The 63380-nt window shown below is 46.9% G+C and overlaps 1 protein-coding gene and 4 non-coding genes across 7 annotated transcripts; 2 read left to right on the top strand and 3 right to left on the bottom strand.

The window, feature by feature from the left end:
• The first annotated feature begins 3723 nt into the window (after nucleotides 1-3723).
• Nucleotides 3724-3795, top strand: TRNAC-GCA (transfer RNA cysteine (anticodon GCA)). The gene has a single exon. It is a non-coding gene; the product is annotated as a tRNA-Cys (tRNA).
• A 10333-nt stretch (nucleotides 3796-14128) lies between these two features.
• Nucleotides 14129-14200, bottom strand: TRNAC-GCA (transfer RNA cysteine (anticodon GCA)). Its single transcript has one exon. It is a non-coding gene; the product is annotated as a tRNA-Cys (tRNA).
• A 5980-nt stretch (nucleotides 14201-20180) lies between these two features.
• Nucleotides 20181-20252, bottom strand: TRNAC-GCA (transfer RNA cysteine (anticodon GCA)). The gene has a single exon. It is a non-coding gene; the product is annotated as a tRNA-Cys (tRNA).
• Nucleotides 20253-30642: 10390 nt separating this feature from the next.
• TRNAC-GCA (transfer RNA cysteine (anticodon GCA)) lies at nucleotides 30643-30714 on the bottom strand. The gene has a single exon. It is a non-coding gene; the product is annotated as a tRNA-Cys (tRNA).
• Nucleotides 30715-38709: 7995 nt separating this feature from the next.
• On the top strand, nucleotides 38710-55895 carry ZNF746 (zinc finger protein 746). 3 transcript variants are annotated; one of them, XM_068549635.1, is made up of 7 exons: nucleotides 38710-38812; nucleotides 41762-42061; nucleotides 42186-42267; nucleotides 43273-43386; nucleotides 51283-51474; nucleotides 51971-52096; nucleotides 53253-55895. In XM_068549635.1, exons 1-7 carry the CDS (start codon nucleotides 38789-38791, stop codon nucleotides 54302-54304), a joined length of 1890 nt encoding a protein of 629 aa, XP_068405736.1. In that variant the 5' UTR covers nucleotides 38710-38788; the 3' UTR covers nucleotides 54305-55895. The 3 variants fall into 3 exon arrangements, with proteins under 3 accessions (XP_068405736.1, XP_068405735.1, XP_068405737.1); XM_068549634.1 differs by having other exon boundaries at nucleotides 53250-55895; XM_068549636.1 differs by lacking the exon at nucleotides 38710-38812 and adding an exon at nucleotides 38977-39371 and having other exon boundaries at nucleotides 53250-55895.
• Nucleotides 55896-63380: the final 7485 nt, after the last annotated feature.

Raw genomic sequence — 63380 nt, 5'->3', positions numbered from 1 at the left:
AATTCCCTTTAATTGGAGTTTAATAAATTTGTTCTTAGAGTAATTATTGTTGTATAGAATTCTAGTTGGGCTGTTATTTTCTTTCAGCACTGTAAAAATCTTATTCCATTGTCTCCTGGATACCATAGTTTCTACTGAGAAGTTAGCTGTAAATCATAAAATTCGCATTTATTTCACAGGCTGTTTTTTAGATTTCTCTCTCTCTTTTTAAAAATCAGTTTTTTGATGATGTATCTAAATGTAGTTTTCTTTGTATTTATCTTCCTTTTGACTCACAGAGTTCCTTAAATAAGTGGGTTGATTTTTTTCATCAGTTTTGGAAAGCACTCAGCAATTATTCCTTTAAATCTTGATTCTGCCTCATTTTCTTTCTTATTTCCTTTTGGGATTTCAAAAATATGTGAGTTAGAGCTTTTAACTGTTCCATTTGTCTCCTTTTTCAGGGGGTCCATTCTTCCCCTTTTTTAACTTCAATTTAAGTATTTTTCTATTGGTTTGTTTTCCTGTTTACTAATCCTGTGATCTACTGTGCCCAAGTGTCTGTTAAACACATGCATTAAATTCTTAATGCTAAATGTTATACTTTTTAGTTTTGTAATTTCTTTTTTATTTTTTCTTATAAATTATAAGTGGTGAAATTCTCCATACTTTATCCATTTTCTCCATTTTCCTGTTTTCTTGAATATATCATTAAAGTTATTTTAAATTCTATTATAATCCAACATCTGAATCACTTGCTTATATTGTCTGTTTTTCTCTTGGTTTTTGTTTGTATGGCTCTGTCTCCTTGTATATCTAGTAATTTTTATTGAATGCCAGACATTGTGCATTAAAAGAATGAAGGCTCCAGATGAAATTATATCCCACTAGACAGAGTTCACTCTTTTTCTGAAATAAAGATATAGTTTAGAGCTGATTATCTTAAACCAATAAGGAAATGAGCAGTCTTTCCTGCTAAGAAAAACAAAATGCAGTTTGGGTAATACTCCTTTTACCTGTGTCTTATCCCAGTTCTGGAGTGTGGCCCTCCCAGGTTTTCAACTGCACCCCTGGCAGGTCTTTGCCTCTTCAGCCCTGAAATACAGGAATATCCACTTTTCTTTTTAGAGGATTTGGGCTTAGATTTCTAGCCTCTTGATTCATGGAGCTTCACAATGCATCAATTATCTTGAGGGAGGGAAACAAGTTACATGTTTAAGAAGTCCAAACTCTCCATTTTTTTTTCACTCCAGCACTGCACAGTTGCCAAAAGCTCTTTCGATTTTTCTGTTTCCTGGCACCTCTGTGCTGGAGCAAACACTGCAAGATCATACTCTATCAGGGCGCAGGATTGGCAATTTCCTAGGGAAACAGTGGCTGCAGATCATCAGTGTCAATGCTCTGGTGACTTTAAGATGCAAATTTTATTGCTTAACTGACTTTCCTGGTTCTTCTGGTCAGGAGTCCAGGCATGCCAAAACTCCTTCATCCTACCTTGAAGAAAATTCCACGAATGTAGTTTTAAGACTTATTTTTTTGATAGAAACAGGACATCAACAATTAGAAAGGCCTGATGATAAAACTGAACTCTTTAACTCCAGCTCTCTTTTTTTTCTTCTAGTTCTTTTATGTATTTTTAATATTTTATTAAAAATTTTTATACAATTATTAAAGGTTACTTTGCATTTCAGTTATTACAAAATATTGGCTATATTCCCTGTGTTGTACAATACGTCTTTGAGTCTATCTTACACCCCATACCAATTCTCTTTTTTATTTTCAGGAAAAGAATAGGAGTGTCTCTAAGTGAGCACAGAAGACCAATGTGAGAGAAAGCCTGATAGTGGACCACCAAGAGGATAGTGATTAGCTTAACTTTCTCCTAGGAAGAAATTTGATTCTAAACTATAATTCTTGATGAGTAAGCATCAAAATATTAACATTTGTTAAACTGATGACGTTACAGGAAATTTTTTTCTTGATGCTTACTTGTTTTCTAACTTGTTAATCTTTTAACGTTTAACATATTATATTCTTAAATTCTATAAGGCACATTAGAGAGATTCAAAGAAATTGTATCCTCTGTATTGGAAGTGTATTTCCTGTCTAATCAAAATAATTAGATTATTGCTCCAAGAAGAAAGAGAAGAAAACATCCTTTCTTTGCCCTGATCATTCTTTGCAAATTACCATGAGTTTTGGGCTCCAGCCTCCCTGACATCATTCCTACAGTTCTTTGCTTCCATGTGCTATGCCCCTTTGGATGATTGTTCTTTCTCTGAATCCTTGGGATCCAGGGGAAAAGTCCACAGAGGAAGAGATCCCTGGTTCAGGGCATACGGGAGGCCTGAGTTTGGGAGCTCAAATAGCCAGTCTCTGTGCCTGGTCCCAGCCCACCCAGCTGCTCTGAGCTGATGGTTTGGGACCAGCAGGATGCTGTGATCTCTCTGGCAAAGCATCTCCCTTTCAAAGCCAAGGAGTAGAAAATGAGAAGGGGAGAAGCGCAGAGAATAAGAAATAAAAGACAAAGCCCAAAGTACACCAATGTGCAGAGGTTGAGAGTGAGATTGAGAGAGAATACAGGGAGTGGGTTAGCAAAGATAAAACCAAGTAGGAGGGAGGGAAAGAGGGAAGATTCCAGCTCTAAACAATGATTCTCTGGGTTGGTGGCTCACACAGGCGTTGAGAAGGAGGCTGCAGGGTTCTGGGCAGGGAAGATTCCTAGAAGTCATGTGATAGGTCTTTAGGGAAGGACACAGCAAGTTCAAAGCCAGATAGGATCTGTCTAAATGAGGTTAGTCAGTCTGTTCTCACTAGTTCACTAGAAATGAGGAGAAATTACAATGCACATTGGATCCTCAGGTGGGACAACACCGGAAATCAGGAAAGTCTAAACAAATAAGGGGATATAGTTCAAGGCAGAACATTTGACTGTACATCACGTACTCTCTGGCTCAAGTCTGTGAGTCACCTGTTGGCCCTCCCTCTTGTTCTGACCACCTGTTTGCATTCACTCTGTCCTTTGTCTATGCTCTAGGGACCATAAACCTCTCTCATTCCCACTTCATCATTTTTCCATGCATTGCACCCTCTCTTTAGGTTACTTTTTCCATCTGACACTGGAAGGATGCAGCAAATGGAGAGGGAAGAGGAAGAAGAGGAGAGATAAAGGAGGCGGTTCTTCTCCTGCCCAATATGTTTAGTGCAAAGACGCCCTTAAGCATACCCATGGATTCTAGTTGTGACTTGGTCATTAATCTGTTGTGTTTTGTTTGGGCATGATTTTAATTACTACTGTCATTTTTGTCAGATCTGTACCATGAAGATTAAATCAATAGCTCCAAAACTATCTGTGAGTCAGAATCATCAGGAGCTTGTTAGAAGCACACACTGTCCCCACGTCCCCTTCCCAGAGAGTCTGGTTTAGGGATTCTCAGGTGGGGCCCAAGAGCATTTACCTTTGCCCAGCCCTGCCCTTTCCACTGTAACCTCAAAGAGTCTGTTGAGTAGCCAATGCTTTGAGTCCTGTTCTTCTAGGTGGGTCTGAAGGATGTTGCATCTGCAAGCCTCATTGAGTTCAATGCCAGTGCCTTCAGCCAGGGGAAGGGGGTGGGCACAGTGAGAAGAGCATCCATTTGCAGGGGTGTAGGATGGCAGAGCACTAGCAAGTACACACCTCAAAACGTGACACCCAGGGTGTGGCTCTGCAGGTTTAGGGTGCTTATTAAATATAGGCGAGTAGGTGGAGGTATAGCTCAGGGGTAGAGCATTTGACTGCAGATCAAGAGGTCCCTGGTTCAAATCCAGGTGCCCCCTGCCCAAGTTTGCTTTTACTCACTGAACACAGTGTTCTACCTCTAGCTTTTTCCACGACATTGATTCAGCCTGCAAAGGGAAGAAGAAGCAGGGCAAATCTTCACCAGAACCCTTCCCTTGACACCTGCAGCTCTAGATGAACCCGATTTCTTCAAGGAGGAGTCAGTTCTCATAGGTCCTGTAGTGAATGTTTATTCCCTTTTCTTTTTTCTTTTTTTGCCCAGCATGTGAATCCTCTTAACTCCTTTTTTGGGGAATTCACAATTGTCTCAGTCTTGGAGGAAGACAGGAACCTGTCTGTGGCTGAGGAAGACAAAAATGCCAGGAGAAAGAGAGAGAGATTGAGTTTTTTATTTTGAATTTTATTTTATTTATTTTTTTATATGGCAGGTTCTCATCAGTTATCTCTTTTATACATATTAGTGTATATATGTCAATCCCAATCCCCCAATCCATCCCCCCAACACCCCCGCCCCGCCACTTTCCCCCCTTGGTATCCATACGTTTGTTGAGAGAGATTGATTTGAAGGAATTGGCTCACATGACATTGAGGGCTCTGGCAAGTCTTAATCTTGCAGGTCAGCAGGCTGGAGACCCAGGGAAGAGTTGACATTGCAGTTTGAGTCCGAAGGCCGTCTGGAGGCAGAGTTCCCTATTTCTCAGGGGACTTCAGTCTTTTTCTCTGAAGGCTTTCAACCGATGGCATGGGGCCCATCCACGTTAAGGAGGGTCACCTGCTTTACTCAGAGTCGACTGTTGTAAATGTAAATCACATCTAAAAAAAAATCTTCATAGCAACATCTAGATTAGTGTTTGACCAAAATCTGGGTACCAGAACCTAAACGAGTTGACACAAAATTAACCAGCACAATTGGTAATGTTAAGCTTGGCCAACTATATGCCCATAAATAAGACTATGAATGTAGAAGAAATCACACCTAGAAGTAGGAGAACTTGGAATTCATTCTGGAGGTGGCAGAGGTGTGGCAAGGACAGTGAGGCCATTGGCTGCAGCCAGTATCCATTGTGGTGACAACAATGGCTCCCTTACCAGGACCTGCTGAAATCCTGCCCACTTTATGAGCATTTTATGAGGGAAACTCTTCTGGCCTCCGTTCAGTGCTCTGAGCTCCTTGCCATCCTGGCAAGACTGCCTTCTGTGTTTCCATTAGCCTGGGATGGCCTCTTCTTTAATCAAAGTGTCCTGATTGGTACCAGGAATGAGTAATAGGCAGAAGATCCTCAGAGAAAAGACGGGAATGTGGTTTGATCCTGGCCGTATTGGACCTGAAGATAATGAAAATCTAGGTAGATGAGGGGATGCTAATCTAGGAGTCCATATGATATAGTAGAAAAAGCTGAGTGAATATTTGCTTCCTGTTTCCAAGGGATCAAGTCGAGTTCCCATGGAATACTAGAAGTGGCTTCAGGCCTGGATGGCTGATCCTAGCAGTTTAAAAGAAAGTTAATCATAAACTCAAGTGTCACTCTGTATGTACTGAAACCCGGGACTTTCTCTGACTGTACTGGGATCATCTCTCACCTCCGGTCACACAACCTGAAATAGCTGAAAACGGAAGCTGATCCCGAGGGTTGCCAAACATTAATGTCAGTGGAATCTACAGCTTTCAGCAGTCTCCTTGATGAAAATAGGTCTGTGGTTAAGAAAGGGTGGGACTTCAGAAATTACAGTGTGGATGTATGAGAGCATTTGGAAAACTCAAGTTATACCAAATCACCTATTGTACTGAATCTCCCTTGCCAGTCAAGGCAGCCCCTTCTCCCTGTCTGACAGCTGAATAGCCCAGATTGAGGGATTTTCATTGCAAGAGGCCATCAGTTGCCCCACCCCTCATTGTCCCTTGATCTACAGCTACCGAAAGACCTTAGCTGACTCTGGGTACCAATTGCTGGGAGGTGAAGATTCACACATGAAAATAATTTCAAACTGGCTAATTTATATCAGCAAAGATCTAGAGAACACACGTGGGTATGGATTCTTGGAGTATTTTGTAAAGTACGAAGAGTATAATTTTAAGTAAGTCTGAATTTTTTTTTCTGAGTGTAGTCAATCAAGCTTCTAGTTAAAATATCACAGCTGGAGCAGCTGGGATAAACTTGTTTGCTCCGTTGTTGACTTGAACCAGGATTCACAGGAGGCAGATTCTAAATGCATTTGGAGTATAGAGATCCCTTGGTATACTGTGGAAAGAAGCCATAGACCTCCGGGGATAGGAAAACTGGAGCGGATTTATCATCTGTGACTTGCCCATCCAAACAACGACTCCCTTCACTAAAGTCTTGGAAGGGCATGGGTATGTGGAGCTTCTATGTCTTTGATAAGCATTTTAGTAGCTGTTCCCTATAGACAGGGATGCTGGCTGGAGACATTACAGTGGAAAAGGATTCTCTGATTTCAGTGGGGACGGGAGCATCCTAGGGTGTCAGAGTTCAAGAAGTGTGATTCTTCACCTTCAGATGCAAGTTAGGGGTTACTCTACGTGGTCTGTGCCACACAGAGCTTGGTTGTGGTTGATTGGTCATGAGGTCCTTGGGGCTGACAATGGGAAGCCCACCCCAGTCCTACTTGATTTGTAGCTCCGAGCTAACCCAATAGTTAGCACAAAAGAGATTCCTGACCTCTCAGCCAGTTCCCAGATCTGAATCAGTTCAGAGACCCTGCATCCCTTGAAAGGGAAATCTGAGTAAGCTTGAGTAAAGGACTCTTCCAAAATATCCAACCATGGGATGTGCATCTTACTTCTAGATTTCCCCAAAGGGTCCTTCAGCCATTTACCTGGAAACTCTTTACTGGGGAAAGGCAAATACCCACGTATCTTCCGGGTTATTGGTGTCTATTGTCTCTGTGAAGCTTCTGGAGGTCCAGTATTTGAGTGGACATCAGAATATCCCAGGAAAGACTACATCCTGCACCTTGCCCTGTTTAACCACCACCATCAAAGCTGATAGCCTCTCCTGGAGGATCCTATCAACCAAGGACTAGGCCATGAGCAGAGGGAGGAAGAGCAGAGAGCAGGAGATGTGAGCGGAACCTTAGGTCTGTCCGGCGGAGCCCAGGAGGAGGCTGCAGGGGAGACGGGGTCCTGAACGGGTCAGAGTAGATATGGCGTGGGAAGGAGGGAGCCTCAGTACCAACTACAAGCCATGGCTTTACGAGCAGTGCCTTCAGCCTGGAATTTGCGAAGGCCGCAAGATAGTGGGGAAAAGAGGTGGTGGGGCACCCAAGGGAGCAGCCTGTGGGAAGGCGAGGTGAGTTATTGGACACAAGAGGGTCCGTTAGCAGTGAGATCAGTCAGCCAGATCTACAGAGATGAGACCACGCAGTGTTTCTCAAACTTGACTCTACTTTCAAAATATTTGAGAACTTGTTAAAAATTCAGATTCCCTGGGGATCCTGATACACTACATCTGATAGGCACAGCCTCCTGTTAATCCCTCCTAAACTCCGAAGACTCTGAGAGGCAGCCAAAGTTTTTGGGAACCACTCTTCACGATGATTCTAAAGACACTTCCAGCTGCAGATACCAAAGCTGGTGCCCTCAGCCAGGGAGCAACGTTAAACCATTGGCAGCTTGATATTGGCCATGGTGGGAGTATTTACAAATTGGCAAATACTGCAAATCAAACACTACTGATTGTCTTTTCTTTCCCCTTGAGCTGATTTACAAGTGCTTCACTCCGTAAGGCTACAGGCATAGATAGCTGCCAGGCACGGGGGCCGTGGGAAACGGAGCAGGGAGACAGGAGGGACCAATTCACCAGGGCACGGGCTGCCAAGTGGCACACCCGACAAGCAAGCAGAGGTCTTAGCGTTGAAGTTCAAGACTTGGTCCAGGAGATGAAATGCGCTCATCAGATGAGATTCGTTCTTCTTAGTCAGAAAAGCAGGTCATGCCATCCCAGGTTCAAATCCAGGCTCTGAGTGTTGAGATTCCAGTTTCCGTTCACAGGCTGATCTACAGGAAGATCAGATCAGATCTACAGGAAGATCAGATCAGATCAAATCCGGGCTCTGAGTGTTGAGATTCCAGTTTCCTTTCACAGGCTGATCTACAGGAAGATCAGATCAGATCTACAGGAAGGCTCCCCTGCTCTGCTGCAGCCCCAGGTGACTTCCATAATCCATGTCCCCACTCACGTGGGCTGTGGGGAACGTTTTCTTTTATTGACGGCACAGCATCTGAACCCTATCACGTGTTTGGGGAATATGCAATTACGTGAATTTTACTGAAAGGAATACCCTCATTTCTTACTCCATAAGCCAAAAATACTAGGCACTTGGTCTCCCACTGTCTGGTAGCGAGGACTCGGGCATATGTCCTCAGCAGAGCCACTGCAGACTTTGGACATTAAGTGAGTGAAACACGGAAGCAGGAGGAGTTGAGACTTCCTTCTGGTGACATGGATCTGGCATCGGCTCCAGCCTTACTCTTCTTCACAGACTGGGCCTCTGTGCAATCTTGGTTCCCCTCGGAGCCCATCGAGTGTCTACACCTCTTTCCCTTCGGGGTCGTGAACTACCTGACAAGGGCTGCCTCATCTGTTTCAAAATTAGTTTCTGGTTTTGCACCCAAATTTCCTACCTGGTACGTACGTTGGTGTTAGGAGTGGGTTTCAGGCAACAGATCCTCATGAAAACGGTATTAATTACCCAGACTAGTTAAAACTAGAGTTAGGGGAAATCCAATGAGTTCTTCAGGCCTGGGAATCTGTCATAACCTATATCCCACACTGGCATGATGGGAAAGTAAATTATTGCTGGTGGTCATCAGGAATGCAGTGCCTACAGGGTAAGGTTTCCAGATATATGTGCTTCTTATCATTGAACTGGAAGCTGACTGATGCTAAAGGCACCAAAGTAGTCTAGAAAAACAATGAAAATCCCAATGAGAAGAACCAATATCTCTTCTCTCTAGCAGCCATATGACTTAGCAGAAAACCAAAGGCAGTGTTTGATTCTGCAAGACTGCTGAATGACAATGTCAGTTTAATTCATAGCTTCCCCAGTGTGAAAGCTTAGGGCTCTGATGTGGAAAGAGTGAGATCCCAGAGTTGTCATGAGGATTCATAAGAAGATTTGTAGAACCCCGAATATACCTCACCACAACAACTTCGGAACCTCCTTTGCCAGCTAAAGAAGCCCCTCCTTCTCTCCTGCGGATACTGTTCCTGCTTTACCTCCTCTGTCACCTCAACCCCCGCCCTGGCCCCTCTTTTTCTTTTGAGCTATAACCTGAGAAAATCCCACCCTACCCTGGAGAGCCAATTAAAAAGTCCCCTTTGCAGGTGAAGGCTTAAAAGCAAAAATAATCACAAGACTCGGCTGATTTATAACAAGAAAAGTCTAGGGAATGTGTGTGGAAATGAATTCTTGACAGCATTTGGCTGAGAAGGAAAAATCTAGTGTTAAACTCTGCCGAACTCTGGATCCAGTGTCCTACTTTGAAGAGCTGGACATTATTTTTATTGTTTGCTCCACTTGTTCATCAAAACCAGGAATCAAAGTTGTTCAAGGACAGATGAAAGGGAGACGTCAGAAAATTCTTGAAGACTAAATCTAAAGACTTTAAGGGATTGGAAAGGTGGCATGTACCTATGATGCGTGACATGCCCCCACTCTCACCACAAAGCTTCAACCAACACAAGGGTTAGAAGACAGTCCCAACCATACAACCTTAAAAATGCATTATTTACTAGAGTTTTCGCATCTTTGAAAACCATTTGCATCACGTTTCTTTGTAGACTGGGAATGTTGGTGAGAGACGCTGTCATTGAAATATGTTCTCTAATTTGAATTAAGGATGGAGGTTCTTAGTGGAAGGGGCTAAAGGGTGCCCTTGATCACCACACCACACGCTGGCTGGAAGTGACTGCCTTGACAGCCTGTAGGTCCACAGCCTTCATCCAAAGGGTCCCTCCCTGTGGAGTTCTTAGGACCTACCCAGAATGCACATCTCTGCAGCTTATTTTTCCATTTTCACAAACAACACTGCAATGCCCAACCGTGTACATGCATCTTTGCACACCCATATGAATAAAGCAAAGGCATGAATTTGTCTTTTGATTACCAAGTAGCCTTCCAGCAAAGATACATCAATTACATTCTCACCAGCCCTGTTTGGAAAGTACCCACCAACTTTTTAAGAATTACAGTCATTTTGGCATGAAAGAAAGACCAATGCAGGCATATGTGTGCTGTTATATCCCCAGTTCTTATCTTTACAGAACAGGACGGGGAACATTGCTAAGGGAGAAATGCAACCTGAATAGGATGACAGCTGAAAGTAGCTGGAAATTGACTCAACCCCCATAGCAGCAAAAATTAGATCCCCCAGCCTAGGGCTATATATTTTTAAGTTTGGAAGAATAGAAACCAAACTGTTACCAGCAGTTATTTTACTTGTGAGATTAATTTTTATTTTCTTCCTGATGCTTAATTGTGTTTTTAAATTTTTCTATATGTTTTTTAGCCAACAAATGTTTGTTGAAAACCTGTAATGTACTCAACAACAGGCAAGGCACTGACACGAGGTATTCTTAAAAGAAGCAATATTTTCTTTCTTCCCGCCCCCCTCCTCCTCTTCTTCTTCCTCCTTCTTCTTCTTTTTACCATACAGAACTTATCCGTGTTATAAGAATAATCGGCTTTTCCGGTCAGCAGCCTGAGGTGACCTCTAAAAATGGTTCGCTATTCACTTGACCCAGAAAACCCCACAAAATCATGCAAATCGAGAGGTTCAAATCTTCGTGTTCACTTTAAGAACACTCGTGAAACAGCCCAGGCCATTAAGGGTATGCATATCCGAAAAGCCACCAAGTATCTGAAGGCTGTCACTTTAAAGAAGCAATGTGTGCCATTCCGTCATTACAATGGTGGAGTTGGTAGGTGTGCCCAGGCCAAACAGTGGGGCTGGACGCAGGATCGGTGGCCCAAAAAGAGTGCTGAATTTTTACTGCACATGCTCAAAAATGCAGAGAGTAATGCTGAACTTGAGGGCTTAGATGTAGATTCTCTGGTCATTGAGCATATCCAGGTGAACAAAGCCCACAAGATGCGGCGCAGGACTTATAGAGCTCATGGTCGGATCAACCCATACATGAACTCTGCCTGCCACATTGAGTTGATCCTTACTGAAAAAGAACAGATTGTTCCTAAACCAGAAGAGGAGGTTGCCCAGAAGAAAAAGATATCCCAGAAGAAATTGAAGAAACAAAAACTTATGGCCCGGGAATAAATACTGCAAAAAATAAATACAAATAAAAGTAAAAAAAAAAAAAAAAAAGAATAATCGAATCCCTTTCCTAACAGGAATTTTCCACGGTCCTCCATGGCCCCCTGGGTGGCAGCCATCCGATGTTTTAGCTGCTAAGAAGGGTCAGGTAGTGACATCACCGCCACGTATCTGCCGGAGGAAAGGAGCCCATCCTTCAGTGGGGGGTGGTCTGTCCTGCTGTGGGGCAAGGCTTGGCAAGGAGGGTCCCAAAGGGCCAGGCTTCGCACCGCTGCAGCTGTGCCCACCTGCTGGTCTGGGGCCTCCTGCGGGAACCGGGGCTGCATTTGGGCCTCGTGTGGAGGCTGCAGCCTTTGTGGCCAAACACCTGCCCTGGTGTCCACCAAGTCTCTGGAGACTCTGCCAAGGTCATTGGCTTGAGGGGAAAAGACCACAGAGGATGAGCTGGTAGAGGGACCCAAAGTCCCTCCCGTGTTTCTAGAGGGGACGGTGAGGTGGCCCCAGGTGGGCGCTGAGGGAGGGAAACCTCAGAGGAGGCTTCTGGGTTCCCACAAGGCACAGGGGAGCCATGAGGTCATGGCCAGAAAAGGGTCAGTTTGCAGTGAGACCTGTCTGCCAGGTGCCCAGGGGCAGACTAGGGGTGAATGGGAATGCCAGTGTGCTCTTGCTGGGGGGGCAGGTGGCACACACTGGTGAACAGCACTAGACCACACTCCCCCCAGGGAGGGGCTACAGCTCTGGAGGAGAGCATTTGACTGCAGATCAGGAGGTCCCTGGTTCAAATCCCGGTGCCCCCTAATGAGCCTCCTTTTATCCCCTGAAACAGCTGCTGTCCCCCACACTGAAATCTCTAGGAGGACAGAAGAGAGAAGAGGTGAGCTCAGGACCCCTTGGTCACAGCCCTTCCTTTGTCACGAACCCAGATGGGCTCCATCATCCAACCGCACTGTGCTGGTCAGTCCCTTTCTCGTGGCTTCAGGTGGACTTTTGAATTATTCCTTGTCAGCCCAGCACTGGAACATCCTTCCTCTGTTTTAGCAGAAGAAGCTTCTGGGCACTCAAATGAGGGCCCAGTAGGAAAAGGAGCTTATGGTCAGGAGACGGTGGGTCAGCCAGGCCATGGGGCCAACCAGGGAGAAACAGAAATGACTGGGGTCCTGGAGGACCCCCTCCCTGGAGAGGCCACAACCATGAGATGGTGTCACTTAGGAAAGGGTTTGAAGTGGGCTCCTGGGGCAGGGGAGGAGCATCTGACCGCAGGTGAACAGGTGTGTAGTTCAGATTTTCAGGCCCCTGCAAGCTTATCTCATTTAGTACCAGACATCGGGTAGAAACCTTTCAGGTCGTCTCTTGGGAAGGCCTATCTCACTCCACCCAGTCAGGGCTCGGCCATGGGAGTGGGAAGCAGTGGGAAGGCAGCCGGCCAGGTCGTGCCTTGCCCCAGGGTTGGGGGAACAGGAAGAGCCTGTGACTAGCCATGTGGATCTGGCCCCAACCCTATTATTAATCAGGTGTGTGTGCTTGGACATGTCTCTTAATTACGGCCTCTTTTCAACCCTATAATATGGGGCCCAAAACTAAATTGGTGGTTCCTAATTTTCACTTTCCTTTGGGATCTTCTCAGGAGTTTGTTAAAAATAGAGTCCTTTGGTCTCACTCCCAACCCTTCTAATTCAGGAGGTCCAACCTGGGGCCTTGAACTTCATTTCCATGAAAGCCCATCCTGCTCTCACCACCTCACATGCCTGTGTGTGATGGGCAGACCACTTGGGGGACTGTGGCCTTAGTTTAGTTCAGAGACCCTCCACTGATACAGCCATGGCTTTTACACTGATGTCCTTGGCCCTGAACGGCTGGGCGTGGGCAGAGGATTGTGCAGAAGGGGGTGGTGAGCAGGGATGCCTTCTGTGGGCGGTAGAGCAGGTCTCGTGGACTCATTAGACAGAGGTGCTGCTCAGTGTCTGAAGGAGTTCTGAATATAATTACAGAGGTCAGAGGTCTTCATTAGGCAGGAACAATGAGATGAGCTTTTAAGGACAGATGCGTCTTACCTGTTTCTTATTTTTACGTTTTCACTGATGTTGGAATATAATTCCAGCTTCCTTTCCCTGGCCGGAGCCAATGATTCTGCATGGAGGAGAAAGAGCAAAGAGACAGGGAGGGTCAGGCCAGCGCTTCCCCCACCCCCTCACTCCTTGGCATTAGTCCCACAGAGCCAAGCAGACTCCTGTTCTTCCCCAGACCCTGGTCTGGGTCTGTGAGTCTGGAGTAGACCCAGTGGGAGCTTTAGGACCTGGGGACACAGAGCCTAAGTCCAGGGCCTCTGACCTGCAGCCCAGCATGAGGGGCTCAGGAAGCTAAGCAGCTACCCCACTGCAGGAGTACAATGGCTCCTCTAGGTTCATCTACTTCAGTGTTATAACCCATGGGGGTGCAATGAAGACACACCAGCCCCCCTCTGTGGAGAAGGTGTGGATCTGTGAAAGGTGAAATCTCTGGCTGGAGCTGAGGAAAACCCAGAGGGGCTGGAGGAGGCAGGGATCTGTGCCTTATAAACTTTAATTTTCCTGCAAGTCACCTGAAGGCGTATCTTTAAATTTCAGATTGGGTCTGCACTTTCTGAGGAGTTGTGAGTCAAAGAGTTTTATATAGGCTTTCTCTTTCTTCTCCAGGTGTCCTGGCCTAGGGAGGGGGAAGCAAGTAATGCCAGACCCACTCTGGGATTAAAAGTGAGACAGTGGGCTTCCCTGGTGGCGCAGTGGTTGAGAATCTGCCTGCCAATGCAGGGGACACGGGTTCGAGCCCTGGTCTGGGAAGATCCCACATGCCACAGAGCAACTGGGCCCGTGAGCCACAATTACTGAGCCTGCGCGTCTGGAGCCTGTGCTCCACAACAAGAGAGGCCGCGATGGTGAGAGGCCCGTGCACCGCGATGAAGAGTGGCCCCTGCTCGCTGCAACTAGAGAAAGCCCTCGCACAGAAACGAAGACCCAACACAGTCATAAATAAATAAATAAATAAATAAATAAATAAAAGAACGTGAATTTCTTTAAAAAAAAAAAAAAAAAGTGAGACAAAGCAGGGGGCACCCGGATTTGAACCGGGGACCTCTTGATCTGCAGTCAAATGCTCTACCCCTGAGCTACACCCCCTGACCTGGCAGAGTGGTATAATTAATGCCTTTTACCTGTGTTGACAAACCCAGACTCAGTCTTGCTGGTTGGGATGTCCTGGTCAGCTCTGCTTCTCTGAACCCTGGCCTCACACCTGCCAGGGACCAGCCCTTCTTCCCTCATAACTTCTACGTGCATCTGGCTGAAGACCCCCTGGTAGCCTGGTTGACCTTTAAAGGTGGGGAGACCTTTCAAATCATCCAGATAATCCTCTTCGGTAATGAGTCACTGAGCATCTACTGTGTGTCAGGCACACTGGGATGGTGACATAACTGTGACTAGGTGACAGTGCCTTCTCCTGCCTGAAAGAAGGTTCAGAGCCCATGTCCAAGGGTTATTTAATGACATAGAATAATGTTCATGAGAATTCATCAAGTGAAAAGGCAGTTACAGAACAGTCTGTAAGGAATTATAGATGATTTCAGCTTTTTATGTGTTTTTATTTCCCTTTCAACTTTTCTATTTTGAGCATGTTGCCTTTGTAAAAACAAAAATAAAGTTACGTAGGAAAAATGATACTCTAGAGGAGTTCCGCTTCTAGGAACCTCTAGGTATCCTTCAGAAATATTCATGAATGCACAGTGAGCGTGGAGACTCCCTGCAGCCTTTTTCTGGATTAGCTCTAAACTGGAAACCACCTAAATATCCATCGACAGGGAATTGGTTACAAACATTGTGGTACAGTCATAGGAATATGGTGCAACAGTAAAAGATAAAATTGGTCCAGAGTTCTGTCATGGAAAGATGCTTAAACAATACCATTAAGTGAAAAAAGCAAATGGTATGACATATACATGTATGATATGAGCTCATTTGGGCTTTTAAAAAGATACTGTGTATATGTATTATTATGTAATAAAAAGATTATACACATATACAAAGAAACTTATGTATAAACATAGGTGTCTACATGTCCATACATATACATATACACCTATGGAAGGAAATAGACCAGATAGTTAATAATGGCAACTCCCAGAGAGTAGGGAGGGGGTTCTTTTATTTTCCAATTTTTGCATGTACAGTAATAACCCACATGTCTACACGGTTCCAGCCTTCCAGGTCCTGAGTGGTAAAAAAACAAATGAGAGAAAGCACTGCAGATATTGTCCAGGAAGTCTTTGCCGCCTTCCAGTGGCAGCCAGCCCAGCCCTCCCTCTCCCTCAGACCCCAGTCACTTCCCAATCCAAACCTCTCCTGGTCTCTCCCTAGTCCGTCACCTCTGCCACATTCATTTCAGGCCTTTTCTCTTTCTGCGCTGCCGTCACTCTTATTTCACACACCGGTTTTCCAGCATCCACCCAGCTAGAAAGGCAGGATGCCCTGTGATGTCGGACTGAGGGCAAAGGGCACCCCTGCAGTGGGCCAGGTCGATCCCCTGCCTGAGACCTACATCCAGCAGGTCCCAGACCCCTCGGCCACACCTGCCCCCTCCGCCCTGCGCTCCTGCAGCCTCCCCAGAGACCTCTCAGACTTAAAGGAACCGGCACCCAGGTAGACTGAGGGACACCCAAGGAGCAGACAAACTGTGTAGGTGTCTGAGAATAATGAGAGGAACGCTCACTTCCCAGGTCAGCTGAGTCTCGCCATAGATCAATATGAGGATGGCAGCGCTTTTAAAGGCAGAGAAAGGTTTTTATATTCATACCTGGAGCAAGGTATTCAAGGAAGGGACAGGCCCCAGCTCAGCGATGAAATCATTATACACAATTGACAAGGCCTCCTCCCGGTCAGAGGGAGACGGCTGGACTGGGGAGGAGGGGGGATATTAGGGAGCCTCCTGAAGGCAAGAAAGAGGCGAATGCAGCTTCTTCCCATGCGGAGAAGGAGGAAACTAAGGCCGCTCTGCCTGAAGTGAATACTGACCGCAAGCGCCAGGGGGCGCCCGTCCCCTCCATCTGGGCTTGGACTGTACGGGCCCTAAAAGCGCCAGTGCCTGTCCTTGGCGGATGGCTTCCCTTACTGAGTCCACCGATGGAAGCAGCCAGCCGGCCTGCAGCTCTTGCTGGGGCGAATATCACAAGGTATCAACTGGAGCGCCGATGGCCACCCTGGGCCAGCATTGGGAGGGGCCCACCCTCCTTTACGCCTACCCACCCTCCTTTTCGCCTACCCTCCTTTTCGCCTCCTGCATTATAATTCCCTTATGAAACTGCCCTAACCTTCCAGCAAGGAAAACTGCGCAAACCACTCAACCTAGTGTGCTCTTTGTAGGGAGACTAAAGGGTCGAGGGGGCAGTAGTTGACTTAGGTTCAGGCTGAAAGGCACATGAGTATTGAGGGCTGCAAGTGGGGACCCCAGACATGGCCACACCAGGGGTGGCTCTCAGCAAAACCAGAGGTGGTGACAAAGACACAGAGGCCAGGGAAGTGAGAGGATGGCTCACTATCAAGCAGATTTGCTGTTCCCCCTGCCCCAGCTCCAGAGGCTGGAATACTGCCTTCTGCAAGGGAGGAGAGGGGACCAGCAAACATCTTTTGTAATGGCAAACTCTACCTGATAAAGGACAACTTGCCTCCTAGGAGCTAGGCATGCAGTGAAGACTGGCGCCTGGTGTCCCAACTCGGCAGTGTAGAACATGCCAAGAACCATCTAGAACTATCTAGATACTGTCTAGACATAGAATATCTAGAACTATCTAGAAAAGGGGTTGGGAGAATTAGACACACACAGGGCACATGTAGAGGCAGCGCTGGAAGAGCCACAGTGATGGATGAGAGTTTCCACAGAAGTAGAAGAGTTTGTGAGGAAGGTAGATGGACCACAGGCAAAGACCTCAAAGAGGCGAGGAATCGTGACTGCGAGGCCAATAGTGGGGTCCATAATGGGTGGGCGGACAGGTGAGCCAGAAGGTAGCTCTGGAATCACGGAAATACAAAGAGATGAAAGAGACTGAGGTCAAAAGGAGAACAACGCACGGTCTCAGTAACAGCAAGGACAGGAAGAAGTAAAAACTAGAAGAGGTATCAGAAAGGATTTTTCAGATCAAAGATCTTGAAAGGGAATATTTCCTTTTTTCAAAAACTTGAGGTATAATTGACATAGAACATTATATTAGTTTCAGGTGTACCACGTAATGATTTGATGTTTGTATACATTGTGAAGTCTAGTTAACATTTGTCACTATACGTAGTTACAAATTTTTTTCTCCTGTGATGAGAACTTTTAAGATCTACTGTCTTAGTAACTTTCAAATATGCAATAGAGATTTATTAACTATAGTCACCATGCTTTACCTTACGTCCCCATGACATTTATTTATAACTGGAAATTTGTACCTTTTGACTCCCTTCACCCACTTCATCCACCCCCTCCCCCAACCCCCAGCCTCTGGCAACCACCACCCTGTTCTCTGTATTTATGAGCTTGTTTTGTTTGTGTGTTTAGATTCCACATATAAGTGCAATCATGTGATATTTGTCTTTCTCTGTCTGACTTATTTCACTCAGCATGATACCCTCAATGTCCATCCACGTTGTCGAAAACGGCAAGATTTCGTTCTTTTTTTGCAGCTAACATTCGGAAATGGTTCTGAGCGATGATCAGGTTCACGTATGGGTTAGGAGTAGATTTGGCCGTGAGCGCAGAGCACCCAGAATGACAGAGGACTAAAGCAAAACACAAGCAAACAAACCAGAAGTTTCTTCCTCTCTCCTGTAAAAACCCACACTCAGGTGGTCCAGGTTTGGCATGGTGTTCCATAGGGTTAAGGACCCAATTCCTTCTTTCCAGCCTACACAGCTTTCATTCCAGACATCTCTTCATGGTCCAACACGACACCTCCCACTTTAGCATCACCTCTATCTCCTAGCCGGCGGGAAGGGGAAGAAGAAAGACAAGCTTCTCTCCTTCAGAGCACCCATCACTTTTGTCTACATCTCATGGACCAAACCTGTGCCCTTTGCCTCGCTTAACTCCAAGGAGGCTGGGAAATGTAATTTTTCTTCTGTGAAGCCATGTGCCCAGCTAACAACCAAGAAGGAGGAGGGAACAGACACTGGGAGAAACATCCAACCTATGTTTCACCGTGCCTCTTGATAACTGCAGGGGCGTGGAGTTTGTCAACATTATAGGAGCCAAGAAGATGGAGATATGGAAGCATCATTAATGCAATTTTGACATTACCGAGGATGAAAGCAGAGGGGAAGCAAGGAAAATATGATGGTTAGCCTGCTTCTGAAATCTTCCACAAAGTCCACGGGGTCCCCAGTCTGGGTGCACACATCAGTGAGGAGAAGAAGTATGGAGGGATAGTCGAGGAGCTGGGACCCAGAAGGGGCAACGTGGGGAGGAAGGGATGGGAAGGGGGAGAATTCTGACAGCCTCCCCGAGTGGGAGGTTGAAGGGAGAGGGACCTCTTCAGGGGGACGCTGGGCACCAGATGTAAAGGGGGGAGTTCAGGGAAAGGTTAAGGAGGAAGGAACTGCCCACTTTGAACGGGGTTCCACGGACTGGCTCTGGGGCTGGTAGGATTGGGTTGCAGGGATGGAAGGAGCGGAGAGGAGGCAGGATGGATACTGCCATCAGCGAGATGGTCCTCAACCTCAGGAGGTGGCCAGGGACGTCAGGGACAGGAAAGGGACCAGCAACCGGCTCCTAAGCCAAAGGTCCAAGTGTTTATGAACCTGGAATAACAAACGCCATCTCCCCAAGGAAAAAAGCACAAGTTTAAAAATTCAAGTCTCTTGTTAACAAAATGAATGAGCTTTAATGAAAGGGAAACTGAAGCATAGCCCTGAAGCTAAAAGGAGTTTTGTTTTTACAGGCACTTATGTCCTGTGCTGATAAGAGAACTCAGAGGAGACAGAATATTTACAACATGGGGAGTTAGACAAAGAGCTATTCGCCAACTTATCAAGTTAGACAAAGTCTCAAGGAAGACTGGACTTGACCGTGTTCTGTCTTAAACTGCTCTTTGTCTGTATTGTGTTTTCCTGCCATTCAATGGAAAGAGATTAAGACTTTCTTGCTGTCAAATAGTTTCATTACAGAGAAGCTGTTTTTAGCCCATCTGAAGTATAGACTTCTGTGTTTATATAAACCTGGAACATCATGAAATATATTTTAGGTAGTTGTGAGAAAGGTCATAGAAGATGGCTGGTGCCGGGGATAATAAAATTCACGAACTGTACTTCTGAATTACATGCTAGAGCTCTGAACCCACAATGAATTCTTAGATCATCTACCAAAATGCTCAGCTGTTTGTTCTCCAAACCATAGAAAGCCATCGCGTTCTTTAGTTTTGAGATAGCTGATATAATTCACTTGTCCCTTCTGCAGAAGTTTACTTTTAAAGTTTGAATGAGACATAAAATCGTCTTTAATAATTACACAACCTAAACTTACACTTTCGCAAGTGGATATTTCATCCTCCGCAAACTCTCTCAGCCCCATGAGGGCTCATTCCCTGAGAGGCACAGATCCTGGTGGTTTGGCTTGCAAATAGAAGACCAATTCCACCCTGTTCCATGGAGAACGACTGGATTGAGAAAGGGAAAAATTGAGGAAACTATGAAATGCTGAAACAGCAAATTTTCCTGGAAGATGCCATTAAGGTCAAGTTATAAATCATGTCCACATAAGGATGCGGAAGAGGAGAGCCAGAATATAAGATGCTGGGCAGACAGAGCTGGGATGAGGTAACCTGGGTCTGAGAAGGCTTCTGGAAGCTCTACTAAAGCTGGTTTCAACTTAGCTGCAGACTAGGAGTGCTGGGGGTTGTTTACGATACCTGGGCTCCACCTCAAATACACTGATTTAATTGGTCTGGGGTAAGACCTGGGAAATGGCATGTTTATAGACTTTTCACGTGATTCTAATTTATAGTTAGAGTTAAGAATGGCCAACTACCATTGTAAAGCTTCACCATTTGCTGGTTCTAGAAAAAAAGTCTTTATGTTGATGTCTAATGGGGAAGAAGTTGAAATGCAGCACCAAAGGTAAAAGTTAAGAATAAGTAGGGGGCACCCAGATTTGAACTGGGGACCTCTTGATCTGCAGTCAAATGCTCTACCCCTGAGCTACACCCCCTTCTGCTATGGTGTGACTTAATTAATATTTTTCATCTGTCTAGCCACACCCAGACTCCCTGTAAACCTGTGAGTTGCCACTTCAGGATGGCCCTCTCTTGGGAACTGCCAGGCCTACTGCAGTGAAAACTCATCAACCTGCCACAGAAAAAGCAACAGGTTCTCTCCTCAAAAACCCAACAGCCTATGTCCCCCCTCCCACCCACTCCCTCCCCAGCCCACAGCCCCAGTGTGTGGGCAGCAGCCTGGAGAAGCATTGGCATTGGCTATAGAATGGCCTTCAGAGTCAGATGCCTGTGCCCATCATGGTGGGCACCTAAAAAACAGAAACTCAAGGTGATTGAGGTGTCTGTCCAAACCCACCTAATGAAGGCCTGACCCTCACAGGTTAACATTCGGTTCAGAGTGCTTTCTACTAAACTATAGTCTAGGACACAAATGACCCTCCCAACCGCCACGTCTTCAGTTAATATAGATGGAGAATCATGGAGAATGACCCACTCCTAGAAACAGTCAGAATTAGGTGGCTAAGTAGACTTAGGAATCCCCCAAATCATTAATAGACCTAAGCTAACATAATTCAAGGACCAAAAAATGCTGATGGAGAAGAACCATATTCTACCCAGAGGCTCTCTGATCTGTGGACAAAGCCCTATCCCACCTGGACGATGAGCTTACTTTGATTGGCACCTTCCATCTCCACAGCCACGCCAAGGCCCTGCTTCTGCTGTTGTCACGGGAGCTGGTAAGCTTTCTCTCCTGCAAACTCTCTCTGCCGCCTACTGGAATCTCTCCCTCTTACCCCCCAGCTTCCCCCTTGGGGCCTTAGCTTCCCAGCAGCCACTTCCCCTCCTCTCCTGGCCAAGAAGCTGGGGAAACACTGATTTCTACACTGATTCCTACCATGATGCTAAAGTCCTCTGGATTTCTCTTGTCAACAGTATACAGCCGAGAAGCCCCCACATATATCACCTTATTATACATCAAACCTTGGGGACCAGCATCTCATTATCTCCATTTCACAGATGAGGAGACTGAGGCCCAGAGAAGCTAAACTTCTTGCCCAAGATCCCCTGCATATATATATGCATATATATAATATATAATAATATAATAACAATAATATAATATTATTATTAATATATATTATTCTATATGCATTAGAAACTCTACATTGAATTTTACTGATATTCAGGAAAGAGAAGTTGCAACACCCCATGACCCCTTAGCCTCAGGCAGAGAAGCCAGAGTGTGTGACTTAAAGGAAATTCCATAAACTCTCTGAGCCTCAGTTTCTTATCTGTAAATTGGGGGAAATATCAATTGATATGAGGATTAAATAAGATAATATCCTTAGGACAGTCTCTGATGTGTAGTAAGCACTCGAATATGACTAGCCATTATTACTACAGTTCTGGATAATTCTCACCTTCCCAATCTGGTCAGGTCCCTGGTTTTCACTGCTTTACTGAGCTCTGGCATGAGATCCTTTCTTGTTTGAACGCCAGATGTATCCTTACTTGGAATCTGATTGAAATCACCAGAGTAATATTAATGCAACTATCTCTGTTGATACTGGAATAGCTAGTGTTCCCTTGGGTTCTGTTGCAGGAAGCTAGTTCTTTCCAGTCTCTCTTTTTAAAACTGGATTAAAAAAAAAAAAAAAATATATATATATATATATATATATATATATATATATATATATATATATATATATATATTTGGCTGCGCCGGATCTTTAGTTGCTGCATGTGGGATCTTCGTTGCTGTGTGTGGGATCTTTGTTGTGGCATGTGGGATCTTTAGTTGCAGCACATGAACTCTTAGTTGCGGCATGTGGGATCTAGTTCCTTGACCAGGGATTGAACCCAGGCCCCCTGCATTGGGGGTGTGGAGTCTTGGCCACTGGACCATCAGGGAAGTCCCCAAAATGGATTTTGTTTCATTAAAAAAAAATTTTAGGGTTTCCCTGGTGGTGCAGTGGTTGAGAGTCTGCCTGCCAATGCAGGGGACACGGGTTCGAGCCCTGGTCCGGGAAGATCCCACATGCCACGGAGCAACTGGGCCCGTGAGCCACAATTACTGAGACTGCGCGTCTGGAGCCTGTGCTCCGCAACAAGAGAGGCCACGACAGTGAGAGGCCCGCGCACCACGATGAAGAGTGGCCCCCGCTCGCTGCAACTAGAGAAAGCCCTCGCACAGAAACGAAGACCCAACACAGCCAAAAATAAATAAAATAAATAAATTTTAAAAAAAAACAACACACAAACTTTAAAAAAAAAAAAAATTTAACTTTTGACCCCTTTCACCCATTTCTCCCACCCCTCACCACCCGTCACCACCCCTCTACCTTTGGCAACCACCAATCCATAGGTTTATCCATATGTCTATATCCTTATGTTTTTTATTTACCTCCTGTGAATAACATATAGTTGTTTCTTTAATTCAGTGGCATTCTTTATCTTTTTACTGTGGTATTTCATACATTTATATTTAATGTTAATACTGATAATATTTTGGTTTAAATTTTCTATCTCTTTTGTCCTGCAAGTCCTAGTTTCTTTTTCTCTCCTTTGTCTTCTTTTGTAGACTATAGGAAAAGACCCTCAGAGGTTAGAGATGAGATCCCTGCACCCTGGAATGCAACTGGTGAAAAATCCACAAGTGTCCATTGAGCTAATGGACCCCTCTGCCGAGGGGATCACCAAAAAGATGGTTAGTGCGTGGCTGACAGAAACTGGGACTAGGATGTACATGAGGGAACCAGTAACCTTGTCTGCTGTTGACAGTAACCTAAACTCCTTAGGTTGGAATTTGCATAGAATAAAAAATAGAGAGCTAGAGAATAAAATCATTGGCACTTGCCCTGTGCTGACCTGGGTGTGGACAGATGTATCTGGGTACAGCGATGTTCTCAGTGCCCTCAAAAGTTGCCCTTCAGAGAGGTGCAGAATCAGCTCACCCCTCCCCACCACAGACCCTCCGACTGCCTTTGTTTGGATTGCAGGCTCACCAATGACATGCTTTCTTCCCCCCCACCCCCACCCCGCGTCTGTGCTCTTGCTCCAGCACAGAAGGTTACCTCTGCTTAACAGAGAGAATAGATTCAGCTAAACCTCAACTCCTTGATTTCCCTTCGTATCTCAGAGACATCTCTCCTCAGCTGTCCTTAGTCCTTTCCCTTCCATCTCAGAGAAAAACATTCCCCTCCCCTCCCCCTTCCAAAGTAAATGGCTCCATCTGTACTCTTGTCCTCAGGACTGAATGATTCAATTTTCTCCGTCCTGTTCCCTCCCCAGCCAAAAGTATGGTCAAGTCTCTAGCCTAAGTTAAATTAGGTTTCCCACCTTCCCCTGTAGCTACTGCTGTATTTCTCTCTGGATTACAGTAATTTTCATTTTCCACCTCTGCCTCCACACACTATTCTTCATCTTGCATATCTTATATAAATCACCAAGTCCCACATATTATATCCTGAAAATTTCTCTGGAATTCTTTTTCTCCTCTGTATTTGTTTCCTTACTCTGTATGTGTCACTGGGCAAGTTCTTTAACTCTGTAAGCTTCCATTTCTTTGTCTTAAATAGGGATAAGTTTCTCGTGACATATAAATATGGCAACTTCAGATAAATTGCCCAGCATGGTACTAACACATAGTAGGTGCTCAAAAAATAATATCAGTTAAGGAACTGTCTTTTGGCAAACTCCCAGCCGCTCTCTGTGATGTCTCCTAAGTGACCTCCTGAAATAAAGGAAATGAATTCTCTTCTTTGCAGCCACATCCCTCCCTATGGCCCACAGAACAGTGTCCGAACTCTGAAACACATTTTACACACAGATTTTCTTCAGTCTAATCATCCACCTCCAGCAGTAGGTCACAGTCACACTCTCTCCCCCCTCCCCCCTGCAAAGTCACGGTACACACGCACTTACAACCTACCCCAGATGCACACATACACACTCACACCCACATGCATGGTCACACCCACACACCCCCCACCCACACACACAGACATGCACACATATACCTTTTCCACCCAGAAAGCACTCCCAAAGCATTGCATCTTTGTATCTTTACGCTGTCTGTCTGGTATGCCCTTTCCCCACACTGCCTGGACATGCACCTTCCAGACTCAGCTGACACCCACACCCCCACACACATCCACACAGACATGCACACATATACCTTTTCCACCCAGAAAGCACTCCCAAAACATTGCATCTTTGTTTCTTTACGCTGTCTGTCTGGCATGCCCTTCTCCCACACTGCCTGGACATGCACCTTCCAGACCCAGCTGACCCCCCCCATCTCTGCAAAGCTGTCACGAAGTCAACCCTCAGAGCAGCCCAGCTGTGCTCTAAGCTCCTTTCTATCACATCCAACATATTTTCATGTTGCAAATCACTCTTCCCTGTGAGAAAGAGTGAAGGATGAACCGTCGTGTCTAGATTTCACTCATCCCTGGGTCCTCTCAAGACCTGGCCTCTTGCTCGGCAGAGTAAGCATTTGAGGAACTTAACTGACGGACTGATCGCTCTCTAGGTTTTGTTCTTGGCCATAGAGAGAGAGATGGGGGAGAGGAGGCTTCAGGGCTGTGGACAGAGGGTTCCCCGTGGACCCGCTTGGCCGGGGGACAAGGGGAAGAGACCGCTGCCTGCTGCCTGCGGGCTAACCCCACTGATTCAGAACTGCAAAGCAGGGGGTGTGGCTCCAGCACTGCAGAGGTACCAGTTGTTCATTCATCTGCTGGGTGACAGGATGCATAGTAGCTTAGACCTAGTCCGCAGACTAAGAAAGTCTGGTTGACATCTCCATGCCCACTACTTACACATAATTTTATTCATTTAACTGTTGTTGTTGTTGTTTCTTGGCATTTTAAAAAAATTTTTATTTTATATTGGACTATAGTTGATTTACGATGTTGTGTTAGTTTCAGGTGTACGACAAAGTGATTCAGTATACATATAACTGAATCACTTTGTACGACAAAGTGATTCAGTTATATGTATATGTACCTTTGAGTAGTTTCTAAAACCTACTAGGAGTGCACTGGACTAATGCCTTCTGACCCTTTACTGATTATAATGGGGTCAAGGGGATGAGCCCGAAAGCATCCAGGGACATCACATGGCCTCCTACTATGCCACCCTGAGAGGGAGGTTCTAGGGTTGTTCCTACAAACCCCAACGAATGGGGATCTCCTAAATCTTCAATGGGGACCCATGTAACATGCATGTAGCTAAGTTTAGCTACCAAAATTGCACATAAACTAGGAGGCACCTGGATTTGAACCAGGGACCTCTATTTTTATTGAAGTATAGTTAATTTACAATGTTGTGTTACTTTCAAGTGTACAGCATGATTCAGTTTTATATATATATATATATATATATATATATATATATATATATGTATATATATATGTATATATACATACGCACACACATATATTCTTTATCCATTCATCTGTTGGTGGACATTTAGGTTGTTACCATGTCTTGGCTATTGTAAATAGTGTTGCTATGAACATAGGGGTGCATGTATCTTTTTGAATTAGAGATTTATCTAGATATATGCTCAGGAGTGGGATTGCAGGATCATATGGTAGTTCTATTTTTAGTTTTTTGAGGCCCCTCCATACTGTTCTCGATAGTGGCTGCACCAATTTACATTCCCACCAACAGTGTAGGAGGGTTCCTTTTTCTCCACACCCTCTCCAGCATTTATTATTTGTAGACTTTTTAATGATGGCCATTTTGACTGGTGTGAAGTAATACCTCATTGTAGTTTTGACTTGCATTTCTCTGATACTTAAAGCTATTGAGCATCTTTTCCTGTGCCTTTTGGCCATCTGTATGTCTTCTTTGGAGAAATGTCTATTTAGGTCTTCTGCCCATTTTTTGATTGGGTTGTTTGTTTTTTACATTAAGCTGTATGAGCTGTTTGTATATTTTGAAAATTAATCCCTTGTCAGTAGCATCGTTGGCAAATATTTTCTCTCAGACCATAGGTTGTCTTTTCGTTTTGTTTATGGCTTCCTTTGCTGTGCGAAAGCTTTTAAGTTTAATTAGGTCCCATCTGTTTATTTTTGTTTTTATTTCCATTACTCTAGGAGACGGATCCAAAAAAATATTGCTGCAATTTATGTCAAAGAGTGTTCTGCCTATGTTTTCCTCTAGGAGTTTTACAGTATCCAGTCTTACATTTAGATCTTTAATCCATTCTGAGGTTATTTTTGTATGTGGTGTTAGAGAATGTCTAATTTCATCCTTTTATATGTAGCTGTCCAATTTTCCCAGCACCGCTTATTGAAAAGACTATCTTTTCTCCATTGTCTATTCTTGCCTCCATTGTCACAGATTGACAAGTGCGTGGGTTTATTTCTGGGCTTTCTATCCTCTTCCATTGATCTATATATCTGTTTTTGTGCCAGTACCAGAACCAGGGACCTGTTCATGTGCAGTCAGATGCTCTACCCCTGAGCTATACCCCCAGGAACACTAGTATAGTCTAATTAACATCTTTCATTTGTGTGGTAACACTCAACTCTGCAAAATTAAGTTATAGATCTCCTCCAGGACTGACTTTTTGGAAGCTGCCAGACCGGGCTTCTAGTAAAACATCTTCCCTCTGGCCTGCAGCTTTCCAGTCCTCAGTCCCTGGGTGGGGTCATCAATAAGGAGAAAAGGAGAGAAGCTGCCTGAAGAACCCCCAACCCATTTCCCATTACCTTGGTTTAGCCCAAGAGCTGGACAAAGGTCTCCAAAACTACCCATCTACCCTATCTGGGCTCCCAGCCGTTTGCTTCCATAGGTCTGACCACCCTCCCCACTCCACTGTGCCAACCTGTCTTGGTGGGAAGGAGGGGTGAGGGTGATAATTTAGGGTTACCTTTTTTTTTTTGGCTGCGTTGGGTCTTCATTGCTGCGCGTGGGCTTTTCTCTAGTTGCTGTGAGTGGGGGCTACTCTTCGTTGCAGTGTGCGGGCTTCTAATTGTGGTGGCTTCTCTTGTTGCAGAGCACAGGCTCTAGGCGCACGGGCTTCAGTAGTTGTGGTAGGCGAGCTCAGTAGTTGTGGCTTGCTGGCTCAGTAGTTGTGGCGCACGGGCTTAGTTGCTCCGCGGCATGTGTGATCTTCCCGGAACAGGGCTCGAACCCGTGTCCCCTGCATTGGCAGGCAGATTCTTAACCACTGCGCCACCAGGGAAGTCCCTAGGGTTACCATTTATTGTCTGTTCCTGGGAAGTCATCTGTAGCTACAGCTCTCTGGTCTACCCTAAAAAAGCCCAGCAGTCTGCATCAGGGGCCTTGCCTTCTCTCTGAGGATCCAATAGAGTTGGAGAAATGAGAAACATACAGAAAAAAAAAGTCCTGATGCCATGAGGAGGATAGATACCTAGAGTATTAGTGCAGGAAGACATGGGAAGAGGCTCCACCCAGACTGCTGTTGTACAAGGGCTGACCTGTAGCTTCCAGTTTCAGGTAGGATCCTAATTGATGGATGAAGGAAAATGGAATGAGTAACAGCGTCCATGAATAGAAAATCCAATATGGCAGGGGGTACCTAGATTTGAGACAGGGACCTCTTGATCTGCAGTCAAATGCTCTACCCCTGAGCTACACACCCCCTACTTATTATAGGTGTCTAATAAACACCTTTCACCTTCATGGTCACACCCAGAACTCCTGCAACATACTGGAAGTTTCTACTTATTTCTAGAGAGCTGGTAAGACCAGCAACTTATTCCTCTACAAACTCAGTCCAGAGAGGTCGTCCCCCAGGCCCCAGAGTTCCACAACCCTACGCCTTCACATGCCTGCATCTCCCCCTTTTCCTCAGCGTGTGGTGACAGCAGCAGCCTGGAGGAGCATTGACATTTACTACCGGAAGTGCCTTTAGAACGTATTTGTCTGTTTTTCTCTTGTTCTGCACTACAAAACAGCAAATTGAAGAGATCCTGCCCAACCTCTTTGGAAACACATGCAGTACGTACACCAGAAGGTGTCTCTTCAGTCTTTGTATCTGTGCATTAAACCCCAGGGTGCTGGTGGGGACAGCTGGGGAGGTTGGTGAACTTCCCAGTCCCTAACCTGGATCTTTTTAATTTTCCTGAAGTTGGTGATAACCTCATGTCTCTTAGGCTAATATTTTATCTAAGTAAGCGGATTGCAACTACGGCTATATTATTATTGGCTATTATTATTCCCTTGCTTTGGAGGAGAAAACCTGCCAGGGATAATGCAGGATTGACTTCAGCTTTTTGCTTTTAACTATTGTTTTTGAGTGCATGAAGAGGTTGAGTGGAGTGAGAGGTCCCCTGACCTTCAGAATAAGAATTTCAAGTGGAATAAAACAGTGCAGTAAACTCATACACTGAAGTCTGTGAACTGCAGGAGTGAACTAGCTAGAAGCGCCCCCATATGGTCATGATGTGGGTTTATTGACCTGAAGTAAGAGCTCCTGCAAGAGACAACTGGTCCACCATCTAGATGCTGCCACAAAGAATAACTGAGCACCAATTAGAACAGAACAGAAACCACTGCCTTTGCCAGCCTTCCTCCAGTATTCCATGGTCAGCACTGAAAGCAGGTCACCTGGCTCATCTTCCTGAGAAAACATATGCTGCAGCTCACTCATCCCCACGGGCTCTGTGAGTCTCTGCCACTCAGACCGGAAGCAGGTGTCCAGGGTGCATTTCCAGGGGCCCTGTTCAAGGCTGGTGACTGAGGTCCTTGCGTGAGTGCAGGGGGGCAGGGAAGTAGCCCTTAGACGTGGCACACGGCCTCATGATTGAAAGTGGCTTGCAGCCCCTAGTATGTAGCAGCCAGTCGCTGGCAGTCAACGTGCACTCCAAACAGCCCCCTTGCTGCCTTTTCTTTAGTTCCTTTTCTCTGTGCAGACCCTGCTGAAGCAGCTCAGGACGGAGAGACTGGAGCCCTGGGGGCCTCCTGCAAGCACTGCCCTGTGCTCCGTAATGGGGAGAGCATACAAGAGGCATCAAAGCTCCCATTCACCCCCATGGCGGTGCCTGTGCATGGTGAGGTGGGACGTGCCCACAGGAAAGGTGACATCTGCAAGGCTCTAAAGATGAGTGTTAATGGGGATGGGGGTCGGGTCAGCCCTGGAGAAGTTCACCTGGGGCTGCAAGAAGCTAGAGAGGCTTTCTGGCAAAGATCTAAACGGTCCAACCTCTCTTCTGTCCTACGAAGACTCAATTCCACAGGGCCCAGAGGTAAAAAGGCATTGCTTCAATCAGAAATCTGAAAGGTTGTTGTTGGAAGGTGGATATATTGAATAATATCCTCCTAACCAAGAAGGAACTTTAAGACTGAAAAATGAAGCAGGCAACTCCATAAAGTACAAATACAAAGCTTATTGTGGATAACTTACATAGGGTAGGATCTGGCGGACGGCAATCCTGAAGCATTGGCAGCTGCACTCTGCGCTGCCCACAGGGGTGCGGGGGATTTAAAGGGGCCAAAGCTAAAGATAGACTCTGACTACTAAGGCAGAAGCATGTCCACACTGACGGAAACCAGGGTTTGTTCCTCCCCCTGGGGATCTCATGACCATCAAGCACCTGGGTTAACACAAGGCACTCTTCCAGTGTTCATCTCAGATGAAGGCAAGGGTAAAAGTTGATGGGGAACTTACCTGTCTTGGGTGCATTCCTTGTTGAGTAGGCTGGAGTTCAGTCATGCGGAAGGCGAGGGGGTAGGACTGCCGGCCTGAGATGAAGCTGACCAAATGGGGTCAGTGTGGTTCAACCACGCAGGCTTGTTATAACTGTCTAACAAGCACCTGTGTAGCCTCTGTTTACTTTCCATCCACCCATGAGGACAGTTCCACTGCAAACTAAACCCATTCCCTCTCACCTTCTCTTTCCCCCAAGCCTGGACCCCCTACCACCTGGCAGCCCTGCAGCTTCTCCTCCCCCCGATTCGTGGCAAGTCACCTAAAGCCACTGATGTTGTGTCCTAGAAGGGCTTTTAGAACGCTCCAGAACAGCAGGTGCTAAATGTGGCACCGGAGAAAATCATCTAATGCTTCTGTGATATGAGTGGATGAAAGGAAGGAAGGGTGCTGTTGAAAAGCAAAACTTTGCAGGCCTAACAAAATCTGAATCTCTGGAGAGGGGGCCCAGGGAAAGTGTATGTTTACATTCCCACAATGCTCGGGTGAGCCTTGAGTCCGCATGATCTTGGCTAGAACCACATTTCTGGTTCTAGGACTTTCCATTGCCCCCGCCCAGGAGATGAGCTAGACAAGCTTCCTTCCTACCCGCCCCCCCACCTCCTTTACCAATTATTGCACCCCTCAATCTGCCGAGTAAGAAGAGCCCACCTGAAGGTGCCATTTGGTGTAGGTACTAAAACAAAGCTTATTTCAGGGGACACCTGGATTTGAACCAGGGACCTCTTGATCTGCAGTCAAATGCTCTACTACTGAGCTATACCCCCCTGCTTGTTAGGAGTATCTAATAAATACCCTTTCACCTGTGTTGAAATGCTCACACCCACTGTGGACTGAAATTTCTATTGATTCTCAGAAAGTTCGGGAGATAGGGAAATTTTGCTTTACAGAAAGCTAACTTTCTAGCCCTCTTCTTCCCCATAGATCCCCCTCCCAATTTTGGCCCCCAGAAACCTTCTCTGCTCACAATCTTGCAGTCTCATTTTTCTTGGTACCACTTGGAAGGCACCTGCTGGTTTCTAAGAGCCGGACCACCCCTGCTTCCTTCCTCCCTCAGCAAGCTCCATCTGCTTTCAACTTGCCTGCAGCACTCTCTTCTCCACCCTCACCGCTGTCCTGCGGGATGGACTGGGGGCTCCGTTGCCCGACTCATCCTCTCTGCTCTTCTTTCCTCTCATCACAGCTACTTCTTGGCTTTTGGCAGGGTCTTGACTGAATCCAGACAAATTACTTGAATTTTTTGCCGAAGAGGCCACAACCCCCATCCTGGGGCCCGGGAAGCCGGTCCAGCTGTCCCAAGGGGCCTCAATCCAGAAGGTCAGCACAGCTGGAGCAGCAGGGACTTCCCTGAGAATCAGGACCAGGGATGCCTCTGCTGGATGAACCCCTGGCCTGAGGCATAGCACCGCGCTCCTGAGGAGTGAACCTAGCCCCTGGCCAACGCCACCCGGAGATCTAAAGGCCATGTAGACCTCAAAAGTGTAGAGTAAAGACAACTGCCCAAAGGTGGTGAAAGTGCCTGTTATATCTGTGTCCAGGAGACCAACGTTGGGAATGTACAGGGGTTTGCAAAGGAAACCCCGGACAAGGGAAATATCCCCCCACATCATCCATCAATTTAATTTAGTGACATGTTACTTACATTGTTGCAAAGTAAAAAGGTAATCTCTCTATTTTTCTACAGTGACTAACACAACACTGAGCATGAAAGTAGGTATGCAATAAATATTTGTTGGATGGAAGTAAAGATAGCAAAATTAGCAAAGGTATCTAAGTATGGAATAAATGCAAAATATCTCAGATACCACCAGCCAAATGAACACTTCTGGTATTTTCACGTCTGTTTCTCCAAACGTGTGCAAATACATTCCCCTGCGTTTGGGTTCGACTCCTTCTTGCCAGAGATAAGCCAGTTCACAGTTCATGACACTCGTTCACCAGCTATTCTCCCTCATCAGTCTTCTGGCTCCCTTAGAAATGTTCCCCTCTCTTACTGAAAAGTTTAAAAACATGGAAAGACTTAGAAGAATACCCGTATAAAAATTTCTCTTGTTAAAAAAGAAGGACTCAGGAAATCCTTGGCAGCCCAGTGGTTAGGACTCAGCGCTTTCACTGCCCGGGCCCGGGTTCAATCCCCAGTCGGGGAACTAAGATCCTGCAAGCGGTGTGGCAGGGCCAATAAATAAATAAATTAATTAATTAATTACATCTTTAGAAAAAAAAAAAAAAAGGACTCAAAAAATATCCAGCAGGGCGTCTCTAAAACAAATAAACACACCTCCACCAATCGTCACACCCAGTGGTCAACATCATAAGGCTTCTCTTGAGAACTGGAAACAAGGCAAAGATGTCTGTTAGCATTGTTTCTATTTAACATTGTACCTAAAACCAGAGGCAATGTATTAAGATTTTAAAAAAGTGGAACAGGAGGAACAAAACACCCATTGTTCATAGATAGTATGATTATCTTGATAGAAAACACAAAGTAATCTACAAATTAGATGAACTATCAAGTTTAACACATTGCAAGATAAAGTTATTAAAAATCAACTCCTATACATAATAATGAAGAGTTAGAAATAAAATCTTTTAAAATATGTCACTAAAAATAGTATCAAAAATGCAGGATCCCTAGGAATAAATATAAGCTGTACAGAACCTTTATTTAAAATATTTTAAGGCTTCACTGAAAGACATTGAAGGGGACCTAAATGAAGAGATATGCTCTGTTTTGGGGTAGGACAAAATAACAATTTTGTAAAGATGTTAATGCTTCCCAAATTAGCCTATAGGTTTAACGTAATTGCAGTCAAAATCCCGGTTATGATTTTTATAGTCTTTGACACACTGATGTTAAAAGTTATGTGGGAAAAGAAAGAGCTGGGAATAGCTAGTGTTTTCCTGAAGAATGAGAGCTGGACAAGGCAATTAGTCCTATCAGATATGAAGAGTTATTACAGTTTAAAGCTGTAAGACAGTGTAGTGTTGGCACAAGGATAGACAAATAACAATAAAGCAGAATATAGATCCCAGAAATGGACCTATCTATAGAGAAAAACTGATATATGAGAGAGGTGGCATCGTAGTGCAGAGGGGAAGGGGGTGGACTTTCTGATAAATGGTGCTAAGACAATTGGATATCCATACACAAAATAAATTCCAGGAGGATTCAAGACTTAAATATAAAAGACAAATCTTCAAACTTTTAAAAGAAAATATAAGAGAAAACCTTTATGACTTTGGAGTAGGAGAAGGATTTCTTAATCATGACACACATAAATACCATAAAGAAAAGGACTGATATATTCTAGTTCATTGAAATTAAGAGCTTTTGTGTACTAAAAGTCTCCAGACAGAAAGTGAAAAGATGAGTCATAGATCAGAAAAAGAGATGTGTCAATCATGTGTCAGTCAAGATATTGTCAGAAAATAGAAAGTACACTAGGCAGTTCAACAGAGAGAATTTAATACAGGGAATTGGTTAAATAGGTGCTAAGGAGATAAAACAGCAGAGAGAGAACTGCAAGGTAATGCAGAGGTAATAACTCCAGGAAGCAGCTCTCACTCCTTGTGCTGACAGAAAAAGGAAAGAGGTTGCAGTTATCAGAATGCAGAAGCTGGAAGGAGGGGCTCTGAAGAGTTGGGACTCAGACTTGTGAGGATGCGGCGCTGCCCAGCTGGTGCTGGTACCTCAGGATCTCAGAAGGCTGGTCTCCCAGAGACAGAGCACTGACAGTAAGGCTGGTCCTAGGAGTGCCAAATGAAAGCTGAGAATGAAAACCAATGCTGCCAGTGTGGAGGGACATGGCTAGGGCTACACTGACAGGAGCAAGCAGAACAAAGCAAGTTCTGATCTGCTTTCCATTATTATAGATTACCTTGCATTTTCTAGTAGGTTATGAAAGTGGAATTATACAACATGCACTCTTTTTGTCTTGCTTCTTTCACTCAATATAACTGTTTTCAGATTTGCCCATGTTGTTGCATGTATCAATAGTTCACTCCTTTTTAGTGCTCAGTAGTATTCTACAGTATGGGTATATATATATTAAGTTTTGTTTACCCACTCACCGCTCACCTGTTAATTGTCATTTGTGTTATTTCCAGTATTTGGCTATGACAAATCAAGCTGCTATGACATTCATATACAAATCTTTGGATACATGCTTTCACTTCTCTTGGGTAAATATCTGCAAGTAGAACAGCTGGATCAAAGTGATTGTAACATTTTACATTCAACCAAGAGTGTATTCCCATCGGCAGTTGCTCCATGTCCTTGTCAACACTTGGTAGGGTCAGTCTTTTTAGTTTTAGATCTTCGAAGGGGTGTGCAATTGTATGAGGTGGTTTTAATCTCATTGTGGTTTTAATTTGCATTTCTCTGAGGACTAATGATATTGAACACCTTCACCTATGCTTGGGATAGCTGGAACTACTTTCCCAGAATCATTTCCTCGTAGAGGTTTGAGTTAGAGTTGGCCAAAATGAGAATTCGCGTGATATTTGGGAGGTGGAAGTGAAGCAGCAGGCACTGCTCTCTGAAAGTTGTTGCAGTTGGGTGTGTGACAGCCAGACACAGACACCAACAGATTCCAGCCTATCTGCAACCACCCCCGTCGTGTCCAGCTTCTCTTCCCAACTGCGTGTCCATCAACAGGAGCCCCAGTGCTACCACCAGATACTTAGCTGAGGACCTACAGAAGTAGTAACTATGCAGAAGTATTGATTTCCTATCAACTTTTTCACCAGCCCCTTCACTGTTCCCCTCCAGGGGTGGGATATGCTTGGCTTCCCAGATCCCTCTTCACCTCCGACTTTCCACCTTGCCTTGCTTTAGGGAGGCTCATAAGATGACTGTTCTTTGATCCTCCAACTCCCCCTTCTGGACTGTTACTTCTCCCAGCTCATGATATAATTGTGTAAGGTCTTATTTCCATAATAATTCCATTGTTCCGTAATACTTACAGTGATTCTTCTTCTCTGATGAATACTGACTGGCTCATCTCACTGGGTTTTTTTTTTTCACTTTTTCATGCATGTATGAAACTGCATGAATCATTCAGCCTTATGAATAATAAAAAATAATATACCTGTGTAATCTCACACCCAGATCAAGAAATAGAACATTATTCAGAGGTGGATGGAAATGAGATATAAGGGATGGAGTAGAGAATTGGTCTTCCCTGAGTGTACAATTTTATATAGCCTTGACTTTGGAATTGTTTTACTGTTTTACATTTCCAAAAAATAACTCAAGTATGAAGAGATGAAGCTGAAAATAAATATAAACAAAACCCAAAAACCTAATGTTATATCACATCGGTAACATGACCACAAAGAAGAAAACAGCCTCAGTGGTATATATTCTAAGGGGAAAAATAGATACTGAACTTTACCTAGGAAGTTGTTTTGGTGTAATTTACAAAACCTATGGTTTTGTTTTTAATATTTATTTATTTATTTTGGCTGCCTCGGGTTTTAGTTACAGCACATGGGATCTTCGTTGCAGCATGCAGGATCTTTAGTTGCGGCATGCGGGCTCATAGTTGCAGCATGCGAACTCTTAGTTGCAGCACGCATGCGGGATCTAGTTCCCTGACCAGGGATGAATCCCGGTCCCCCTACATTGGGAGTATGGAGCCTTATGCACTGGACCACCAGGGAAGTCCCCCACAAAACTTACGTTTTTGAGAAACTGAGTAAATATATTGATATTTGGGGGAACCAGAGTTCTAATAGTGGGAGACAGGAGGTATAAATATGGAATGAAGATAGGCAAGGAAGAACTGTGGAGTTGGACTGGAATCATAAGTAGCTGTGTGAATACACAAGCACACAGCGCACACACACACACACACACAAGTACACACGTACATTTTCTAACTCTGCCCTCTGAAAAGGTGCTAGAAACAACACCTCAGTTGCAATGAGCACTCCTAATGCCCATATCGTGGTTATTAAACACCATTTAAAAGAACCAGAGGGACTTCCCAGGTGGTGCAGTGGTTGAGAATCCTCCTGCCAATGCAAGGGACACGGGTTCGAGCCCTGGTCCGGGAAGATCCCACATGCTGTGGAGCAACAAAGCCTGAGCGCCACAACTCCTGAGCCCGCGTGCCACAGCTTCTGATGCCCGCGTGCCTAGAGCCCATGCTCCGCAATAAGAGAAGCCACCGCAGTGAGAAGCTTGCGCACCGCAATGAAGAGTAGCCCCCGCTCGCAGCAACTAGAGAAAGCCTGCGTGCAGCAACGAAGACCCAACGCAGCCACAAATAAATTAAGAAATTAAGAAGAAAAAAAAAAAGAACCAGAAACTTGGAGATTTGGCTGATTCCACAGCTGGGTAAGAAACCTAAAATGTGAACCATGGAACATTTTGTGACAGGAAGTAGGAACGTGCTCAAAAACTGATGGGAACATGTCAACAGAACACAGGGCCAGCTTGAAGAGGCTCACCGCTAGCTAAATTTGGGACAATTTGAGCATCAAAACAAATGGAGGAATGTGTTATAGCTCATTAAATTAGAGAATCCATGAATCCATGTTAGTAGGTTTTTTAAAAAAAATTTTTAGGTAGAGAAAGGAAAGCTTTACAAAATCTTTACCAACAAATCAACCAATAAATGTAAAAAGGATAGAAATATAAAAATCTTCATTTTATGACCATCATTGTAAAAACTAACTTAGATAAGAGTTTCAGAGAGCATCCCTTGTACCAGCTCTGTACCGACTTTTTAAAAATTGTAATTTTGTGAAGGTTTTTTTCTCAATATGCCCCAAATTATACAAGCTTCAGGCCCACAAAACAGGGGTCCACCCTTGGTAGAGGGGATGTATTATTTGGGAAGGAGAGATCACGTGGAAGAAGAGCTGGTGGGCGGGGGGGAGGTAAAGGACCTCGGGGCAGATTCCAGAACATTCTCCTGTAGTGAAAGGGTCGACTTTGCGTGCTCAGGAATTTCCTCCAAAAGGCAAAAGGGTGCAGGGGCTCCGATCGGGAAATCCCTATCCCCTACCCTCAACCCCACATTTGAGAGGCAATCCCGGAGAGCTGGGGGTGGGGCGGAGGGGACACGAGTAAAACAGCTGGGCTAGCATCAGTGAGAAAAAGAAAATCAGGCACTCGGAACAGACCTCTGTCAACCGTGTGAGTACAGTGTCGCCCCACCGCCATGCCTGGGGAGAGTCCACTTTCATACCCAAAGAACGCATCCGGGATGACCCCCTTGCTGTACGTTCAGCCCAGGCTGATGAAGCGAAAACAAAGGGCACCTTAAGACCCCGGCGGCCAGACCCGAAGCCCAGCAGAGTACAGAGCACGTGGTGCGCAGGTCCCTCTTCAGCAGAGTCCCACTTAGAGGAAATTCTCAAAGGAAATGCATCTTCACGGCCACATGGGGGCGCCATTCAAAGGCCCCTTCCATCCGCCGGCCCCGGTTCGCCCCTTAAGTTTTCCGACTGATAAATTTATTTTTCTCTCCTTGTTTTAAAATTACTATTCTTGTTATTACAAAATATTATAAAATATTACTGTTGTTATTACGAAATTTTAAAAAATTAAGTTAGAAAATGTATAAAAATGGCTTGTGTTCTCACTGTTAAAGAAAACTACTTGACTATATGCTTCCAAACCTCCCAATGATAATATATGTAATCATTTTATAATCATTTTATATATATTATATATACAATATATATATAATCATATATATAATAATATAATCATTCTGGACAGACTGGACAAATATCATGAACATCTTCCCATACAAATTTCTTCACCAAAATAATTTTAGGTGATGGTATTGTGTTCCGTTATCCATCCCATTAAAAATATTTTTTATAGCTAACCCACACTTTATAGAAAGTTCTAAGTGGCTGCCTACAGGGATTTAGTGAGCTATATTCCTATTGTTGGAAGAATTTTTTCCCTTTCAAATCAAAGGTAGACATGAGGTACAGCTGTCCAAGTAAGTAAACACACAAGAAGCCCAGATCTCCCCGCAGGACCTAAAGCAGCAGAGGCGACGTGGCGGGCGCCCCAGGGGAGAAGGCGCTGGTCTCCTGGGGTTCGCATTGGTGGGGGGGCGGCCGCCGTCGCCGTGGTCACCGGGGGCGGCCCGGCTGCCCCCTGGAGCGGGGAGATCCTTTTTGGTTATCGAGTCCCTCGGGGCGCGGGGGACCAAAGCCCGAGGCTCTCGCGGCCGGCGGCAGGTCTGGCGCTGAGTCCGGGCGGCGACTCAGCGCGCACCCGGCCGTGTTCGGTGGGCCTAGGGGTCGGGGACTCGGGGGATCGGGGTGTCGGCGGAGTGGCAGGCCAGTGGGTCGGTAAGATCAAGGGGCCAGGGGGATCGGCGGGCCGGTGGATCAGGGGCCGGGGGGTTGGCAGGTCAGCGGCAGGGTGGGTCGGCGAGTCGGCGGGTCGGGGGTTCGGTGGGTCGGGAGGCCGGCGGGCCGGGCAGTGTCCGGGGCTCGGCGGGCAGGCGGGTGGCACAGCGGCAAAGGGCCGCCGGGCGGGGCTGGGCGGGGCGGGGCGGGCGCCGCGCCTGCCGTTCGCCTCTCCGGGCTGCAGGTGGGGCTGTGCGGCCGCGCTGCCTCCAGGAAGCCTCACGGGCCTGCGCCGGCTCCCAGGATGCAGTGTGGACCGGCCGGGCGCTGACGGCGGCGGCGCGTCTGCGGGCGGAGCGGCGCGGGCCGGCCAGCGAGGAGCGCGGCGACGCGGGCGGGGACGGCAGGGCCGGGCGGGCGCCGCCTGCGGAGAGGCCGGGGGCCGGCTCGCGTGGGGCCGCGCGGCGGCGGCGGCGGCGGCGACTTCCTCCGGGCCGAGCCGGACAGCGCAGGGCCATGGCCGAGGCGGCCGCGGCTCCGGTAAGGGCGGCCCGCGCGCACGGACGTGCGGACTCGGGGCCGGGGCGGCCCGGGCCCAGCACACGGCGCCGCAGGCCCTAGGGAGGGACTCCGGGGGCCGGGCCGGGCCGCCGGGCCTGGGGCTCCGGCGAGCGGGACGCGGGGTCCGCCGGGGCCTAGGCACCCGCCGGCCAGGCCCCCCGTTCCGGACCGAGCCTGAGCAGGGCGGGACCGGCCGTCCGCGCACCAGAGGCCGCCCCACGCCGAGTTCCTGCTGCCCTCCGGGGCTTCCTGCCCCCGCCCCATCCGCTGGCCCCCTCGTCTCCGCGCCCCCCACCCCGCGTCTCCTTTCTCTGCCCACCGCTCAGCCTTGCGTTCCCTTCCCCCCAGCTCCCCCCAGCGGCCTGGTGGCACCTGGGAGGCGTCCCGAGCGGCGGCGATTCCGCTGGCACCGAGGCCCCTCTGCGTGCCCGGCTCGCTCGGGGTCGGGGCGGAAGACAGCTGCTCCGGTTCCTAGAGGGACGCAGGCACGGCACCAGCCCTGTTAGGCGTGATTTTGTCCTCACAGCAAACCTAGGGGGTAGGCTCTGATTCTCTGTCATAAAAGAGAAAAACCCGAGGCCTAGAGAAGTTAACTTGCCCAGGATCGCACGGCTAGAAAAGGTGTGGAAAGACAGGGTCGCTCTGTGTGCTGGGACACACTGGTGCTTTGGGGGAAGCAGACAGGTACACTGGTGATGGTAAAGCAAAGCAGAAAGAGGTGCGTGCACCTTCCTGGCCCGTGCTGCTGTGATTTGAGCTGGGCTTTTTGGGAAGGCTAGGATTTCACCGGGCTGAGCTGAACCCGTGGAGCTTTTCAGGTAGGGAGGAGGCTTGGACACAGACTGGCAGGCAGTGCCGGGCATGGTCAAGGAGGAGACAGAAGTCGTTTGCCTGGAAAAGATGGTTTTGGTAGGGAGGCACGGGGAGAGGAGGCTGCAGGGAGAGTTGGAAGGGGTTTGAATGCCTGCCTGGACTTCATCATATGGGTGGGGAGCCATTGAAGGATTTGGAGTTCTCTTCCCATCCGCTGTTCTCAAGCGAAGAGTTTACGCTTCCCTGGCAGGAGTCTGAGGCCAGCCCCATCTTGTCCAACCAACATTCAGTGAGGAGCTGGGCTTGAGTAGAAACAGTCGCCACCTCTCACCAAATAGTGTGAAGGCCTCACGTGAGGCTCCCTGGCCCCGTTAAAATGTAAGAAAACTGCGTGTGCCTTATTTATAAGGTCGGAGTTTATGCAGATGCCCTTTTCCTGCAACACAAAGATTATAATAATGGCAGTCAGATGCTCTTGGAGGCTGAGTGGGATTTCTGGGGATGGGGAGCTGGGCGATAAAGTGAAAGGACACTTCTGAAGCAAACGTTTAGAGGCTGGGGTCGTATGTCAGGGATTGATCAAGAGAGGAGGAGTGAGGGGAAGGGAAGAAACGTGGCCTCACGCCCAGGGGCAGGGCTGCGCCAGCCCAAGGTGCCAGCCCAGTGCAGTCTTTGCAGCCTCAGAGCAGAACCACCTACCTCTTGAGCAAGAGTCCCACATCCAGTTGTTTCTGTGCCAATCCAGCTCCTCCGCATCCTTTGAGGCCCAGCTAAAGCCCTACCTTCTTCAGGTCAGAGGTCATCTGATCCAGCTGCCTTCCAAACAACCACAAAATCCCTGATGCTCTGTCCTTGACAGTTTTTTCAGCTTCTGCTCAAACTCTCCTGTCACTATTTTCTGAGGCATCCACCCATGTTCTAGTTCTCAGTGACTTTCTCTAAATGAATCCGCACTGGTTCCTACCAGTCACTTTTTAATTTTGCAAATAGTCACCAAACATTTGTTTAGGAATAATTTTCAGAATGCCGTAAGGTACCATTGATCCTCAGGTGCTGCCAGAAGGTATAAATATCAGGACTTCCTCTCTGACCCATGGGTCCCACCTTCAGATGTGGGTTGGGGGGGGGTCTAGTGGTCGAGCCCCACCCAAAGCAAAATGTGCCCTTGCCTCAGTGTCCCCAGCTGCCGGTCATCTAAGCCACGATGTGAACTGTCCAGCGACAGGCAAGTCAGGGGAATGCCGGTTTATGATGGTTGCAGCACATATAGAAGTCTAACCTTATGGCATATGTCTTACCTTCCTCACCAGTCTGTAAGGTGTGTCACTGATCCTGGGGCAGCGACAAAAATGTCTGAGACCATAATTCGCCCCTTGGGAAGGGTGGGAACAGTGAGAGAAAAAGTCAGTCTCACAAGGGCAGGGGCTCGTGTTTTGTCAAAAACTCTTAACTCTTGGCTGGGGGAGATTTGCAGTAATGGTGATTTTTAGTTTGAGGGGGCTGGTAATTGGACAAAATTAGATTGTCCTGGGGTGGAAAGGAATTAGTCATCAGATTTGCATGTTTATTAAAGAGACACGAGTTGCTTTTTAATAAAGCGGTTGAGCAGCGCTTGTGTTTGTGTCGTTTCAGTGAACCAGCTGTTTTTTTTGCTAGGTCATCATCAGTAGACAGATCCTGTGCAATTATGATGGGAGGTGCTGGCGGGGCTCTAGTAAATCTGCAGTTTACTATTTCTCCATTAAAACACCCCAGCAGTGCGAAGTCACTGTTGATTTAGCAAAATTGCACCGAGCGCCTAGCACAGTCCCCTCACTGTGCTGTGAAAAGATGCAGCAGTGCCTTCAGAGAGCTCGCAGAGGCGGATGCGGGAGGTTACTGTATAGGGCGGCGAGTGCCCTGATGGGGGTCTGCAAGGAGTGCTGCAGAGGCCTGGAGGGAGGGCACCCGCCCAGAGGAGCTGACCGCCAGGCCGAGATCTGGCGTGTGGCACAGGACACCCCCACTTCCCACACGTGCGCTCCCCACTCAGCTCCCTGATGCCTCGGAGAGAGGGGCTCAAGGAACGCGGCGGGCGGGATGATTGATGCTGGGTCTCCTCTCTGTTTCTGAAAGATTTCTCCGTGGACAATGGCAGCTACAATTCAGGCCATGGAGAGGAAGATCGAATCGCAGGCTGCCCGCTTGCTTTCCCTAGAAGGTCGAACCGGGATGGCCGAGAAGAAGCTGGCCGACTGTGAGAAGACGGCCGTGGAGTTGGGGAACCAGCTGGAGGGCAAGTGGGCCGTGCTGGGGACCCTGCTGCAGGAGTACGGGCTGCTGCAGAGGCGGCTGGAGAACGTGGAGAACCTTCTGAGGAACAGGAACTTCTGGATCCTGCGGCTGCCCCCGGGCAGCAAGGGTGAGGCCCCCAAGGTAAGCCCTGGGCGCCAGGGGGTGGGACAGCCCATGCCCGTCAGCGTGCGGGTGAGCATGCGTGACGCTGTGGTTCCGGGTGCCCGTGACCTTCGATGATGTGGCCGTGTATTTCTCTGAGCAGGAGTGGGGCAAGCTGGATGAGTGGCAGAAGGAGCTGTACAAGCACGTGATGCGGGGCAACTACGAGACGCTGGTCTCCCTGGGTAAGGCGTGAGACTCGTTCCTTGGTTACGTGTGCTTTGGGGAGACCTCAGCTTCTCTCTTCCTTCTGGTGGCTTTTGTCCCGAGGATACGTAAATCACTGGGAACCTTGACTGGGCACGGTTATCGCCTCCCCTTCCTAAAGATGAGCCCTGGGTGACTGAATCAAAAGCTGCCTTCTACTTGGTGAAGTTCGCGGGGTGCCAGACCGGGAGGCATGGTGGCCCCCCTCCTAACCAGGCTCAGAGCACAGCCGCTTCTGTTCTCCTGCTGAGACCTGGAGTGGAGAAGGCTCCTACCGCTCTCAGATCCAGTATGATGAACCCAGGTTTGAGAAGGACTTTTTCTCTCGCCTTCTCTTGCTGAGACGTGAGGCCTTGACCGAGTCGCTCCTCTGGGTCGGCGGAGAACGTGGGCAGACCATGCTTCTCCCAGCCAGCGCTGCCTTCACACCTGGAGGCTTCCCCAGACCCTGGGCCTGCTGTCGCTCCCTTCATGCAGTACCCCCAAGAAGGCCTGGACTGTTTCTTCTGGGCTTATTACCTCTTGGGATGGTATCTGTGTGACCCCAGGTCTGAAGGCAAAAAGGCATGGTTATGAGGCTGGGAGCAGGTGCGGGTGTGAGGTTCTATTTCAGTTTGCAGGAACGTACGGCTTCTTAACCTCGAGACCCTATACCAGAGTGTCTTCAGCTCAGCACTCCATCTTGGGCCAGATGAGGCTTTGTTTTGGGGGCCATCCTGTGCCTCGTAGGATGTTCGGCAGTGTCCCTGGCCTGTTCCCAGCAGATGCCAGTGGCACCTCTCCCCCAGCCCCCAGTCGTGACAACCAAAAATGTCTCAGACTTTGACAAATGTCCCCTAGGAGGCAAAACTGCCTACGGGTTGGGAACCACCGCCCTTTACCAATCAAGAAATGTAGTTTCTAGGCCATCTTGGTTTCCCAGGCTGCCTGTCCCCAGCTCTGAATGGAACATGGCAAAAGCTAACCCTTCTGTCTTTCCCCAGACTATGCCATCTCCAAGCCCGAGGTCCTCTCCCAGATTGAACAGGGGAAGGAGCCGTGCAGCTGGCGTCGCGCTGGCCCCAAGGTTCCAGATGTTCCTGTGGACCCGAGTCCAGGTGAGGGGTTGGGGGAAGGCTAGGGAGATAGCAGGCAATCAGATGGAAACAAAAGTAAAGGGCCAGGGAGGGTGTGACCTTCCTTCCAGGGAGAGCCAAGGAAAAACATCAATGTTTTAAACCTGAGTTTTCTTATAGGTGAATTATGACCTATAGCCTGTTCAGCTAACACTCCAGGAATACTTCCCAGTGTGGAAACAGGCAGCAAACCTAGTCTTTTAGGAAAGAGATGGTGTCAGTGGCTCAGCATTAGGGAAAGAAGGAGGGGGACACAGACAGGAAGGTAGAAGATAATAAAGACAAAATTTAATTCATTCACAGCTTTACAAAGAGTCAGCCTTGCCTCCACCCGAGAACCAAATTTCACTTAAAACCATTAGTAATCGCAGAACATTAACCCATTAGCCACGTTTCAACACGGTTAGAGTCACTGATTTATTTAAGGTGAATCTGGATACCCGATACTACGGTCTCAGGTTTTCCTGGGCCAGTCAGCACCTTTGAAAGTTAAGGAAAGGACAGGTAGACACATGAGAAAAGCCAAATGGCTGACGGGAAGACCTTGCTGGGCTGGGGGTCAGCGACGGTCTGTCACTTACCAGGGAGACCCCGCCCCTGCAGGCTCAAGCCCACCTCCTCCCAAGACTCCTTGTCTGCACCCCCTGCCTTGGGGCTTCCCTTCCGTCTGAACACCGAGGTTACTAAAAAGTCTTATATGTTTAATTGGTGATTCACAAAATGTGTCTTCCGTGTTTGCTGTGTCATTGCAGTTAGATTTTCCCTTACCCGGGGCAGGCCGTGTTCAGAAATCAGTCACCAGTTCAGGTCAACAGGGACAGTGCTGAAAGCTGGAAATTGACTAGAGCAGAGTGCTGTCTGGATGGAAAAGATAGTTATGACACGTGGGGCTGCCAGCTGCTTACCTCGGGTGGGAGGTTCCTCGTAGGTTTGTTTTATTGTATTTATTCTATCCATGTGGAGGCCTCCCTGGATGTAATAAATATACACGATAATGAGAGTGAATAGGGGCCTGGAAATGTGGTGGCTTCTGGCGAGTCCCTGCCCAGCCCTCCCCTCCGGCTCTCAGAGCTCCCCTCTCGGCCTTGAGCCCGTCAGCGGGAACCCTGGGTGGCCTTCATCCCTGCCCACCTCGGTCCAAGAAGCCGGGACCCCCGGCTCACCCTCCCCCGCTCTGGGCTTCGTACAGCCGCTCGTCAGACCTCCTCTCCCACTTCTCTTCAACCCCTAAATCCTCCCAGCTGTGCTTGGGGAAGTGGGTGCTCGGCAAGCCCGCCAATCCTCAGGCTCCTCCCCAGCTGTCCACCCATTCTTGCCCAGCGGAGACCTGCTTCCTCCCCTTTCCTCACCCTCTTTCCCTGCCTGGAGGGCGCTGGTGTCACTGGTGTCGTTGCTCCTCAATATAGCCTCTCCTGGTTTTCCTCCCACCTTTCCTTTGCTATTTCCTGCCGCCCTTTCTGATCTTTAAGCATTGGGGTGCCCTCAGCCCTCCGCCTCCTCTCTCTGTGCCCACACTCCGTCCTCCCGGTGGGTACTCCCACCGGGACCTCTGCCCCGAATCCTGCACGCCCGCCGCCTGGTCTGTCTGCACGTGGACAGCTGCCGGACGGCCCGTTTAGAGCACGTGCCTCCCCGAGCTCCTCATCTGCCCGTCAGAACCTGCTCCTTCCACAGGCTTCCCCACTGCAGTGGGAGCCCTCCGTCCTCCAGCTGCAGGCCCAGAACGCAGGAGCCCGGGTGTGAAACTGCTGGGTCATAGGAAGGTGCATGCTCAGCTTTTCCTGGTAACGTCTCAGTGTGCTCTGAAGTGGTGGTGCCAGTCAGCACCCACCAGCAGCGCCAGGGTCCCCACTGTACCCCGTCCTCACCAGCCCTGGAAATGCCTCACATTTTAATTTCTGCCCATCTGGTGGGAGTGAAATGGTTTAAAATTTATAGTTTAAAATGTGCATTTTCCTAATTAATGAGATTGAATGTTAGAGCCTACGTTTATGGGCCACTTGTCTTTCCTCTCCTATAAAATGCCTGTTTATGCCTTCTGTCCATCTTTCTTTTGTTTTCCCTTTACATATTGATTTGTAAGAGTTCTCTTCTATTCTGAATATCAGTTTTTTTGTGTGAGTATGTGTAAATCTTCTCCACTTACGGTATGCTTTAAAGAACAGATGCTTTTAATTTTAACTTACTTGGACTAATCTTTTACCTTTATGGTTTGTCCTTTTTATGTCTTAATTAAGAAATTTCCCCCTACCTCAAGGTCGTAGTACATCATCTTATATTTTTTCTAAACTGTTGCCTTTCACGTTCAAGTTCTTAATCCATCTGGAACAGACTTTTATGGCCATGGGAGGTTGGGACCCTACTACTTTCTCACTGGTACTCTGGGTCTTCTTTTCCTTTGCTCTTTCAGGTAAACTCTCTAATTCCCTTATCAAATTCCATGAAAAATCCAGTTGGGATTGTGGTTGGAATTGCATTGATTCTATTAATCATTTTGGAGAGAATTGACCCCCTACTGTACTAAGGGTGAATATCGTTAAGTCACTCCATTTCTCTCATCTGTAACGTCTCAGTGAAGTTTTATAACTTTCTTCAAACAAGGCCTTGTACATTTTTTTGTTAGCTATATTCCTCCGTCCTTTGCATTTTTTACATCGCTGTTGTCAGTGGTGCCTTTTTCTGTTTGTTGCTGCTGTGTGCTGGGGTCTTGGGGGCAGGGAGCACCCTTTCCTGGTGCTTTTTCTCCTGTGACAGGGGCTCAGTTATGTAACATCCCATTCTCTCTCACCCAGTTAGGCACCCCACCAGGGGTGCCACCAGGGATGCACCTCATCGGGGAGTTTGGGAGCAAGGATTGGACAAGCACAGTCCTTGTCCAACCTTCTTCCCTTGGGCAGCTGGCTGCCACCAGGGACAGACAGTCTCTGCTGCTCTGCTGGGGAGAGCCTCCTTCACCATGGTCCAAGGTGACTTCCTGATCCAGGGTCAGTGCTGAGGACCCCCCTTGCATAAAATGCATCCTCATTTATCAGTAATAAAAAGAGTTTACCCTCACCAGCCTTCCTCTTTTGTTTTATTTCTCTAATTGTTAAGATCCATGACAGGGAAGAAAAATGGTAATTGCCAGGCTCCCTTAAAACCCTAAGAGTAGACAAAAATGCAGTTGTCTTTTATTTATCGATATATCTATCTAGGAACCTTGCCAAAATTCTCATTAGTACCAATAACTTTTGCAATAATTGTCTGATGAGTCTCGGGTTTTCTGAAAAGATAATCATATCCCCTATGAGTAATAAGAATTTTTTGTTTCGTTTCAAATCTTTATGATTTGGTTTTCTCTTGTTTTATTGTGCTGGCTGAGAACTCCCAGAAAATCCTTAAATAGAAGTGATGACAACAGGTCATCTTATTGGTTCATGATGTTAAAGAAGATACTTTTTAACTTTTCACATTGAGTCTAATATTTGTTAAAAGTTTTTTGGTCAGTGCTGTTTATCAGGTTAAAAGAGTTTTGTACATGTCTGGTTGACTAGATGTTTCTAACAGGAATCGCTGTTGAATTTTTTTGGAATGCTATTTTGGTATCTATTGAGAGGATTATATGATTTTTCTTCTTTAACCTGCTGGTATGGTAAATTATGTCATTTTCTCATGTTGAACCAACCTTGCAATTTTGGGAAAAAAACCTAACTTAGTCATGATCCTTTACATACATTGCTGGCCTTAATATGCTAATTATTTTGTTTAGGATTTTTGAATCTTTGTTCATGAGTGAGACTGGCCTATACTTTTCCTTTCTCAGACTGTCTGTGGCTGGTTTTGATATTAAAGATATGTTATGATGTATTCCCTCTGTTTTTATTTGCTCAGAGAGTTTGTGTAATATTGGAATTACCTATTCTTTGAATGTTTTTCTTCGTGGGGGAGATTTTTGTCAACTGATTTAAGTTCTTTAATAGTTATAGGACCTTCTTTATTCAGTTTTGGCAAGTTCTAGTTTTTCTAAGGAATTTGTTCATTTCCCCAGAGGTTTCAAATTTCTTGGAATAACATTCATAATATTCTATTTTTTAATCTCAGCTACATCTGTAATTATGCCCCTTTTTCATTCTTCATGTTGGTTATTGGTGCTTTCTCCTTTTCTCTTGGTAATCTTGCTAGAGATGTATTGGTTAATATCCTTTCCAAAGAACCAACTTTTGCTTCTCTGTGTTCTTTGTTTCTTCTTTTATTAATTTACACTCTCATAGTATTTCCTTTCTTTTTATTTTTGTTGCTTTTATTTTATTGTTATTACTTTCTAACATCTTGCATTGACTGCTTGACCTATTAATTTTCAACCGGTTTCCTCTTTTTTAATATAAACATATGAGGCTACAAACTTCCTTCTAAGTACCATGTAGATGCAGACACACATTTTGATAATTTTTTCATTAGCATTGGGTTCCAAATAGCTTCCATTTTCATTGTGATTTGTCCTTAGAGCCTTGGATTATTTAGAAAGCATATATATATATATATATTTTTTTAATTTTAGTATATATGGGGAGTTTGAGGATATCTGTTATTGATTTCTAACTTAATGGTGTTATAGTTAGAAAATAGATGTGTAAAATACTAATCTTTTAAAATTTATTGAAGTTTGTTTTATGGCCTAGAGAGTATTCATTTTTTCTTAATGTTTTGTATGGCTTGAGAATCTTGTGTTTTCCTTGTCTTTAAGTTATGCTTATGTCCATTTGGTCAGTTTGTTAATAGTGTTGTTCAGATCCTATAATCTTTGGTTGGCTTGGTTTACCAGTTATGGAAAATGGTATGTCATTTCCCCACAGAGGAGGTGGATTTGTTCATTTCTCCTGGAGTTCTGTCAGTTTTGCTTTATTATTTTGAAGCTATGTTATTCGATTTAAATCATAGAATTATTTTATCTTTCTGGTCAATTTACCATTGTGCAGTGATTCTTTTTTATTTCTATGGATATTTTTCTTTTTAAGTCTATTTCATCTGATATGGTATAACCACATCTTTTTGTTTTTAATTGTTTATTTGACTTAGTATATCTTTTATTGTCTCACACTGCTTTTGCATCCTTCTGTTTCAGGTGTGTCTCCTATAAACAGCACATAGCTGAGTTTCTTACTTGTTTTTAGTCTGCTCGTCCTTACGTGTGAAATGTCCAGAACAGTAGGCACCAGCCACATGTGACTATTGAGCACTTAAAAGGATGAAATACGTATATGTCTAAGTGAATAGTTTGGATATATTTGGATATATTGGGTTTAAAAAAAAATTGCTAAAATTATTTCACCTGTTTCTTTTTACTTTTCTAAGGTAGCTACTATCAAACCTAAAATTAGATATGTGGCCCACCTTGATCTCTGTTGCACAGCGCTGGTCTAGATCATTGACATTGACCGTGGCCACTAGGGTGTTTGGATTCTTAGCCACCGTCTTAAATTGTGCTGCGAGACCTTAGCCCTGCCTTTTCTGTATTTCTTTTTTCTTTTTCCCACTCCTCCCTTGAGAATTACTCATTTAGATTTTTTCCTCCTTAAACTGTTATTATTTTTAATTAGTTTGGAGCACCAGCCTGGGGGGGGTGGGTGTCAACTCCCAGGGGAGACTGTTCTCCCCACTCAGCTAAGATCAAAGGCCAGAATGGGCAGTTGCCTTTCACAGGGCAGGTTTTCACCTTTGTTTTATGTTTAGTGCACTGGGAACATTGCTCTTTGGTCCCAGGTTTGTGTGTGGTGGTGGTGAGGGGTCTCCAGCCCAACCTTCCACCCTGCTTAAGCACTAGGCTTCTCACATCTGTCTGCCCCAGGTGTGCACAGTCCATTGTAGCCCAGCAGTAGGGGAGTGGGAGATGCCCTACAGTTTACCATGGTTGACTTAGGCTTTCTTAGAGGTCATCCATGCTTAAAAATGTTTGTGTTTTTATACTTTACCCATCATTTTTAGATACTCCATATCGAGAGGAGTTTCTCTGCACAGCTAGCCAGCCATATGCCAGAAATAGAAGAGTTGAATGCTGCTTCTATGTCTGTTGAGATGACTATTGTTTTCTCCATTAATCTGTTTGTGAGTTGTGTTACTGTATTGTCCAGGGGTAGCTTATCCTTGAGTTCTCAGGATAAACCCAGTTTGTTCATAATGTATTGTCTCTTTTTCTTTTTTGAAAACATATTACTGGATTTGATTTGTATTTCTTTCATTTAGAATCTTTGCATACCTGTTCATAAATGATCATTTTATAAATTTTTTCATATACTGTTCTCTAGTTTGTGCAATGAGAATTATACTAGCCTCATTTTGACAGCTATTTTCCCTCAGCATTTTGAAAATATTATCTTCTGACATCGTACTTGCTGATAGAAATCTGCTTTCAGTCTGAATGTCATTCTTTTCTCTCTGGTGCCTTTTAAGATTTTCTTTGTCTTTGCTGTTCCATTTCACATGAATATTGTCTAGGTTTATATTCTTTTTTATTTCCTACTTAGGAAGTGGTGTTTTCCTTCAAGCCATGGGCTCACCATGCCTTCAATTTTGGAAAATTCTCAGCCATTATTTCTTTACCTGTTGCCATGTATCCATTTCTTATTCCCTCCTTCTGGGATTTCTGCCAGCATACGTTGCAACTTCTCGTTTAATCCTCCGTGTCTCAACTTCTCTTTCATATTTTCATTTCTTTATCTCTCAGTGTTGTACTCTGGATTGTTTCCCCAGATCCATCTTCTAAGTCACTAATTTTCTCTGCAACTGTGTTCATTCTGTTGTTAAGCCAGCCACTGTATTTTTTATTTCCATGACTGCTTTTGTCATTTCTAGAATGTCTATTTGGTTCTCTTTCACATCTGCCTTTTTAAAAATAATTTCCTGTTCTTGCCTTACAGATTCTGTTCCTTCCTTTATTTCTTTGAATATTTTAAACATACTTATGCTACTGTATCCTTCAGCCTATTCTTCTTCTGTAGTTTGTGGGAGTGAGTTCTGCCATGGCTCTCATGGCATTTGGCTCCTCTTCTGGTTTGTAAGTTTAGCCTTTTAGTAGGGGCCCCTTAAGGCCTGCCTTGTGGGTGTGCCCCTATGGGCAGGTTTGCACTTGCCTCTGTTCGGGGGCCTCCTGGGTTGCCGTGGTTCTCAGCCAATTTTTCTGTGAATTTCTCAGCTTTTCTCAGCTGCACCACGTGGTTAGTATGAAGTTCGTGTGGACACGGGAATCTCATTTATTATGGGTGGCTTTTCCATCCACGGCCCTGGACAAGACGCAGCTTCCTTATTGTGCCCCTAGGTGGACGGAGTTTTAGTCCCCATCCACCTGATGGGACAGAGCCTCACGGCTCCCGGCTGATGCAGGCAGCTCAGCTCTGCTCTCACCTCACTTGGACATCCAAGCCCAGCCCCTAAGGCCTGCATCCTGTTTCAACAACTCTCCTTGGCTCCTGCTCAAACTCTTGATTTGACCTTGTGTTTTTTCTTTGATTCTTATATCTGGAATCTTTCTTTTGTGCTCACGTAAATACATGTGTAGGGGTAAGGTTTTGGGGACGGGGGTAGATTTTATCTAGCATTTCTGTGTTTAAAGTGAGAGCAGGACCTCCCTAGGGCAGCACAGTCTTGCCCATGGACCAGAGATCCAGCCCTGAGAATGCGTTTTGTATTCCTCACTTCTCCCTGCCTGACCCGTGTGCTCAATACCATGTGGCCACATGCTTTGCCTGGAAGGCCCCGCAGTCCCTGTTTGAGCTCTTGCCTTCCCTTTCCACCAGGCTCTTTTGCTGTTTGACCTTTGCAAGGCCCCGTGTGCCTTTCCTTGGCTGGACGTGTGTCCCCCCCAGGGCCCCTGATGCTGTCACTCACGCACTCTCTTTTTCTCAGGCTCAGGGCCCCCCGTTCCTGCCCCCGACCTCTTAATGCAGATCAAGCAAGAAGGTGAGCTCCAGCTCCAGGAGCAGCAGACTCTAGGCGTGGAGGCGTGGGCAGCCGGACAGCCAGACATCGGGGAGGAGCCGTGGGGCCTCAGCCAGCTGGACTCCGGAGCAGGAGACGTCTCTACCGACGCTGCCTCTGGTGAGTGGCTGAGGCTGGGAGCAGACGGCACGAACCAGATGCAGGGACTGAGGGCAGGACCTGGGAGAAGGAGTTCCTGCAAGCATTGCGGGGGGCTGTGGGCTCTGGCCTGACTAGTTTAGAAGATTTCCCACCTTATGGCAGGGGTTGCCCCGAAGGACATCTTGCTGGTCCCTCTGGGTTCCATGATGCTCTTGTCCTGGTATTCCTCTGCCTCACTCCTGCCAGCCCCCTCCTGGTCTTCCTGCCCCAGCACTGGACATTTAAATCACCAGCTGCCTCCTATTAAAGAGGGGCTGTATGACAAGAGTGTGACGTCTGAGCTTCCTGGTGCCTCAGAGAAGGGGACAGAAGCAAACTGGTTCAGGAGAGGTGGGGTCGTTGCGCTCGGGCAGGAGAGTCACCGGTGGGGTCTCGGGGCAGCTGCTCCGCCTCTCCCACGGGGTCTGCCCGCTTCTTTCCCTAACCCACCGGCTCTGCTCTGTCTTCACTGCAGGCGTCCACTCCAACTTCTCAACCACTATCCCGCCCACCTCCTGGCAGGCGGATCTCCCTCCCCACCACCCCTCCTCCGCCTGCTCGGACGGGTCGCTGAAGCTCAGCACGGCCGCCTCCACGGAAGGTACGGGGTGCGGAGGGAGAACTGGAAGGGCTCATGTCTGCCCCGGAGGCTGCCTCAGCCGTGGCCCCGGATGGTCCAGCCAGCAGGCATTTAGGTGCCGGTGATGTGAACACTCTGTACAGTCTGTCCCCTTTTTCTCCTTCTAGATTCTTAGGCTTGAACAGTCTTTCTTGAGACGGCCCATTTTCCCACAGTTCCTTTCTTGTGTTAAGCAGTCAATCTTGACAAGCTGAACCCTTAAGAGGATGTACCTCTTGCCCAGACTCAGCAACCCTGGCTCCTCTCTGACCTGGAAAAACCCAAACCCAACTAGAACCGCTTCTTAGATATCAGCACTACCAAAGACAGGTGTCCACAGGCCTGAATTGGGAGGAACTGCCACATTTATGTATTAGTTTTCTACTTCTGTTTTGAAAGCCAGTTATCTGTTACTTTAAGTAATAATTTCTGTCATATTTTGGCACTGCAAAACTGTGCTAAAAGCCTAGATCCCTGATATAAAACTCTAGGGTATGAAATTCAAGTACATTTACGTAAAATCAAACACATTTTTACTACTACACTAATACTTTTATCGTTAGCTAGCTGGCTACATTTACTGAATGCTTGCTGCATGCAAAACAGCATGCTAAGTGCTTTCACATGTGCTGTGTGGTTTAAACTTCATGCAACCCTGTGAAACGGTATTCACACAGGAGCTTGCCTGAGGTCACCGCTGCTCTGCGGGGAGCCACGTTCCAGTCTCAGATCCACCTGAGCCCAGCTCTGTGCTCCTGCCCCTCGGGTGCATTGCCACCAGTGGTCAGAGCTCCTTCCTTAGCATAACTTCACGATTAGTCTTAAGAGCCAAAGTGAAAATGGAACGCGGTGAGCAGATGCAATGGTTGCTCTCCTGTGGGGAAGGTTCTAGAACAAGGGGAGCAGATAGGTTGGTTGCTTTACCTGTGGTGAAGGTCTGGAACACGATGTCCTCACCCACGGTTTGAGGCAGCCTCCTGACCACCTGGGGCATCTCTGCTGAACTGGTTGGATCCAGAGGCTTCGAGACTAGGGCTCAGAGTGGCCATAGTTGGGCCAAATGTCCTGATGGAAGATCTTCCCTTTCTAAGCGGGGAGGGGACAGAATGATACCTGGTCTTTCTGTCTTTCTCAGCAGATGTAAAGATTGTGATAAAAACCGAAGTCCAGGAAGAGGAGGTAGTGGCCACACCAGTGCATCCTACTGACCTAGAAGCCCACGCAACCCTGTTCGGACCAGGCCAAGCCACAAGGTTCTTCCCTAGTCCTGTCCAGGAAGGAGCCTGGGAGAGCCAGGGCAGCTCCTTCCCCAGCCAGGACGCCGTGCTGGGGCTGAGAGAGCCCGCCCGGCCCGATCGCGAGCTGGGCGAGCCCAGCCCCGCGGTGACCCAGGACGAGACCCCTCCAGGGGACTGGCTCTTTGGGGGGGTCCGGTGGGGCTGGAATTTCAGGTGTAAGCCTCCCGCGGGCCTGAACCCGAGGACCGGGCCTGAGGGTCTGCCCTACTCCACGTCTGACAACGGAGAGGCCGTGCTGGACCCCGGCCAGGCCCCGAGACCCTTCAGCGACCCCTGCAAGTACCCCGGCCGGACCAAAGGCTTCGGCCACAAGCCGGGCCTGAAGAAACACCCGGCGGCCCCCCCGGGGGGGCGGCCGTTCACGTGCGCCGCGTGCGGGAAGAGCTTCCAGCTGCAGGTCAGCCTGAGCGCGCACCAGCGCAGCTGCGGGGGTCCGCCCGACGGGGCGCCGGGGGCGGCGGGCGGCGCGCGGGACGGCAGCGGCCTGCGGTGCGGCGAGTGCGGCCGCTGCTTCACGCGGCCGGCGCACCTCATCCGGCACCGCATGCTGCACACGGGCGAGCGGCCCTTCCCGTGCACCGAGTGCGAGAAGCGCTTCACCGAGCGCTCCAAGCTCATCGACCACTACCGCACGCACACGGGCGTGCGGCCCTTCACCTGCACCGTGTGCGGCAAGAGCTTCATCCGCAAGGACCACCTCCGCAAGCACCAGCGCAACCACGCGGCGGGCGCCAAGCCGGCCCGCGGCCAGCCCCTGCCGCCGCTGCCTGCCGCGCCCCCCGACCCCTTCAAGAGCCCCGCCTCCAAAGGACCCTTGGCCTCCACGGACCTCGTGACCGACTGGACTTGTGGCCTGAGTGTCCTGGGACCCACCGACGGCGGGGACCTGTGAGGCCCCCGCGGGTGACCCCCGCAGGCCCAAGTGTAAAGAGGCGCTTCTCCAGACAGCGGGGTGGTGCGTAAAGCTTCGAGGCGGAACGGAGCCTGGGGGAGAACCAGATTCCCAGTTGCTGAACCGATCACTGGAGCAGGAGAAACTATCAGACAGTGCAGCTTCCACCTCTAAACAAAGTAGAATTCTCTGATTGTGAAACTGAGCAGCATAGAAGTTTAAGTAATTTAATTACGAAACTTTTGTTTTTTTTTAATTCTTGAAGAAAAAACCGGAAAATAGTAGTAGCACCAGTTTAAACTTTATAGTGTACCTTTGGTTTCTGGAGTGCGTGTGTGTGTTGTGGGCTGTGTCCTTACCAAGTCTGACAGAGGGTGTGACGGAAGCTTGGCTGGCTGGGGACGCGGGTGAGGAGGGACCTGGACCTCCCTGCCCTCAGTGACCCCGAGGGATGGGCCGGTCTCTGCACACAGCCCCAGGGGAGCGGAGACCCGGCTCTGCCCAGGGCCGGGCTGGGAAGTAAGGCCAGCCGGGCGCCGTGGAAGCCCAGTCTCCACTCGCGGGCAGGAGGCCTGAGCAGGGGCAGCCCGGCGTCTCTCAGCACCGGCCTCTCATCTGCAAAGGCTCTGCACAAGTGCCGGCCCTGCGCAGGCCCCATGCCGCTCCCCCCACCCCGCCCCGGTACGTGGCTCCTGGGCCTCGTAAAGGAGAGTTGTCCGGAAGCACCGTTAGGCTTGCAGACGTGAGACAGGGGCAGCGGAAGCAGAGCCGGGAACAGAGCCTTGCCTGCCGACCCCTCCAGGGGAGGGGCTGTCCTCTGCTCCAGCCAGATGCTCGTTTCCTTTTCTCTTGGTGTGGTGTGTCTTCTCGCTGTCCAGACGCTTTCGCACGGAACCTCATTTGATGGTTACCGTGCCCTAGTGAAGCACGCCGGACGAGCATCCTTTCCTGTGAGAGATGAGGCAATAAGCTACTCCGATGGGACCCATCTCAGCCTCGCACCCCGTGTGCACGATGAGTGCAGACAGTTGGGAAGAGGCTCAGGACAGACTTGGCTCGTCCTTCTGGAGCGTCAGTTTGGGGGAGGAGAGCTTTTCATTTTGCCCTCTTAAAAGATTTGCCCCACATCTGCCTGAGCAAAATCATCACGCGTCAAGCTTTAGCCAAGTGGCGGCCTTGGTGGCCAGTGGGCGCTCTCCCCCGGGAGGGGTCGGGGCTGAGGGGCTGGGCCAGGGGCAGGGCTTGCTCGTTCCCTGGCTGACATCTTGAAGGTGGAATTAGAAATGGGCCAAGGTTTCTTGATTCCACCCCAATGCTGTCCCTGCCACACGAGAATCCATTCCCGTTTTGTTGAAGCAGATGCTGGTTCCTTGTCCTCTGGGGAACTTGTTTCCCGAGGGGGGAGACCATCGCTTCTGTTCATTCAGCTCCCTTGTGCGTACTTTTATTAGGCAATAGACTAGTTAAGAAGATTGTTTCTATGTACTGTATATTTTGTACCAGTTTACACTTCTAATATTGATATAACTGATATTTTGAGAAACAAATGAAGAGGAAACATCCTGTTAAAATAAAACCTAACCAGCACCAAGGCGGTTTGGTGGGTTCTGTTCTTAGACCCGCGTCTTTGGCGCTGGTGCCACTACACGCATCCCCCGAGGCAGCAGTGCGGTCGGCTTTCTCTGCGCCCTCCTCCTGCTCAGGGTGGCCTTGGACCCAGGGAGGCAACTGTCCCTGAGAGCTGGGATGGGAGAATCCAGAGAAGTTTGACTCTGTGGAGATAAAACCGACACCTGGAGGGAAAATAAAACCACATCCAGTCACCTCGCTTCAGAATATAGTCATGGTTTTTGTCATTTAGTTTAATATGAGATCATGTACATGAAGATAGGAAGAAAAAATTGCAGGGTATCAAAGAAAAACTGAAGCTGGATGTTTTCTCTTTGCATCTTTTCTTGGCTGGGCAGAGGCCAAGAAAGGATCCGGGATGCCTGCAGTGGCTGTAACCCTGGTCTTGGAGTGAAGTCCCTCCAATGGCATTTGAGCCAGGCCAGCTGACACCCATATTCCCACCAACTAGAGTTAACACTTGTTAACATGCTATCTCATGTTTTGTTTTCAGTCTCTTTTGTTTTGATCGTTGTCTTTTTAAGAAAATGAAAATGTAAAATTAAGAAATCCACTCGAATTTGCCACGGAAGGCGTGGGAGTGGGACGCGGAGAAGGAAGGGGAGCGGCTCTCATCCAGGCCCATCGTGAGATGGCGGGAACAGGCCATGGCGTCTCATTCCTTCTCAGCAGCACTGACCTCTCTTCTGTGCTTCCGGTCCCCCGCCCCCACTGGACATGTCTCTAGTGCTTGGAAGTCAACCGGGACGCATCTGGTGTCTGCCCAGCTGGGGGTGCTCCTCCTCCACCACACCCTCGCCCGTCCTCACATGCATTCTCACGCCCACACGCTGCCTGCGTGTCATGCCAGAACCCCATCCGTGGCCCATGAAAGGACGACTCCTAACGTCTGGCTCGGGTGCTCTCCAAGACAGAGGGCATGGGAGGAAAGGGTTTAGGCAGTGGGGAGGGGGAGGCTGAGGTCCATCTCAGACATCCAGCAGGGGGTGCCCAATCAGTGAGGGAGACCAGACAAGCACTGTGGAACGGGGACCCCACCACGACTCCCAAACTTCCTGGGAACGCTTGCTCTGCCACGGCTCAAAAGAATCCCACTTAGGCCAAAGCACAGTGGTCCCTGGTTATTAGCTTCCTATTGCTGCTGTAACAAATTACCACAAACTTCATGGCTTAAACCAACCAGATTTATCTTACATTTCTGGAAGTCAGGAGTCCAAAATGAGTCTTATGGAACTAAAATCAAGGTGTCATCACGGCTTCATTCCTTCTGGAGACTCTAGAGGAGAATCCATTTCTTTGCCTTTTCCAACTTCTTGAGGCCACCTGCATTCCTTGGCTTTTGGCCCCTTCCTTCAGCTTCAAAGGGAATCACTCCAAACTCTGCTTCAATCATCACATCTTTTTTTGACTTTGACCCTCTTGCCTCCCTCTCATAAAGACTCTTGCAATTTCATTGGGCCTGCCCAGATAATCGAGAATGATCTCTCCATCTAAAGATCCTAATTTAATCACATCTGCAAAGTCCCCTTTGCCATACTATAAGGCTATATAGGTTCTGGGAATTAGGATGTAGACAGCTTTCGCGGGTGGGGGGGGCCATTATTTGACTTACCACACTTCCCAAATCTCAGGACAACCCTCATCACCTCTCCGAGGCCAGACCAAATCCTCCCTGGGATGCTCCTGTATGTTCTGGCACTGAAGTAACGTGCCAAAACGAGAACACTCGAGGTTCATCATTCCCAGTCATTCCTTCATATCGGCCACCCTCTGTTGCCCAACAAAATGTACCCATCTGTTGCCTGCCTCCTCCTGACATCTTTCTTTACCTTCATCTTCTTCCAACTTTGTTCTCATTCCTATGCTTCCAAAGATGGTCCCCATTCCTTCCGACTCTCCATTGTTAAGTAGTAGTGCTACAGCATTGTCATGTTTACAGGCAGACTGAAGACAAGGTGGGCCAGCTGCACCTTAACCATTTCAACAGCCTCAAGATCTTTGAAGATTGTGCTGGCCACGTGTGACTATTACTCTCGTTTGCGTCTCCATCCTGGGGAAGACGCCCCCTCCTCCTCTAAAGTTCCTGTCACCGGCTCTCTTTTTCTGTCATTTATCAGTCTTTCTTCCACATCAGTGAAGGCTTGCCAGAAGTCCTTCTGGGCCTCAAGTCTGTGGCTCCCACCCCATCCTGCACTGCTCCATCCCTCACACAGGCCCAAGGTGACCTTTCTCACTGGGAGATCTGATCCCTCTCATTCCCGGTTTTAAAGTCCTCCAGCAACTCCATCACCTGCACTGAGAATCTAAACTTTAGCACGACATTTCCGACCCCTCGTGAGGTGGCTCCTTCCCTGTCCTCATCTCCTGCAACTCCCCTTGCATCTCATGCTCTAGATGAACTGAACCACCTGCCCTTCCCAGAGCACTGTGCTGTTCCTCATCTCTGCACATGCTGTTCCCGCTGCAGACGATGTCCTTCTTCCCTTTGCCCCACTGCCCCGTCCACCTGGTGCACTCCTTCTTACCCCTCAGTTCATGGCTCAACCTCATCCAGCCTTCCGCAGTTTCTGCAGGTGGAATTGATGCCTCCCATGTTTTTCCATGGACACTTGCTCAGACTCCGTCTGTCATCTCATGGGACTCTCTCTTACTTTGTATATCATGTGTTCCTGGAAATGTGTATAAAGGTGTATGTGTAAAAATGAAGCAATAAGATGATGCGACCAACAAGGGGGTAATTTCCAAAATATACATACAAGCAACTCATACAGCTCAATGTCAAAAAAACAACCCAATCAAAAAATGGGCAGAAGACCTAAGTAGACAGTTCTCCAAAGAAGACATACAGATGGCCAACAAGCACATGAAAAGATGCTCAACATTGCTAATCATTAGAGAAATGTAAATCAAAACTACAATGAGTTACCACCTCACACCAGTCAGAATGGCCCTAATCAAAAAGTCTGCAAATAATAAATGCTGGAGAGGGTGTGGAGAAAAGAGAACCCTCCTACACTGTTGGTGGGCATGTAAACCGGTGCAGCCACTATGGAGAACAGTATGGAAGCTCCTTAAAAAACTAAAAATAGAGTCACCATATGATCCAGCAATCCCACTCCTGGGCATATATCCAGGAAATGCAAAACCTCTAAACCAAAAAGACACATGCACCCCAATGTTCATTACAGCACTATTTACAATAACCAAGACGTGGAAACAACCCAGATGCCCATCAACAGATGATTGGTTTAAAAAGATGTGGTATACATATACAATGGAATATTACTGATCCATAAAAAAATAATGAAATATTGCCATTTGCAGCAACGTGGATGGACCCAGAGATTATCATACTAATCAAAGACAAATATGATATGATATCACTTATATGTGGAATCTAAAAAATGATACAAATGAATTTAGCTACAAAACAGAAACAGACTCACAGACATAGAAAACAAACTAACAGTTACCAAAGGGGAAAGGGAGGGGAGAGATAAATTAGGAGTATGGGGTTAACAGATACATGCTACTATATATAAAATAAATAAGCAACACGGATTTACTGTATAGCACAGGGAACTATATTCAATATTTTGTAATAACCTATAATGGAAAAAATCTGAAAAAATAGATGTGAATCACTTTGCTGTCACCGGAAACTAACACAATATTGTAAATCAACTAAACTTCAATTTAAAAAAAAAAAAAGAAGCAAGAGACTTACAAATCACAAGGAAGGCTTTATTCCCTGACAGCAGCTGTAAAACAAAGTTCCTGATTTGCGTAATTGTCACGTTTCTTTTCACCCTGAGTATTATAGTTTGTATATGATTATCTAAAAACATTAAAGGCACAGTTTAGACATTAAGTATATATACTTAATTTCTGTCTTAAGAAAATTCTTTGTCAAAAAGTAATAAATACAGAATACTGAACACACTCCTGATACAAATACCTAGGAATTCCAGATGGGATATAATAAACGTAATTTTAAATATAGAGCTAATATAGAAAGGAATAAAGGGAAATCCTATTGTGCCAGAAACAAAGACAGAAGACAGCAGTCATGTTGGAAGCCTATGAGGAACTGCTGCACCTACCTGGAGTGGAGGTGGGGAGAAAAATATATAGGCCTTGGGTCCATGAAGGTGAGAAGTTGGAACTAACACCTCCAGATAAAGTCCCTTCAAGGCCTCATCTTCAGAAAATACATGGTTCAGAAACAATGCATCCTAACACCAAAAGATGATGTGTTACTTGGGTCCTCAGGAAGCAGATGCTGAGACACAGTTTGAAGTACAAGAGGAGAATGATGCTATGAAAGGTAAAAGGAGGAGGAAGCAGGGTTTTGCAGGCAAAGTCTCAGACCAGGACACGTATCCAACATCCGTGAAAGGAAAGAGGAGAAGAAGCAGTGTTGGGCAGCAGGAACAGAGCATTATGCAGCTCTGACAAAGTTTCAGCCAACTGAACAAAGGGTTCTAGAGCAAACATTGCCCATTAGAGGAGTCCTGTGTTGGGCAGAAATGACCAGGCCTAGGACCCCACCTTCTCACTCATTGCCTGGGGCTGTCCAAGAAAAGCATGGCCTCAGCTGGAAAGCCAAAGCATTTCCTAGAGGTGTAACTGGTCAGTTAACTGCACTTCTTGTAGCTGAATCATAAGCTCTTGAACAGAGATCTGAGTGGCATATCTCCATGCCTGCCACAGATGACAAAAAGCTTATCTATCTCAGCCTGGGCTCTGGGTGATGGTAGTGGATGGGGTGATATCTTCCTTGAGAATCCAAAACCACAGCTAGTACCTTATGGAGATTGGGATTCAGATTTTACATTACCCTCGGGGCTGATAAATTGACATAAAAATTGGACCTAGGCCAATGAAAGCACTTGACGTCTCTGACTGAAGGAAACAAAAACAGGAGGAACTATCCCACAATCCAGACCACAAGCCCAGCTCAATGTAAACTCACAATCAGAAACTGCAAAACCCACAAGGAACCAGTCCACCATTATTGAGAATACAACAAAAGAGCAGGAGTAAATATCCAGGAACTTGAATTCAGGTAAAATAATTCAAAACAGACTATAATGTGAATATTTTTATAATTTCTAAAAACTAAGGGCAAAAAAGTAGAAGAAGCAGCATGGTAAAAGCAAGGTAAATAGAAATCACCAAACCCTAAGAAAAATCAAGACACTATTAAAAAGAGGGCTTCCCTGGTGGCGCAGTGGTTGAGAGTCTGCCTGCCAATGCAGGGGACACGGGTTTGAGCCCTGGTCTGGAAAGATCCCACATGCCGCGGAGCAACTAGGCCCGTGAGCCACAACTGCTGAGCCTGCGCGTCTGGAGCCTGTGCTCCCAACGGGAGAGGCCGCAATGGTGAGAGGCCCGCGCACTGCGATGAAGAGTGGCCCCCGCTTGCCACAACTAGAGAAAGCCCTCGCACAGAAACGAAGACACAACACAGCCAAAAATAAATAAATTAATTAATTTTTTTAAAAAAGAAACATTTTAAAAAGAAAGCATGAGAAAAAATAGAGCCACTGAAATTAAAAAATTCAATGGACTGGTTAAGGTTAAACAGCAGACCTAGACACAGCTGGGAAGAATTCATTAAATGAAAGATAGATGAGGAAAGTGCCCAGAATGAAAGACAGATAAAATGATGGATGGAAACATATGGTATGTTAAGAACATAGACTAGGAATACCGACCATACATCTATCAAATCAGATTTTCTCATCTAGAAAGAGATAATCAGGAAATTAGAAGAAAATAAATATTTTTGGAAAGAATAACAGTCTTCAAGAACTGATGAAAGATGTAAATCCTCAAATCCAAGATACACAAATGTAAATCCACATGTATAAACATTGTGGTGAAACTAGAACACCAAAAACAAAGAAGAAATCCTAAAAGCAACCAGAGAAAAAGACAGATTGACATCAAAGAAAGAACTACTAGATTGACAGTAGACTCTTCTATGATAAAAATAGAGGTCAGAAGACAGTGGACGAACACCTACACAGCGGTGAGGGAAAATAACTGTCAACCTAGATGTTATACCCTGATCAATTGTCACACACGAGCAAAACCAAATAAAGACAGTTCCAGAAAATAAAAACTGGAGATGTACCATTTATAAACCCTCACTGAAAAACTACTGAGGACTATCCTTTGAGAAGAGGAAACTTGAACTCAGTAAGAAGAAGGACACAAGGAGAGTGGTGAGCAAAACAAATTTAGTAAACATGGGTAACTCTCAACATGCACTGACTTTGTAAGACAATAATAAAGACAAGTTTGGGGGAAACAAAACAAATGGAACTACAATACTAGACAACATGTAAGAAGGATAGAACATGACTTCAATGAAAGTATCCCACGGTCCTGGTGATTTCAAGAGAAGGGAAGAGACAGCAATTACATTTAGACTTCGTAAGTCAAACATACATATTTACTATGTTCATCACAGCTGCTGAAGGAAGAGAGGCAGAATGGCTCCTAGCAGAGGGAGAAGAGGTGAATAAAGAAAACCTGATTAATCTAACAGAAGGTAGGGAAAGGGGGAAAGAAGCAAAGTTACAGTAAATAAAGATCACAAAATAAGATGATAGAAAAAATCCATATATATCTATATTCACAATAAATATAAAGAAAATAAGCTTTCCAGTTGAAAGACAAATTGTCAGATTATAAAACTAAACAAAAATCCAGCTCTATGAAGTTTTATGAGAAACATTAATTCATTGGGGCATAAACATAAAATAGTTTCCCTTTCTCCCGTGACTGCCCCATAATTGCGTTATGTCAACCCTTGTTTTCTTACCGGTTATACAGTACAATAATGACATCTTTTTGAAATTCCAAAATGTTTCATCACTTTCTGTTGTCAGAGAGTCTCATTTCAGCCTCAGTCTGAACTGTTTGAACTCAGTCAGAGCTGGGGTCCCCTCCACTCCAGTTCAGGCTAGATCTGTCTGGGGCACTAGTGGCTTGAGGTGAAGAGGGCATGTGGTCTGCTTTTCAAACCCTTCCTCGTTTTTCTCTCTGGTCTTCCAAGCTTCCTTCACCCACACTCTAACTTAGGCTTTTGCAAAGCCTCACTTTTGGCCAAAGCACGGAGCGTTCAAAAAGGAGGTGAAGGAGGACGTGGTTGTCTGTGTTGATTGGAACCCTCCCGCCGCTGGGTTCTACCTGGGACCGTGGGCCTCTGCTGCTTTGGTGGTTTCCAGGTAGGCAGTACGTGAGGTTACCTTGGGGTAGTGCTCACCTTCACTCTGCCCCACTCTGACACTGAGACTCACTCCCAGAGGGGTAACTAGAAATGTCTGTCCCTAGTTCTTCCCAGAGGTAGGCACCCATCAAGTGGCCTGTGGCCATGTGGGCCTGTGGGATGTGGGCACCGCAGAGTCCCTGCCCCTCCCCCAACCCCCATGCT

Source organism: Eschrichtius robustus, chromosome 8, assembly GCF_028021215.1.
Source record: "Eschrichtius robustus isolate mEscRob2 chromosome 8, mEscRob2.pri, whole genome shotgun sequence".
In the NCBI taxonomy this organism is placed as follows: domain Eukaryota; kingdom Metazoa; phylum Chordata; class Mammalia; order Artiodactyla; family Eschrichtiidae; genus Eschrichtius; species Eschrichtius robustus.
The sequence above is the reverse complement of the archived record's forward strand: the minus strand, read 5'-3'. Positions and strand labels throughout refer to the sequence as shown.

Coding starts and splice junctions, on each gene's coding strand:
- ZNF746 (XM_068549634.1), top strand. CDS start 38,789: ATGGCCGAGGCGGCCGCGGCTCCG. Junction 42,062..42,185: donor GCAAGGGTGAGGCCCCCAAG/GTAAGCCCTGGG, acceptor TTCTCTGAGCAG/GAGTGGGGCAAGCTGGATGA. Junction 52,097..53,249: donor CACGGCCGCCTCCACGGAAG/GTACGGGGTGCG, acceptor TGTCTTTCTCAG/CAGATGTAAAGATTGTGATA.